The sequence below is a fragment of the Rattus norvegicus genome, chromosome 6, assembly GCF_021556685.1.
Source record: "Rattus norvegicus strain SHRSP/BbbUtx chromosome 6, alternate assembly SHRSP_T2T, whole genome shotgun sequence".
Classification (NCBI taxonomy): Eukaryota; Metazoa; Chordata; class Mammalia; order Rodentia; family Muridae; genus Rattus; species Rattus norvegicus.
In genome coordinates this window covers 140,751,592-140,823,680 of record NC_141539.1, presented here as the reverse complement: position 1 = coordinate 140,823,680, position 72,089 = coordinate 140,751,592, and positions in this window count along the sequence as shown.

Below are 72,089 nucleotides of genomic sequence, written 5' to 3'. Positions count from 1 at the left end.
TTGATCTTCTCATTGAGTCCTGGATTTCCTCTATGTTTTGGACCAGTAGCTTTTTCTGTTTTACATTATCTTTGACAGTTGTGTCAATGATTTCTATGGAATCTTCTGCTCTTGAGATTCTTTCTTCTCTCTCTTGTATTCTGTTGGTGATGCTTGTATCTACCGATCCTTGTCTCTTCCTTTGGTTTCTTATATCCAGTGTTGTTTCCCTCTGTTCTTTCTTCATTACTTCTATTTCCATTTTTAATTCCTTCAACTGTTTGATTGTGTTTTTCTGGAATTCTTTCAGGGATTTTGATTCCTCTCTCTAGTCTTCTACTTGTTTATTTATGTTTTTCTGCATTTCTCTAAGTGAGTGCAATCATCTTTTAATCTGAAATTATTACATTTGAAATTCTTAGAAAACCAAGATATACATATATATGTAGATATATATATATATAGATATATATATAGATAGATAGTAGATAGATAGATAAGTTTTCATCACTGTCTTCACTAAGGTCTGCCACATTATTTATGTAACTGCTGTTCTGTCTTTTAAAACCATGTTTATGAACATAGGTTTTAAAACAATATTTTGAGATATTAAAACTACATAAAACTTTATTTGTTTACGTAAAAGAATGTCCCTTCAATAGCCAACTTGTTACATAAAAATAATCCACTTGGAATTAATGCTAAGGTCATTAAATTGCACTGTATGAAATTGGTTTGGCCTTTTGAAAATATGATTAGGCTCTATGTATTTACTCTTTAAATGTACTTTATTTTGATATTGCCAAAACACAAATGACAGATTATAAGTTCCTTAAAATTGTTTTAGTTGTTTACAATGTTGAAAATGTCTAAAAATTACAGGCATTAAAATATATCTCCCACTACATAAACTCTATTCAGGTTCACTGAGATGGACTTTGCAATATGTATCTAAACTTTGCTTTTGATAGCATTTTTAAATGACAACACTTTTATTAACTGTCATACAGAAAACTGTTACATTATGTAATGTTATATGGTATAAATGTTGGAAGAGTTACCAGTCTCCTTATAGAGTATATTTATGGATTTGAAATTTTGTTTTGATACTAAGAGGATTCTAAATTAATTTGTTATTTTACTCTAAATAAAACAGAGATAATAGCTAGTCTCAATCTTAAGCCACTAAATTACTGTAAACTGCTAAGAACATTTAAGAAGTGTAAGTTAATAGTAATGATTTTTAATGGTCCAGATGAAATTTAAAAATAGAATTAGTTTGGCTTTACTTGGTGAATAATGAAATTTAATACATTTATTGTTTATTAAAAACAAGAAAATCTTTCCCCAGTATATTTTTTGAAGAATTTTAGTAGACAGAATCTATGGTAAGCTTAAATATTAAACCAAATAATTTAATTACAAAGTAATTAAAAACAGATGATTCTTTAAAAAGTAAACATGAATTACAATAAATATATGAACTAGTGTTCAATACTGTTATATATCAGAGAGAATAAAATGAAAGGTGACACTTAAGTAAGAATTGTTTCCATCAAGAAAATGATCATTATATCAGGTGTAAATACAAAAACGGAATTCTTACATTTTGTTGGTAGGAAGTTGAACTGACTAAATAAAAATAAAACATTTAAGTGTTAACACAGACACATGTTAAACAATATTGTAATACTGCTTCTGCTACTGAACTCATCCACTTCATTAGTGTATTCTGTAGTAACTTCACTCACCACAGCATTAACCCATGAGCTGATGCTGTAGCAAGAAGATATGCAAATTAGGACCCTCTCTGTACTTATAAAAATCTGTCAAGACTCTAGTTCTAGCATAGGGGCGCTAGTCCTGATTTCCTCAACCTTTAGTTTTCAGATTCAGTGGTCAGCCCTGAACACAGACCTTTCACCATGAAGTTGTGACTGAACTGTATTTTACTTCTAATTCCTTTAAATTATATTTTATGGGAAACAAGAAATACCAAGTGTGTGAGTGTGTGTAATTGAGATGGACAGTGGATCTGTGTGCTATTTTCCTCTCTGGATTTCTCTAATATTGCACATATCTAATGTGAGGTAAAGCTGGTGGAAACTAGAGGAGGCTTTGTACAGCCTGGGGGTTCTTTGAGGCTCTCATTTGCAGTTTCTTGATTCATCTTCACTGATTTCTACATGGGCTTGTTCTGCCAGCCTCCAGGGAAGGCACCTGAGTGGTTGGGTTTTATTAGAAACAAAGCTAATAGTTGCACAACAGAGTAAAATCCAATTGTGAAGGGTCGGTTAACCATCTACAGAGATAATTCCCAAAACATCCTCAATCTTGAAATGAACACTATGAGAACTGAGGACACTACTTACTAATGCATAAGTGATGTACGCAGTGAGGAGACTTCAGTGTGAGCCCAGATACAGAACTCCATTAAGGGGTGTTTAGAGGGTAAGCACCTGACAAGGGACAAAGACAGTGGTATTGCCTCTCCATGAACTACTTCAGCTGAATGGTTAGCTGTATATATTTGCATTTGGTGGATACCAAGTTTTTTCCCAAGTGACTAGAGGTCCTTTCTGACATTCTGTCATTCATGTATATCTGTATATATCATTCCTTTTAGACTGGAAAAATAATTGGTTAAAATATTTGAAGGAATGTGAACGTTCACATACCCTACTGTTGGGCATTTCTGCTGAGGTCTTCCTCATTGTGTTCTAGGAGCTTCATAACTCCAACAACTCTGAGACTTTCTAGAGATTCCCCCTGAATCCATAATAGTTGCCTATTTCCATTCATTCTTCTGGTCCTCTGTGCTTGTCTCCTGTCTTCCCACAGACTGGACTAAATTCCCATTTTTATCCTATCCTCTTTTTTCCAGGTTCCTCACTTCATCTTCCTCCCATGATTTTTTCTTCCATCTTCTAAGTGGTATTGAAACATGCTCACTTCGGTCTTCCAACTTTTAAACTTTTTATAGTGTGTGCATTGTATCATAGTACTTTGTACTTCCTTCCTAATATCCTCTTTTCAGTGAGTGCATATCATGCATGCAATTTGGGGTCTGGGTTACCTGACTCAGGATGATATTTTCTAGTTCTGTTAATTTGGCTACAAAATTCAGGTTGTCCTCAATTTTAATAGCTTATTAGTATCCTATTATGTGAAGAAACCACATTTTCTCTATTCATGCTTCAGTTGAGGGACAACTGGGTTGTTTCCAGCTTTTGGCTGTTACCAGTGATGCTACTAAGGTTGTAGTAGAGTAGGTTTTATTGTAGAACAACAACTAGATATATAATGTTCTATTCTACTGAATATATATATATATATATATATATATATATATGTATAAACCTAGAAGAAGAAGAGTGAATTCTTAAGAACTGTCACCACCGCTAACTAGTATTCATAGTACTGAAACTTACTTTTCATGATACAAGAATTTAAAGCTAAATATTAACCCAGCTATAAGTACATCAATTTGTAAGAGTGACATATCAGCATGATACCATGGTAAAATTGTTACACATATGTTTTGCAGATAAGGCCCATTCCAGAAGATGAATCACACACCTGACAATATGTGGATGATCAAAAACCCAATATAGGGGGTTGGGGATTTAGCTCAGCGGTAAAGCGCTTGCCTAGGAAGCACAAGGCTCTGGGTTCGGTCCCCAGCTCCGAAAAAAAGAACCAAAAAAAAAAAATATAGGCCACTGACCTATGGGAAAATCAAATAAAATTTTTCTGCTAATCGATCATGTAGGCAAGATGGATATGAAAGCTATGATACTATACCAAGAGCCACCATCTGAGAAGATTCCTCCAGCAAAAGATTGGGATAAATATAGTGATCCACAGTTAGACAATGTTCGAAAGTGAAAAAAACTTAAAAAATATCAGTTGTGAGTTTGATGTTGTCATCAAAACCCTCCTCTCTGGGCTCTACATCTGTCAGCTGCTGGACGGAACATTGTAGAGAACAATGCTAGAGTCCTATCAGCAGTCTTAACAAAATATCTTTAATAGTTTCAAGGACTGGTGCTTGATCGAGATGGATCTGAAGTTAGGTTGGTTATTGTTTGGCCATTCCTCCAGGCACTGTGAATCCCCCATGCCTATATTTCTTGCAGACAGGATAAATTTAGAGTTGAAAATTTTGGGCAGGGGTTGATGTCTCTATTGGCCCACTGGAATTCCTGCCTGGTTACAGGTATAGCCTCTTCAGGTTCAATATCCCCCATGTAGGGAGTCATGACTAAGGACATTCCAATAGATTCTTGGGTGCCTCCTATATGCCATGTCTCTGTCTCTTCCTCAGATGACCCCATTTTATAACCTCTATCATTTTAGATTTATATTCATTCTCTTGGCCATTACTTCTGCCCCTCCCCACACCTTCTCTTGAACCCCCCATTCCTTTTCCCATCCCATCCCTGTCATTGTTCCCTCCCATCCATCTAACACTTATGACTATCATATTGACAATTTAAGTGAGATTTAAACATTATTGCTAGTGCCTTTATTCTTGTTTAGTTTCTTGGGGTCTCCATTTTACCTGTATTTTAAGGCAAATATCCATTTCTAACTCAATACATACGAAGCATGTCTTTGTGGGACTGGGTTTCCTCACTTCAGATGATATGATCATATTCTATCCATTTCCCTGCACAATTTATGATGTCTGTGCTTTGAGTAGTTGAGTAGTATTTCATTCCATTCTTCAGTCATCAAGGTAGAGAGAGGGGTGTCTCTGTTAAAAGTCATCATAAAATTTGTGGTACAAAAATATGTAATTAAATAATGAGTAATTGTTACATTCTTTCCAAGTTCTTCAGTTTTACCTCTCTCTATTGTTTGAGACATTCTATTTTTAATGCTTTTGAATCAGATCTTTGAGTATTCAACAGTAGGAAATACAATAAAAATGTCCCTGTGCTCATAAAAATCAGTGTAACCCTTACCTTGCAGCTCTGGAAGAGGAAGGAAGCCTTCAATTCTAAGGCCTTTTCATTCTTTGGTAGGACTGGGCACAGACCCAACATGGCATCAGAGGTAAAATTTTTTTGGTGATTTGTAGGAATTGAAATTTAAATGGATTTTTGAGTTTCTCACATAAATACTGTATACATCACTATTCCCCAAAATTTCTCTCATGCCCATCTTTATCTCAGTCTCAATTTCATGAACTTCTTATCACTAATTGTGATTATACATGTGAATGTATGTATATTTTTGTATGTATTTAACATATATATATTTAACATATATATATATGGAGAGAGAGAGAGAGAGAGAGAGAGAGAGAGAGAGTCAGTGAGTGTGAGAGAGAGTCTAGTTTTAGTTTTGTATATTTCCCTGTGTTTAGAGCAGTGTACTTGGGTTTGATTAACTTAGCAAGGAGCTTAAGTGTGAAGAAACTGACTGTTCCATTTTCAGGGGCCATTGATTACCTGTAGCTCTTCTTCTAGGAATAGGGAATTTTGAGGTTTCCCCCTAAACTGTAAGTTGTCTTGACTAGGTTTCCATAGCATACTAAAAATGCATTTAGTTCAATCTCCCAAGTCCTCATTGTCTATCACAGTCTCAAAAATGTTAAATGTTGCTTCTGAGATGCTTAGATATATCCAATCACTTAACCGCAAACTCCAAAGAAGGCAGGGAAACCAGCTTGGCAATATGAAATGCTACATCTCTATGCATAATGTAAAAGAACAGATATGATCAATTTTTCATCTTTTTTGACTGAAACAAACATCTATATGTTCTGCAGGTTACACTGCCTATTAACAGCTTTCCTGAGCAGGTATAAGAAAAAAAGCCAGTTGTGTCCCACTGAATTAGTATCTGAACAAAAGTAAAACTAAATATGTCTAGTAGTCCAAATCTTTTTTTTTTCTGAAACGAGTCACATATGGCTGTGGCATTTAAGTACCAATAGAAGAAAGAACCAGGATGACATGATTTTGGCACATAATATAAAAATTATAAATTCTGAAATTGCTTCTTCCACTGGTCCAAATCATGAGGTGACTTTAAGAGACAGGGACAAGGAATGTTCAGGTGGCCATCATGAAGACCTGAATATAATGGTGGGAGCCTAGTCATGCTACAGGGTCAGATTCAAATAGCTGGGAGTGTCAAATTTCCATGGTTTCATTTATATCATTGAACAGGTTAACAGAAGTCCAGAAAATACTTCTCAGACTTGGCCTTCCTCTTCCTTCCTAGTATATGGAGCAACTTGAGAGTGTCATGAATGATTATTGACTTCCTTTGTCAAACAGCCTCTGTGCTATCAGAAAATTGATAGTGCAGTGCAAAATTCAGGTCTGAATGCACAACACAGTTGCACTCATTTCTTCTATTTTCTCTCTTCTTCCCACTGCTTTTGTTCGGAACCCATTATAATTGTCTATCTTTTTTTTTCTTTTTTTTTTTTTTCCGGAGCTGGGGACCGAACCCAGGGCCTTGCGCTTGCTAGGCAAGCGCTCTACCACTGAGCTAAATCCCCAACCCCATAATTGTCTATCTTTAATCCACACTATGAACACAGAATTCAGTCCACATAAAACAACACTTTGTCACTTTAAGTCAAGTACAAGACACTTCTTTTATTACCACTGTTCATGATCCAATTTTGATAACTACATGTTAGTGTTACACTACTTTTTCTCTATGTGTATTATCATGATAACTAATAGGAAAATATTAAATGTGGAAATTATACAGAATCGGATTCCTCTAATGAAGCATACCCCCCCTCATTCTGTTTGGAGTACAAAAGGGCAGAAATAATATTAAAATGAGAAAAGGATTTCATAATAATTCCCTTAATTTCTATATAAGTAGATCCATGCTCTATTTTCCTCATATTATAACACCAAGTTTGTCAGTTAGAAATCTACATGAAAAAGATCTAGAGATTTTATTTTAGTATGTGATTTTTGGCATATGTTGAATTACTGTGAAAGAATTCTTTCTTTCCAAATTTGTATTATTTTAATTATGTGTCTGAGTTTTGTGTAGGTATGTGCATATGAGTATAGATGGCTGATAGGATTGAAAGAGTTGCTTACCTTAGGATCTGAAGTTATAGGTAATTGTGAGCTACCTGATTTTAGTTCTAAAAATAAACCTCAGGTCCTATGAAAGGCAATACATGTGCTTATTCATTGATCCATCTCAAGAGATCTTTATACTATTTTTATTATAACCACTGTTTTCCTAATTTTTAATGTAATGATTTTTAATTTTAATAAACTATAAATACAGCACTTCTCTCAAACTTCCCACCTACCCCTTTGCACTTTTTCCAAGTTTTATAATTCATACTTGACATATTTAAAGTGAAATCACATTTTATAATTTAAAAAGAAATGTAGTTTAAATCTACAAATTTCATAAGGAAAGGTCAATCACTCCCGTTGGGGTGCACAGGAACATAAGAGTTCAGGGACAGAATCCATTTACACTGTAGAGGAAAAGATGTTTTGTTGCAAATGTCTCATTATGCAGACTGCACTACCCACTGGACAGAATGAAGTCAGTGAATCTGAGCACAGAGCAGGGCAGACACATAATATGTGATTGCTATAAGGCACTGTTACCATGTTATATGTATATGGCTCATGATTAAGCCCTAAGACTATGAAGTGTATGGCTGAGAACAGGAGAGGGTAAACCCAGTGAAAGTAGAAGACTTGAAGGACAACAAAATCTGCATGAAGTCATGAACAGCAGATACTTTAAAGCATAGGCTCAGCTACCTCATGTCAGGTATCCTTTTATATCTGATTGTATAACTGGTTTAGCTCAATATGCATTAGGGAGCCAAGCATATGCAAATCTATATGACTGGAGAGTAGAAATCTGAGGCTCACCCCAAATATCACCAAAGGTTTGCCCAGTTCGTCTCAAGGAAGCACTGAGACCCAGTCTTAGACATTATGGATTGAGTGTGAAACTTGCTATTCTCTATGACAGCTGCCAAAGTAAGACACCAAAAACAAGATCTCCAAGGGAAAGGAAGCATTTCCATGAGTTCCAAACCTCTCTGTTTTCTCTTCAGAGGTGCCCAAGCACAGATCCAGTTGTTACAGTCTGGACCTGAGCTGAAGAAGTCTGGGGAGTCAGTGAAGATCTCCTGCAAGGCTTCTGGGTATACCTTCACAGACAGTGGAATGCACTGTGTGAAACATGCTCCAGGAAACAGCTTAATGTGGATGGTCTTGATCAACACCCAAACTGAGAAGCCAAAACAGGCTGATGATTTCACAGGGAGATTTGTCTTCTCTTTGGAAACTTCTGCCAGCACTGCATAGTTGCAGATCAGCAACCTCAAAAATGAGGACATGGCTACATATTTCTGTACAAGACACAGTGTGAAAAACACATTCGGGTGGTGTCAGGAACCCTAAGGGAGAAGTGGTTCAGCACTGCCTAGACAAAAACAGAGAAAACATTCTCCTTTTGATCTTTGACCAGAATTATGAGGTTACTGTAGGTAGAAAATTGACATGTGGTCTGTTACAAAGTATATTCGTGGGGGGGTGTGACAGACAAGTGAAAGAATGGGTAAAGAAAATGTGGTTCATTTACACAATGGAATAATTTTCAGGTATGAAAAAGCAAGGAAGGCATGAATATTGCAGGCAAATGGATGTAACTAAACAATATTTTCCTGAGTGAGGAACAAGGACCCCACAGGACAAGCATGATGTGTACTCATTTGTAAGTGTATATTAGCTATGAAATTCAAGATCACCAATGTTAGCATTCTTTCAAAGGTCCAACTCCCTAGTTACCTGGCAACAGTCTGTTATGCTCCACCCCACAGTTATGTGGCAATAGCCAGGTTTTCCTGACAGTATAAAAGGGGCCTCCTGCTTCCTCCTCACTTTCTTGATCCCATTTTCTCTCTCTTGCACTCTTTCTCTCTTGCTCTTACCTTCTTCCCCCTTTGTACCTACTCTCCTCATTCCCCTCCTGACATTCCCTCCATGTGCTCATGACCAGCCTCTCTTCTTCTTCTTATCCTTCTCCTTCTCCTTCTCCTCCTCCTCCTCCTCCTTCTCCTTCTCCTCCTCCTCCATCTTCTTCCTCTTCCTCTTCCTCTTCCTCTTCCTCCTCCTCCTCCTCCTCCTCCTCCTCTTCTTCTTCTTTTTCTTCTTCTTCTTCTTCTTCTTCTTCTTCTTCTTCTTCTTCTTCTTCTTCTTCTTCTTCTTCTTCTTCTTCTTCTTCTTCCCCTTCCTCTCCTCCTCCTCATCCTCCTCCTCTTCCTTCTCTCTCTCTCTCTCTCTCTCTCTCTCTCTCTCTCTCTCTTTCTCTGTGCCCCTAGGACCCACTTAACACCCCTCCCCATGCCCTGAATGAACTCTATTCTATACAATACCATCCTGTGGCTGATCAATCAGGGGGAAAGAATGTCTCAGCATGTTTCCACTGACGCATCTCTTCCCCTCAGAACTCCATAGAAGTTATACTCTTTCTACCCATTAACTAAAACAGTAGTACCTTTTATGTACATAAATTTTTCTCCCTTGTTTGGATATTATTATCTATGTGGATTTATTAATTTCCCCTTCCTCTCTTAATATAATTTTTAGTATTCTACTTCATTCATTTGTCCTTATATTTGATGAAAAACTTAGTCCCAAGATTCATTGCATTTGTTCAGAAATTTTGCCCTTCATTACATGTCATGTACTACCATGAGTTATATCCAGATTTCCTGTCAGAGTCCACATCTAAAGAGACTAAATGCTCAGAGCAGTGTGACATTCTATCTCATGCTAGTTGGCACGAGTTGCCATTAGTCGTCCTCTGCAAACCCTATGTTTTACATAGGCTTTGTTGGCTTTCTATAATGTCTGCAGAAGGCATATAAGCTATTCACCAAGCAGCATAATTTTGCTGGCCACACTGCTTTAGAAGGCATATTCAGCACCCATATGACTCATCTGCTGTCTGTCCAGAGCCTCTACAGCTACACTTTAGTGGCAATGCTTTGGAAAGAGCTGATATTCAAGCCAGTCTTAGGTAGCCCATGGGCTAAGGGAAATTGCATGTAGTCAGCTCAGGGGACACAACCATATCCATGTCCATGTTATGAACCTCTGGATCATGCATGCCAAACCATTATGCATTGTATCCCTTGTCCCAAACTCTGTTTGTTTTGAAGAAAATGGAAGTTGCAAAGGGACCATTTTCCCTGACTTCCTAGGTACCTTCATAGTGCTTATCTTAAAGGGAGAGCGTGCCTTGAATCCTGGAATCTAACATCTAAATTTAGGTTAGTTAAAGTGGGTCCCTGCCATATGTTAGTTTGCCAAAAGGTTTTAGTAAAAATTAACCAGGGATTTCTACTCAACCTCTGATTATTTTGCCACAAAATAATATAAAACAAAACTTTATATTTATTATAAGCCTTAAAGCACAAAACCTGGGAAGTTATCAATTATTTAAACTATTTTGTCTACTTCACTCTCAATCATTCCAAGATATCATTTTTTAGTATTCCATTTGGGATACTCCCACTACAACAGGTCAAATGCTTTTGACCCTTTTTTCACAGTCCCTCTATACCATGCAGTCTTCATCTTTTTCTCTCTCTCCTCACTTGTGGTCTCTGCTTCAAACACCAAGTCTGGGAAGCAAAACCCAACCTACCTCTCTTCTTTCTAGCTACGGTCTGCAGGTGTTTTATTCTACTCATAGTTTTAAATTAAGGAAAAAGATTACATAGTTTCATTTAGTGTGCATGAGGATCTCCTAGTCCCCTGAGCAACCAGAGCCAGTATTTATCATTACAATGCATAGCCATAGACAAAACCCCAACAGTTCCCCAAACTATTCCCCCTTGCCTGGCCTTAGTGAGAGAGGATACACCTAGTAGTCCAGTGACTGATGTGTGTTTGTGTGAAGGGTGATAACAAGGAGGGGTCCTCATTATCAGAGGAGAAGAGGACGAATAAGGAGGAAATGTCCAAGAAAAGGGGAAATTTGAGAAGAGGGGACAGGTATTAGTATGTATATTCAGATTATTAATTAAAAATAAAGGTCTGTTTTGTTGTTGAGGCTTCCTCCTTTTAAAAAGGCAAAGTGTCAGTAGTACTAAGATTAGGAGAGGCATTTGGAGACATACTCTGGGGTTTGTACCCTCTAACATGTCTCAAATATTTCTACTTTTCCTGAAACCTGAGCATATGAAGAAGAGATTTGACACATTTCCATTTTTAGATGTTTCAATAACTTAATGAATAACTTTCTTCAATGTATAGCCCATGGTATTTTCTTTCATCTAGGAAAAGCTGTGATTTTTGTTCAAAGCACAGTCATGAGCCTCTTACCTTAATTTCATCACAGGCTTAGGCTGTAACTTCTCTGGTGATTTTGGAAAGTTTTTGGGAAATGGTCAATCCAAATTTCTGTGATCCTTTCATCTATCTCTTGTTATAGTCTATTAGAATCTATAACATGATTAATCTTGGAACATGTCTGCCAAATAAAATATTAATATTCTGTGGATTAAGGACTTGCCATACTATTTTCACCATCTTGTGCCATTTTAGGGAGCCTGACGGAAGGTGTCATCTGCTGAGCGGTGAGCGCTAGAATTCAGTGGCTAAGTTTTTGTGTGATATGGACCTGGTTCCTTGACAATAACCTATAAGTTGAAACTTCCTTTCTGGAAGTCACTCATGTGGTATCACTATCGAAGAGGCTCCTATATTAACTCTATCCTCACAAAAAATTAGAAAGTATTTTCGTGTTTTCCCTTCATTGCCTCATTATTAGAAAAAAAGATATTTTTGTTGAAAATGTATTTGTGTGAGAATGAATTTATTTCATAAAATATGTGTTTAATATCTACATTATTTCATGTATTTTGCGTATGTATTTTGAATAATATTAACTGTACTCATCCATTACTGAATAATTCCTTCTTCAGCATGAAAAGATAAAAAATATCTCATTTACATTAGAAAATAATAGACATGTTTGAATCTTTGATCTATATGATGTATCCTGCAAATAGTTTTATGTCAGTTGCATTTAATGTTTTGTGGAGCCATGAAGTATGTATGAACAATAGACAGAACACTTCCCACTCGGAAGACTTATGCAAGTTTTCTTATTTTAAACATTAATATAATATAATATATATAATTAATATATTATATTAAAATTAGCTATAAAGTAAAATCAAGTGATATTTATACAAAACAAATAGATGTAATTTTGTAATGATAGCAGGTAAAATATTGTCATGTGTTGGAAAATTAAGATACCATGCCAATGAGCACATGTGGTTTCAGCTAAGGCAATACTCGACAAAATATAGGAATAGAAGACAGTGGGAGGGGGCTGGAGAGATGGCTCAGTGGTTAAGAGCACCCGACTGTTCTTCCAGAGGTCATGAGTTCAATTCCCAGCAACCACATGGTGGCTCACAACCATCTGTAATGAGATCTGATGCCCTCTTCTGGTGTATCTGAAGACAGCTACAGTGTACTTACATCTAATAAATGAATAAATCTTTAAAAAAAAGTTAAAAAAAAAGAAGACAGTGGGAGAAACCTCTTACCTTTGCATAAAAACTCTGTTTAGGTGTAAAACTGAGTGTAGCCATAGTCATCTCCAGTGCACAATTTTCTCCATCTACCACTCATTCTGACCTCTTTCTCATTCTCTTTTTTTTTCTTCTTTTTTCTTTTTTTTTTTCCGGAGCTGGGGACCAAACCCAGGGCATTGCGCTTGCTAGGCAAGCACTCTACCACTGAGCTAAATCCCCAACCCCCCCTCCTTCTCATTCTCAACCATTGCCTCCTTCTTCCCATGCCTTTATCTTTGCAGGAACGCTCTTCCTCTGAGTGTTCATGGTTGATGACCTTGCCACATGGAAAAACAATTCTTCACAGAACTCATCTCCACATGCTGGCTCTTACATTCTTTCCACCTTATCATTTCTGATGTTCCTTAATACTTGGAGGAGGTGCTATCAGTGTTTCCATATTTCATTAAGAAGTTATCATATTACATTAAGTTCATATTATCGATAACATTGTGAAGAAACATAAAAAAGCAAATAAATAAATAAATTGTGCTGAGGCTGACAAGCAGGTACAGAGAGGAAACAACAAGGGTGTTGCCTAACTTTACAAAGTTTTATCCTCTCAGTTAACCACATATAAGACCCAGGAAATCATCACCTATATCATTTAGAACTCTTGCCTTGAAGAACACAAGAGGTTCCAATAATCATTGAAGTTAGTTCCTAAAATCTATATCACTCTTCTAAGAAGCTGTAGAATCAGAAATGTCACAGTATCAAAGACCCTATAATTATGAAGACCATTTACTATGAGTCTCTCTTCAGCTCCAGTGCTAATGTGGAGTGTACTTTACTGTGTTAACCCTGTACAACTGCTGTTGGGTGCTTAGGGATAAACTAAGATACTGTGTAGGGAGTGTGTGAATGCAGCCTAGGATATAGGATGCCAAATCTGTGGTTCCCAAGCTCTGAGGCATCCAGTCACCAATGGAAAACAGGGAAAAGAGACCATATCGAAGAAACAGGGGCCCATGGGCCTAAGACAAGAACTGTACAGAGTATTCCCAAATGCCAGGACATTCAGGCACCACTGATTCATGAGGAGTTGTGAACAGTGTCAGGGGCCTGTAGGCTGAGGCTAAGTCTAGATTCAGGGACATGAAACTTTGTCTTAGCATCTGCCATTATCCTAACTTTGGCAGCAGTTGTCTGGGAACACAGAGGGGCTTTCTGAAGGAAGCTTAATCTGTGAATTTGTAGACAAAGGCCTTTTCCATGCTGATCAGAGTGGTTCTTGATGAAAGAGACAGTCCATGTTTATCCATCTATTTACATTCATGAAGGAAAATGAATGCTTACTAACTCCTCAGGGTCGACCAGATATTAAGTACCGTTGGAAGGCCAGAATTTCAAGGAATGTAAGCTTACTGGATAAAGCAGCATAACCTCTAGATACCTCATTAGCATGGAAATTTCTGTTCTGGACTATGTGACCATAGGTCCCATTTTCTACGTGGGAAGTGTGGCATGTAGAATGAGTTCCTCAATTGGAAAACTAAAAACTGAGGAGTCTTTTCACATGTAGAGGCAGTTTCAAAGTCCACCCACATTATATTGAATGAGTCTCATCCCAAGTCTCTACAGAGTGTCATTTCCAAGAAAGGGACAGGAGAGAAAAGATGGAAATATATCAGAGTAGCGACCTAGAATGATGGCGCTAAATTTCTGTTCATCTTTTATGCTCACAGACATGCTCCTTTATTTCTTGAAGATATTTTAAAGTACTTAGCTGCTGTATAGGAATGTTATATAAAACACGATCCACCCAAAAATAAATAAATAAATAAATAAATAAATAAATAACAGACACAGAAGTTCAATTTTTAAAGTAATTAAAATTATGTATATATATATATATCATATATTTATTTTTCAAAACTAGATGTTTTGTGCCAGTTCTTTTTCATGAATCAGCACTAAGTTACATACTTGAGAAGAATATCTTTAATTTACTATCTTCATTCAACATTCATAATCTTTGTTACTCTTCATAAAAATATCAACAGTGTATGTAGCTGGATTTTAGCTATTTTATGGGATCTTCTTTTATTTTTTTTTTGTGCCCTTCTCCATTCCTCTGGCTTCTACCCTTCAAATCCCACATTACTAGACAAAATAGAAAAAAAATGATAGATTTAAATGGGGCAATATAACATTTAGACCACTTCCTGTCAATTAGGGTTGTGGAATTTCTTGAGGAGGGTTTTATCTTCATACAAAAGAGATCTGTTTTCTTCTCTGCTCTTCTTTTCCCACTAATTCTTAACAACAAAACAACAAGAACCAACCAATCATTCCCCACATTCAATGACCTCACTGACCAATCTCATCTCTCAGGGCCCTCTCATGTATATACCCTCTGAAAAATTATATTCTGAACTCTTAAAATTACATATGTCACACACACATGCACTAACTATCTACAGCTGACAAAGACATGCCTCTGCTAGATAATAAGGCAAATCCTAACAGCAGGGGACAATCTGAAGCAGCCCCATCACCTACACTTGGGGTTAAAACAAAAACAGTCTTATAATAATTCTATGGTTTTTAAAAGAAACTAAAATTCTCACTACCAGTTTAGTAAAATACACACACTCATAAAGCAGATAGAGGTTATCTGGTCAAAAATGTAATAAAATAAGATGTTGAATTATACTACAAATGCACAACAAATAGTAAATACTTCTTTACTTCTTTACTAGTTCTTAGTTTTGCTTATACAACTGTACTTTACATTCATATGACTAATGATTTCAATTCACAGCTAATAGTGCAGAAGTAGGAAATGCAAACAAGGCCTCCCTCTGCTCATGAAAACAAGACCAGCCCTGACCTTGCAGCTCTGACAGCGGATGGAAGCCATGGATACCCAGGACTTCCCATTCAGTACACAGAGATCACTCACCAGAGTGTTAGATCTGAGCTGAGATTCCTTCAAGAATTTTATAACACTTAATTAATATGTTTTTGAGAGTTACTTATCTGAATACTGTATATGTAAATATCCCCAATGAAATCGAACTCTTATCTGTTGTTTACTTCGTCTCAAATTCAGGACCTATTCATCTTTCTTTTTCCATTAATTTACTTATTCTTTCATTTTACATTTTGATTGCTGCTCGCCTGGAAAACCACCCACACACAGACAACTCCACAATAACCCTGCCTCTTCACCTCTGAGAGGGTGGATCCCACCAAAGTATCCTAGCACCCAGACTCACCTATTCTCTGCATTGTTAGTAGATCCTGTCCATAGAGGCCAGATAAAGGAACAGATTCCACAGAAAAGCAGCAGCTTTAGTGACAGCTCATGCTCATATTAATTGAGTTACAAGCTAGTTGAGGGAATTCCTAGGTATAAGGCCAAAGGCCTATAAATAAATATAGTGCCCGTCATTATTCAGGAACTGGAGCAACCAGAGAAAGGCCCTGTGTCACAAAAGAAGAATGCAGGTCAGCAGGTGGTGCTCATTACACACCAGGTAGAAACTTGAAGAGGAGGAGCAGACAAAATCGGCAAGGGATCTTGCAGACTCCATCAGGATTTCCTCCTCTCACTGAACCACATGTAACAAAATTTACCAGTGAAGCCCTGAAGAGACCATTACCTGATGACTTATAATGTTTTTTTCCTGAAATACCCAAACCAGATGTGACTAGAGTTCATTATGTTTATACTCTTGAATTTAAGTCAGTCTCCTGAGACTGTCACAAAAATAGAAATGCCACAATATACAGGAACATTTTGGTACCAAAACATTTGCTTTCATAGTTGAATAAGTTTTTCAATTGAAAAACAAAGAAGCAACATTGGTTGTTGTAAGGAGAAATGAGCAGATTTCAACAAACTTAACCTTAAAATGTAACTCACAACTGCTGTAGATGTATTATACCCTCAGGTTGGATACATGGAAGGTGTACTGGAACATGGCCTGATATTCATGATGAAGACACTTCTCTAAACTTTTGTGATCATTCACATAATATCTTTTCTAGCTTTTAGGACATTAACTAATAACTTGACTCCTAAGGTAGTAAACTCAAATATACCCCACGAAAAGATGTTTAGTTATAGATATATAGGTATAAAAGATATAAATAGATGTAGACAGAAATATATAATATATATATAGATACACATATGTGCATATGATATGCATACAGTATCATATATATACATATCTACATACATAGATAGACATTCTCAAAGTTATTCTATTAGAGAATATATTTATAATATTAATTCTTCCATTATTCAGGATTAATTTCAAGAAGTGAACAATGTTACACTATATATCTAAGACATTAAAACTTGGTTTATCTATACATGGAACATGATTTACCTTCAAGTTAATCCTCTAAAACCGACACATATTTTATTACTCTTTTTGAAGCAATAAGGGGTATAAGTTCTAATAATTTTCATAATTTATCCAAATAAATTATATTCTAATGATATCATTGGCACAAATTCCTTCATTTCACATCTGGCTACTGCACTAGTAAGTGGTATCTTTTAAGCTTCCACTCCAGAACTGCTTCCTTTACAAGAAGTCCCTATCATTCCCATTTGGCCATTTTTTCAAGTAGACAGTTTGAATTCCCTTTTATTACTTATTTGCATACAAAATTCTTTCTAACTGTACAAAATCTAGGGTTCACAAAAGAGTGAGTCATGCAATACCTCTGTTTCTATAAAGGTCTTATTTATGTAAGAAAAATTAGTCCCTTAATCATTACAAAAGAACACATTTTGCTGTGTTGTATGTATAGCATATTTAGTTATTCAACTGTTAGTTGACAGACACGTTTGACTTAGGAATTTAGTTCTTATAGACAATGCTGAATAAATAACAATTTGCATGCCCATAATTCTAAGGCAAGTTCACTTGCTCTCATTTTTGTAATATTTTGGTATATAAATTACATGAAGCGTTCCATATTTTAATATCTCTCAACAACAATGGTCTCAACTCCCCAATAAAAAGACATAGATTAACAAACTGGTTACGAAATGAGGACCCTGCATTATGCTACCTACAGGAAACACACCTCAGAGACAAAGACAGACACTACCTCAGAGTGAAAGGCTGGAAATCAACTTTCCTAGCAAATGGTTGGAAGAAGCAAGCTGGAGTAGCCATTCTAATATCAAATAAAATCAATTTTCAACTAAAAGTTGTCAAAAATATAAGGAAGGACACTTCATATTCATCAAAGGAGAAATCCACCAAGATGAACTCTCAATCCTAAATATCTATGCCCCAAATACAAGGGCACCCACATGCATAAAAGAAAAGTTACTGAAGCTCAAAACACACATTGCACCTCACACAATAATAGTAGGAGATTTCAACACCCTACTCTCATCAATGGACCGATCATGGAAACAGAAATTAAACAGAGACGTAAACAGACTAAAAGAAGTCATGAACCAAATAGACTTAACAGATATTTATAGAACATTCTATCCTAAAGCAAAAGGATATATATTCTCCTCAGCTCCTCGTGGTATTTTCTCCAAAACTGACCATATAATTGGTCAAAAAACGGGCCTCAACACATACAGAAAGATAGAAATAATCCCATGTGTGCTATCAGACCACCACGGCCTAAAGCTGGACTTCAATAACATTACGGGAAGAACGCCCACATATACGTGGAAGTTGAACAATGCTCTACTCAATCATAACCTGGACAAGGGAGAAATAAAGAAAGAAATTAAAGACTTCTTACAATTTAATGAAAATGAAGGTAAAACATACCCAAACTTATGGGACACAATGAAAGCTGTGCTAAGAGGAAAACTCATAGCTCTGAGTGCCTGCAGAAAGAAACAGGGGAGAGCATATGTCAGCAGCTTGACAGCACACCTAAAAGCTCTAGAACAAACAGAAGCAAATTACCCAGGAGGAGTAGAGGGCAGGAAATAATCAAACTCAGAGCTGAAATCAGCCAAGTAGAAACAAAAAGAACCATAGAAAGAATCAACAGAACCAAAAGTTGGTTCTTTGAGAAGATCAACAAGATAGATAAACCCTTAGCCAGACTGACGAGAGGACAGAGAGTGTTTCCAAATTAACAAAATCAGAAATGAAAAGGGAGACATAACTACAGATTCAGAGGAAAATCAAAAAAATCATCAGATCTTACTATAAAAGCCTATATTCAACAAAACTTGAAAATCTGCAGGAAATGGACAATTTCCTAGACAGATACCAGGTACGAAAGTTAAATCAGGAACAGATAAACCAGTTAAACAACCCCATAACTCCTAAGGAAATAGAAGCAGTAATTAAAGGTCTCCCAACCAAAAAGAGCCCAGGTCCAGATGGGTTCAGCACAGAATTATGTCAGACCTTCATAGAAGACCTCATACCAATACTATCCAAACTATTCCACAAAATTGAAACAGATGGAGCACTACCAAATTCCTTCTATGAAGCCACAATTACTCTTATTCCTAAACCACACAAAGACCCAACAAAGAAAGAGAACTTCAGACCAATTTCCCTTAAGAATATCGACACAAAAATACTCAATAAGATTCTGGCAAACCGAATCCAAGAGCACATCAAAACAACCATCCACCATGATCAAGTAGCCTTCATCCCAGGCATGCAGGGATGGTTTAATATATGGAAAACAATCAACGTGATCCATTATATAAACAAACTGAAAGAACAAAACCACATGATCATTTCATTAGATGCTGAGAAAGCATTTGACAAAATTCAACACTCCTTCATGATATAAGTCCTGGAAAGAATAGGAATTCAAGGCCCATCCCTAAACATAGTAAAAGCCATATACAGCAAACCAGTTGCTAACATTAAATTAAATGGAGAGAAACTTGAAGCAATCCCACTAAAATCAGGGACTAGACAAGGCTGCCCACTCTCTCCCTACTTATTCAATATAGCTCTTGAAGCTCTAGCCAGAACAATCAGACAACAAAAAGAAATCAAGGTGATACAGATTGGTAAAGAAGAAGTCAAAATATCACTATTTGCAGATGATATGATAGTATATTTAAGTGATCCCAAAAGTTCCACCAGAGAACTACTAAAGCTGATAGACAACTTCAGCAAAGTGGCTGGGTATAAAATTAACTCAAATAAATCAGTAGCCTTCCTCTACACAAAAGAGAAACAAGCCGAGAAAGAAATTAGGGAAACAACACTCTTCATAATAGACCCAAAAAGTACCTCAGTGTGACTTTAACCAAGCATGTAAACGATCTGGACAATAAGAACTTCAAGACTCTGAAGAAAGAAATTGAAGAAGACCTCAGAAGATGGAAAGATCTCCCATGCTCATGGATTGGCAGGAATAATAAAGTAAAAATGGCCATTTTACCAAATGCGATCTACAGATTCTATGAAATCCCCATCAAAATAGCAATCCAATTCTTCAAAGAGTAAGACAGTAAAATTTGCAAATTCATCTGGAATAACAAAAAAACCCAAGATAGGTAAAGCTATTCTCAACAATAAAAGGACTTCAGGGGGAATCACTATCCCTGAACTCAAGCAATATTACAGAGCAATAGTGATAAAAACTGCATGGTATTGGTACAGAGACAGACAGATAGACCAATGGAACAGAATTGAAGACCCAGAAATGAACCCATACACCTATGGGCACCTGATTTTTGACAAAAGAGCCAAAACCATTCAATGGATAAATGATAGCATTTTCAGCAAATGGTGCTGGTTCAACTGGAGGTCACCATGTAGAAGAATGCAAATCGATCCATGCTTATCTCCCTGTACAAAGCTTAAGTCCAAGTGGATCCAGGACCTCCACATCAAACCAGATACACTCAAACTAATAGAAGAAAAACTAGGGCAGCATCTCGAACACATGGGCACTGGAAAAAATTTCATGAATAAAACACCAATGGCTTATGCTCTAAGATCAAGAATCGGCACATGGGATCTCATAAAACTGCAAAGCTTCTGTAAGGCAAAGGAAACTGTGGTTAGGACGAAATTGCAATCAACAGATTGGGAAAATGTCTTTACCAATCCTACAACAGATAGAGGGCCTATATGCAAAATATACAAAGAACTCAAGAAGTTAGACCACAGGGAGACAAATAACCCTATTAAAAAATGGGGTTCAGAACTAAACAAAGAATTCACAGCTGAGGAATGCCGAATGACTGAGAAACACCTAAAGAAATGTTCAACATCTTTAGTCATAAGGGAAATGCAAATCAAAACAACCCTGAGATTTCACCTCACACCAGTGAGAATGGCTAAGATCCAAAACTCAGGTGACAACAAATGCTGGCGAGGATGTGGAGAAAGACAAGACTCCTCCATTGTTGTTGGGATTGCAGACTGTTAAAACCATTCTGGAAATCAGTCTGGAGGTTCCTCAGAAAATTGGACATTGAACTACTTGAGGATCCAGCTATACCCCTCTTGGGCATATACCCACTGGATGCTCCAACATATAAAAATGACACGTGCTCCACTATGTTCATAGCAGCTTTATTTATAATAGCCAGAAGCTGGAAAGAACCCAGATGCCCTTCAACAGAGGAATGGATACAGAAAATGTGTTACATCTACAGAATGGAATATTAATCAGCTATCAAAAACAATGCCTTTATGAAATTCACAGATAAATGGTTGGAACTGGAAAATATCATCCTGAGTGAGGTAACCCAATCACAGAAAAACACACATGGTATGCACTCATTGATAAGTGGCTATTAGCCCAAATGCTTGAATTACCCTAGATGCCTAGAACACATGAAACTCAAGAAGGATGATCAAAATGTGAATGTTTCACTCCTTCTTTAAAAGGGAGAACAAGAATACCCATGGCAGGGAATAGAGAGGCAAAGATTAAAACAGAGACAGAAGGAACACCCACTCAGAGACTACCCCACATGTGGCCCATACATATACAGCCACCCAATTAGACAAGATGGATGAAGCAAAGAAGTGCATGCCGACAGGAGCAGGATGTATATCTCTCCTGAGAGACACAGCCAGAATTCAGCACATACTAAGGCGAATGCCAGCAGCAAACCACTGAACTGAGAATTGGACCCCCGTTGTAGGAATCAGAGAAAGAACTGGAAGAGCTTGAAGTGGCTCGAGACCCCTTATGAACAGCAATGCCAAGCAACTAGAGCTTCCAGGGACTAAGCCACTACCTAAAGACTATTCATGGACTGACCCTGGACTCTGACCTCATAGGTAGCAATGAATATGCTAGGATGATCACCAGTGGAAGGGGTAACCCTTGGTCCTGATAAGACTGAACCCTCAGTGAACGTGATTGTTGGGGGGAGGGCGGCAATGCGGGGAGGGTGGGTAGGGGAACACCCATAAAGAAGGGGAGGGGGAGGGATTAGGGGGATGTTTGGCCGGAGACCGGGAAAGGGAATAACATTCGAAATGTAAATAAAAAATACTCAAGTTAATAAAAAAATTAAAATAAAAAAAATTCAGAAAGGCTAAAACAATTTTCAAGTATATCAAAGAAGATTACAAACTATCAAAAATGAGGGTATTTTTAAATGTCCAGGAACCATTATCCTCCTTGTTACTACCACCAATCAATTGTGTCATCAAGATTACTAAATCTCTAAGGTTAGGATTCTATTTTAAAATTGGGAGATTAGGCTTTGATATCTAAATGGTCTGCATATATCTCAGAAAAAAAAATTTCTGAGATAGAATCAGGATTTGAACCCTAGCATCCTGTTGCCTTACCCAGGCACACTCTACTTCCTTCTTCTCTTGCTGGAACGTCCTTATGTAAGAAAGACCCTACCTCATGAATATGTAAACCATGTGAATCCATTATCATAAATACAGGGATATCTACACCAAACAATAGCATATGAACACTGTTTTCTCTACAGTCACTGAATCACAAGGTCATTATCATGAAAAGCAGCTGGATCATCCTCATCTTGATGGTACTAGCTACAGGTAAGTGGCTCCCATGTCCTAAACTTGAGGTACCCTACACTCGGGTGACAGTTCCAATCACTTTGCATTTCTTTCTACAGGGGTCAACTCTGAAGTCCTGCTGCAGCAGTCAGGCGCTGAGCTTGTGAGACCTGGGTCCTCAGTCAAGATTTCTTGCAAGGCTTCTGGCTACACCTTTACAGATTACTATATGCACTGGGTGAAGCAGAGGCCTGAACAGGGCCTGGTATGGATAGGACGGATTAATCCTGCAAATGGTAATACTGTATATGCAGAGAAGTTCAAAAGCAAGGCCACACTGACTGCAGATAAATCGTCCAACACAGCCTACATGCAACTCAGCAGCCTGACATCTGAAGACACCGCAACCTATTTTTGTACTAGACACAGTGTTGCAATCACATCCTGAGTGTTTCAGAAACCCCAGAGGAGCAAGGAACTTATCTGGGACAGTAAATGAAAGACAAAATTATCATGAAGATTTGCTCGTAGTCATTCTGAGTGTTCCTGTGTCTGCCTCCTCCTCACAGTGCTATATGTTATTTTTCAACTTTCCAAAAGGACATCTGTGGTGATATAATTAAAGAAGTGTCTGGTTGATCTGGTTAAGGATTTATCTTGCTTGTTCATTTTTTTCAAAGAACCAGGTTATAGATTGGATGATTCTTTGCATACTCCTTTTTGTTTCTACTTGGTTGATATCAGCCCTAAATTTGATTATATCCTGCCTGTATTGCTTCTTTTTGTTCTAGAATTTTGGTTGTGCTGACAAGCTACTAGTATGTGCTCTCTCCAGTTACTTTTTGGAGGCACTCAGAGCTATGAGTTTTCCTCTTAGCACTGCTTTCATTGTGTCCCATAAGTACTTTTTCCTTCATTTTCATTAAATTCTATGAAAAGTCTTTATTTTTTCTTTATTTCTTTCTTAAACCATTTGTCAATGAATAGAGAGTTGATCAACTTCCATGTATATGTGGGCATTCTTTGACTTTCGTTATTATTGAAGATCAGCCTTAGACCCTGGTGAACTGATAAGATGCCTGGGATTATTTCAAACATCATGTAACTGTTGAGACCTGTTTTATGACGATTATGTAGTCAATTTTTAAGAAGGTACTATGAGGTACTGGGAAGATGGTATATTCTTTTGTTTTAGGGTTAAATGTTCCATAGATATCTGTTGAATTTAATTGGTTCATATTTTTTGTTAGTTTCCCTGTTTCTTTTAGTTCCTGTTTCCATGATCTGTCCATTGTTGTGAATGGCGTGTTGGATTCTCCACTATTATTCTGTGAGGTATACTGTGTGCTTTTAGCTTTAGTAAGTTTTCTTGTATGAATGCAGCGGCCTTTGTCTTTATAGCATAGATATTTAGGATTGCGTATTCATCATGGTGGATTTTTCTTTGATGAATGTGAAGTGTCCTTCCTTATATTTTTTGAAAACTTTTGTTGGAAGATGATTTTATTGGATATTAGAATGGCCACTTCAGCTTCTTTCTTGGGACCATTTGCTTGGAAAATTGTTTTCCAGCCTCTTAATCTGAGATAGTGTCTATCTTTGTCACTGAGTTGTGTTTCCTGCATGCTGCAATATTCTAGGTCTTCTTTAAGTATCAAGTCTATTGTTCTATGCATTTTTATTGGGGGATTATGTCCATTGATGTTAACAGATATTAGTGTATAGTGATTATGTTTCCTGTTATTTTTACTGTTAGAGATGGAATCATGTTTGTTTGGCTCTCCTTTTTTTAGGTTTGTGGCAAGAAGATTTATTCATGCTTTTAAATGTGTTTAGTTTCCCTCCTTGTGTTGGAGCTTTCCATCTAAGACCCTATGTAAGGCTGGATTTATGGAAAATATTATATAAATTTGGTTTTGTCATGGAATATTTTGGTTTCTCAATCTATGTTATTGAATTTTGCTGGATATAGTAACATGGGCTGGCATTCGTGTTTTCATGCCATCTTCTGAGTATCTACTGGCTTTCATAGTCTCTGGTGAGAAGTCTGATGTATTTTGATAGGTCTTTCTTTATATGTCACTTGACCTTTTAAACTTACTGCTTTTAATATTCTTTATTTTATGTACATTTTGATTTTTTACTGTTATGTGAGGAGAGGAATTTCTCTTCTAATCCAATCTATTTGAAATTCTGTAGGCTTCTTTTAATTTTATGGACATCTCATAAAATTCTGTCAAGACTCTAGATCTAGCATAGGGGCCTAGTCCTGATTTCCTCAGCCTTCAGTATTCAGATTCAGTGGTCAGCCCTAAACATAGTTTGTTCACCATGAAGTTCTGACTGATCTGAATTTTACTTGTAACACTTGTGTTTATGGGGAATGGTATTTATGGGGAAAAAGAGATACTGAGTGTGTGAGTGAATGTAAGTAAGATAGACAGTGGATCTGTGTGACATTTTCCGGACAAGGATTCTCTACTATTGCAGGTATCCAGTGTGAGGTGAAGCTGCTGGAATCTGGTGGAGTCTTGGTGTAGCCTGGCGGTTCTCTGAGACTCTCCTGTGCAGCTTCTGGATTCACCTTCACTGATTTCTACGTGAGCTGGTTCTACCAGCCTCCAGGGAATACACCTTCCTCCAGCCATCAGGGAAGGCACCTGAGCAGTTGAGTTTTATTAGAAACAAAGCTAATAGTTACACAAAGAGTACAGTCCATCTGTGAAGAGTCAGTTCACCATCTCCAGAGAGAATTCCCAAAATATCCTCTATCTTCAAATGAATATCCTGAGAGCTGAGAATACTGCCACTTACTACTGTGCAAGAGATATACACAGTGAGGAGACTTCAGTGTTAGCTCAGACAAAAATCTCTGTCCAGGAGTGTTCAGGCACAACAGAGGGAGCACATGGCCATAGAAAAAGACAGTACATTGCCTCATCATGAAGTATTTATCATATAGAAAGTTCTTGGGAACTTATAATGCTTTATCTACTTCAGAAGTCATTCCATTGGAAAGTCACAACTGAACAGAAATGCTAATCTATGAGAAAATGTAATGGGGGTACAAATTTCTACTTGGAAAGAGAGAAATTTTGAAGACATGAACACTGATATTCTATGTTTCTAATTATAAGTTTTATTTAGATATATTGTTCTGCAGCTTCTTGCATGTCAATTTAATGGCTTGAACTTCTACCATAAAAAGCACATCCACATTCCCTTTAAAAATACATTACAGTCTTACCCTACACCAACATTTGGGGGCTTGGAAAATTTATTGGAAAAATTATTGCAGTAATGCATTTGTCATACTTGAAATTTATTCAGATGCTTTCAATTACTCTAAATAAAATGAAAGACAGAATTTGTTTATAAGGTATGTGTTCAGGAAAAAGATTTTTCTATATATTGGAAAAACCAATTTATGTTATACCTATTACATTAAAATAATTTTATAATTCATTTTTATTATGGGCTTTTTATGGAAAGAGTGACCAAATATAGAACACTGACACATCTTGACATAACTCATTACCATCATGTTCAATATTAGCTTTAAATAATAAATAAGCTAAATGGCTTTATTTTATTAATGTAATCTGATCAATTCTTTCTATCTCGTTCCCTTCTTAATTTCTTTATTTTAATGAATGATAAAGTTTAATGATTAGTGAAGTATCTTTGTAAACCAGACACTAAACATGAAGGTTAGCATTAGGTTTGTCAAATGATTTTCTTTTCCAGTTAAAAGCAAATGTTGTATTTGTGTTTTTTAGAACTTATTAGTTATTTTTACCTTTGTACAGATAGATCTTAATATGTCCTAAGAAATCAAAGTATCAATCCATATAATGGTATATTCAGTTCTATGTTTAAATAAGGTTTTGATGAAATAGCCAGACTTCTAACAACACCTATATTCATGACAGCCTTATTTAAAATAACCACAAAACGAAAAGAACTTAGATGCCGTTCAACAGAGGAATGGATGGAGAAAATATGGTACAAATAGACAATGACTTACTACTCTGCTATCAAAAACAGTTCTTGCACCTGGTGGTATCTTCTTCTCATGGACACATGCCAGTGTAGTTTATTCATAGCATAGAAGTTGACTGGGAGAATTATGATGATGCTGTATTTTGTTTTGTTGAACAATGACTAAGTATTTACATGACTAAGTAATGACTAAGCATGACTAAGTAATTACACTTAAACCAAAAAATATGTTCATATCTGTGTGTTGTCTTCAGCGTTTTTCATTTCCTCTTTCTTCCAAGCTTTTCTAAGTATGTGATGGATATTGCAGTTTGTATTTATCTTGCATTTCAGTGATTTAATGTCTTTACATATCTATGAACATACACATGTATTGTTCATAAACTATCTGTGTAAAATGTCTGTCTATTTTTTTGAATTTTTCTTTTCCTGTGCCTGAGTTGAGTTACCTAAATATCTATAGATTAGCTCATAATCATATTTATGCCTTGTAAATGTGTTCAAATGCTGATACCAAGTTGTCAGCCCTAAAATCATGTAAATGAAACACTGAACAAAGTAATGTGGGTATATGTGTATGTGTGTTCATGTATGTGTGTGTTTGTGCGTCCGTGTGTGTGTGTGTGTGTGTGTGTGTGTGTGTGTGTGTGTAAATAGATTATAGGAAGGGGAAGGTCAGGAATTTGGGAGTGAGAGATGTGGGTGGCATGACATTTTGCTTTCTTTTTTTGTTTATTTTAATAAAGCTAGTATTGCTTTATATACATTTATCAATGTTGTAGCTCTCTGTGGTTCTTAGTGTTTTTATTGGTTCTTCTTTTGGGGAATGCCTTAATGCCTGGTTGTTTTCAGTATATAAATTAATTTGTACAATGATATTGATCCTGTGGAGGCTTGATGCCCCAGTGAGGAGGGAACAAGATAGTGGGTGTAGGAGTACCCTCATTGAGACAAATTGAAAGGGGTAGAGGAGGGATGGGATGTGGAATTAGTGGAGGGGCAAACAGCAAGAAGGATATGACTTGAAATGTAAACAAATAAAATGATAAATAAAAGGAAAGTTAATTGTATAATAAAAAGCTATTATTGTAAATAAAATCTATGATATAAATTTATTATACAGTATGGGCCACCTTTAAAAAGAATTCCTAACATTTAATAATAAATCAATATTATCTTATACTAATTACACTTAAGTAATTTCATAGTTCAATTTTATGATGGACTTTCCAACACTGACAAAATATAAAATTCTATCACATTTTGGAATAATTCTATAACAATATTTACAGCAAATATTCTTGGTACCTTATTAGTTTTGTGTAATGACATTTTCAAATTGTTCTTACTTTATTAATTATATACAACTAATGCTTTCTGTATAATTATATTCCTAAGTCATTTAATGTTAAGAAGAAAAAGAATATAAAGAACAGAAGAATTAGGATAAATAGTATAGGAGGAAGAAGAAGAAGAAGAAGAAGAAGAAGAAGAAGAAGAAGAAGAAGAAGAAGAAGAAGAAGAAGAAGAAGAAGAAGAAGAAGAAGAAGAAGAAGGGGAAGGGGAAGGGGAAGGGGAAGGGGAAGAGGAAGAGGAAGAAGAGGAAGAAGAGGAAGAAGAGGAAGAAGAGGATGAAGAGGAAGAAGAGGAAGAAGAAGAGGAAGAAGAGGAAGAAGAGGAAGAGGAGGAAGAGGAGGAGGAAGAGGAGGAGGAAGAGGAGGAGGAAGAGGAGGAGGGAGAGGAGGAGGAAGAGGAGGAGGGGGAAGAAGAGGAGGAGGAAGAGGAGGAGGAGGAGGGGGAAGAAGAGGAGGAGGAAGAGGAGGAAGAAGAGGAAGAGGAGGAGGAAGAGGAGGAGGAAGAGGGGGAGGAAGAGGAGGAGGAAGAGGAGGAAGAAGAGGAAGAGGAGGAGGAAGAGGAGGAGGATGAGGAAGAGGAAGAGGGGGAGGAAGAGGAGGAGGAAGAGGGGGAGGAAGAGGAGGAGGAAGAGGGGGAGGAAGAGGAGGAGGAAGAGGAGGAAGAAGAGGAAGAGGAGGAGGAAGAGGAGGAGGATGAGGAGGAGGAAGAGGGGGAGGAAGAGGAGGAGGAAGAGGAGGAGGAAGAGGAAGAGGAAGAAGAAGGAGGAGAAGCAGGAGGAGGAGGAGAAGGAGGGGAAGAAGGGGAAGAAGAAGAGGAAGAAAGATTAATGATCAGTGAAAAGAACTTCATAGGAATGGACACTTAAAATGATGGCTAGTTTTAGGTTTTCCCAAAATTATTTTCTGGATTTTCTTTTTCTTTTTTTTTTTTGTTAGGTTAAGACAAATGTTAAATTTTATTAATTCTTTCAACTTTGGCCATACACTTTTAACCAAAAGAGTAAATGAATGTAGCTTGAATTTTCTTGCAATGCTGTCAAATAATTAAATCTTCATGACATATAAGTTTTTGTATAGAAATATTAGTAAATTTGTAAATAAGAATAATAAATGAAAAAGTTAGTGTATAAAATAATGAAATCAATTTTTTAATTTCTTTATTTAAACCATCTTTCAATTTTATTAAACTAAAATACTAAACTTGGAGAAACATAACTAAATTGGAATATGATTCATGTACTACTTTATTAACATTTACAATAATTGTGGGTTCAAGTAGTCATTGGACATTGAAGCTACAAATTTTTACTTTTGATATTATACATTCCATATCAAATGTATTTTTAAAAATTATCTTTAACCATTTTTTATAGTTCAGTGTTATTCCACTCACAGACTGCCCTACAAAATTTTCTCATCCCATTTTTCCTTCTCCATCTCCAAGATGATGATGCCAGTCTCCTCATCCCACCATACCATGTCTCCCCACACCCTGGGTCCTCAAATCTGTAGAGGTTTAGATACATCTTCTCTCACTGAGGGCAGACCAGGCAGTCCTCTGCACTATATGTGTCAGAGGTCTTGGACCAGTTAGTGTATGATGCCTGGATGGGGGCTCAGTGTCTGTGGGACCTAAGGACATTAGGTTAGTTGAGATTGTTCCTCTTCCTATGGGGAACTTCTTCCAGCTTTTCCCTGCGTCAACCACGGGGGTCTCTCTGGCTACTTTGCATTGGTCGGGTTAAAGTTTCTGCATCTGTCTCATTCAGCTGACTTTTGAGACTCTCAGAGGACAGTTATGCTAGGCTCCTGTTCTGTAAGCACACCATAGCACCAGGAATAGTGTCAGGCCTTGGAGCCTCTTCTTGAGATGGATCCCAATTTGTGCCTGACATTGGACCTTTCGTCCAAGTCTCTTCTTCATTTTTGTCCTTGGAATTCTTGTAGGCAAGAACAATTCAAGGTCAGGATATTTTGAATGTGGGATGTGAAACACATTCCTCCATTTGATGCCCTGTCTTTCTACTGGAGGTGGACTCTACAAGTTCCCTCCCCTCACTGTTGTGCATTTGATTTAAGGTCCATCTCTTTGAGTCCTGAGCATCTCTCATCACCCAGGTCTCTGGTTTATTTTAGAGGGTCCTCACAACCCCTACCTCCAGAGGTTGCCTGGTTGCCTATTTCCATTTTTTCTGCTTGCCCTCAGGACTTCATATTTGCCCAACCCACACCAACAATACCTGTTCATGCTTCCTTTTTCTGCCCTCTGTCCCCTCTCACACCCAGTTCCCTCTCTCCCCCTGATCTTCATGATTGCTTTTTCTCCCTCCCATCTCTGATTAGGGCACCCTCATTTGGGTCCTTGGCTTGCTAAACTTCTTGAGTTCTGTAGATTGTATCCTGGGTATCCGGAACTTTTTGGCTAATATCCACTTAGTAGTTAATATTCACATGTGAGGGAAATGAAAATCAAAATGACCCTGAGATTAGCCATTACCCCAATCAGAATGGCTAAATTCAAAAACTCGGATTACACCATTTTGAGGAGACTGTGCAGAAAGAGGAAGACTCCTCCATGGCTGGTAAGATTACAAACTGGTACAGCCACTCTGGAAATCAATTTGTAAGTTCCTCAGAAAACTGGAAATAGATCTACCTGGAGATCCAACTGTACCTCTCTTGGGCATATACACAAAAAAATGCTCTACTATGCTACAGGTGAATGTCCTTTTGGGACTGAGTTCCCTCACTCAGGTTATTGCTTCCCAGTTCCATCCTTTTGCCAGCAAAATTCATGATAGCTAGATAGTATTCCAATGTGTAATTGAGCCATATTTTTTTATCAACTCTTCCATTGTGCAACATCTGGGATTTTTTCTGGCTTCTGCCTATCTCAAAAAAAGGCCACTATGAATATAGTACATATGAACACCTATGGCATGGTGGCTTAAGTTTTATTCATTTTGTTGTTCACTTTGTTTCGTTTCGACTGTGCTTCTCATCTTACTAAATGGGGTCATTTCTCTTTCTGATAACAAAATAATAATGTGTTGTTTCTTTGATTGTGAACTAAAATAATACCAGCTGAGCCACATCTCTTGTTTTATGACACACACACACACACACACACACACACACACACACACACAATTTAGCAGCTATTAGAAACTCAGTTCACATCAGCATGGCACTATTTATCACAATAAATGATTAATCTCACACTTAATTGCTCACACCTTCACCCTTAGAGACTTTCATATGTTGGAGCACATTCTAAACTGCTTACACAAAGCACTTGCCTCTGTTCCAAGAGAACTGAAAATCATGTATATAAATATACCTTGACCGGCACCATTAGAGGGTGGTCTGTTTTGTGATATGATCCTAGACAATGACATTGGGATAATCTAAGTGCAGATCCAGAAACACGGTGCCTCACCCAAGAATTCAAAGTAAAAACAGCAAAGTATGAGGCCTTGTAATACATATAAGTGAAACGAGATTCACATTAACTCTGTGATACTTTGCCTATTTTTCTGACCATTAGGAACTTTGAGATAAAAAAAAGAGGAGATGTAATGCTTGTAATGAACTCATAGTGTATTACACAAGGTGGCACATCACACAAAGACGTGATAGTTCCCCAGAGTCTGCAGTGGACAACTGCCTCTGCGGTTAAAACCTATATCCACAACTGATATCCATAGCGCAAAGATCAGGCATAAAAAAACAGCAAGGACTCAAGTGATAGACATCCAACCAGTCAGGAAAGACCCAAACAATATACTCAGTGGAAGGATTCTCTAATGATATCCATGCCTCTGGTCAACAGTACAAAATGAACATGGGAGGAAGGCATAGTGTGGTAAATGAACATAGAAGAGGTCATCTTCATGTTCAAAGAGCACTGGCTATGTGGCATGATATTATATTATTACTTATATAGCAAGACCCTGGATTTGAATACAGCTTTCTTGTATCCTGTAATTTCACTTAATCTTTGTATAAACTATCATTTCTCCATTTCCAAACATAATTTCATGCTTGAACCTTTGTTTTTCCAGTGTCTACCCCCATTTTTGGGGTTACATTTTGTGAAATGGTTTCTGCCTTGTCACTTATTGACTGCTATTCTGGAAAAGAACTTATCAGATCTTGTTATTTTTGTTCCTATGTCTCATCACTAGCCTCATGTTAGAATTCACCTTACTATCTGGATTGGCTTAATAAAGATCATTTCATTTTTGTATATCTTAAACACAACTATACAGGTTTCAAGAGTCTTCTCTCACTGTATTCTCCATTTTTAACACAGAAATTATTTTAGTTTTTTGTCTCTAACTCTATTATTTCTTTGAAGACTTAATATTTCTTTATACATGATTATAACCAAATTATTTTCCTTTTCAGTGTGGAAGAACATTTCAAAGTAATTACTAAATCAGAAGCTCATCTGTGCTAACTTCTAGCTCTGTACTTCCTGCACATTGTTTCTTTTCACAGCCACAGCAGCTGCACATGCCCATCCTTCAATATGGGACTCATGGTTTGGGGATGCTTTCTGACATCACTGCAGACCTCACTTTTCTCAAGTCTATGGGCTGCAGTAAGAGCTGCTTGTAAAGAAGCGTGCTCAGCTGGGTCACAGACACTCAGGTGTTTTTGCCACTTGCTCACTGTTCTGGCTGCTCATAGGTTCCACTCAAGTCCTGAGGAATGTGGCCTTTTAGCACATGTTTTGGGATAGTCTATATTCTCATGGCTAAAAAAGGGAACATAGATTTTGGAGATTATGAATTACAACAAATATCGAATAGTACTAGAAAAGTGCGTGATTAACTACCTGACCCCAAAGTTATCTTGGCCTGAGGCTGGGAAAAACTGACAAAAAGTCCTAAATTGTTAATAACAATATATGTCTTCAATATTGATATTTGCCTATTTATATATTACTTGTAGTAATATAGGTAAAATATTAAACACACAAACACACACACACACACACACACACACACACACACACACCACCACCACCACCACCACCACCACCACCATCACCACCATAACAAGCACTACCATCACCACCATATCAAGCACTACCATCACCATCATCAAGAATCACTGTGCCAGAGGTCCACAGAAGCAGGATGAGAGATAGCAAATACCAAAAGCATGGTCCTGGGAGAGAATGGGATGTGGAATGCCCATGGCTATACAAAAAATAACAGGGGCATCCAGGATTCTCATGGCCATACAAATTGATTGAAAGCTCTATTCCTTAATCAAGGCTCTATAGAAGAGTTATCAAGGACAGCATTTATTCTTATCATACTGAGGAGTGATCCATGTTGTCAGATCTGTGGGATAAAAAAATGTGGCTCTACACATTTTTAAGTTTCTACCATTGTCTGAAGATATCTAAGGATCAAATCTACAAAACACTGTGTTCCTGACTTTATTCATGATCATATTGGATCAAGTTGTAAATGCTGGAGATGCATTCTACCCACAGTTGACAATTACTAATCTTTTCTCAATCCCCAAGCACTACTGAACTATTCTTATTTACACAAAACCAATAAGCCAGAACAGTTTCAAATATTTTTGAGCTGTTGCTAATTATTCTATAAAATTTTTGCATAGGCCTTAAAATATGGAAATTTGTAATATTGAACTTTGCTGTAAGTACCAATCATTCTCCCATTGAAATCATGGAATCCCACTGTGTTTGTGCAAAATTAAGACGAGCACAGAGAGATCAAGCTGAAAGTTAAATGCAAAGATAATGTGTTTGATACACAACAGCTTTGTAGGAATGAGACATTAGATACTGTTTAATCACAAAAATTTGAAATAATTTCGAGTAAAATATGATATGACATAATATTAGTCAATCTCTGACATCACTGGAACAGATGACCATAGGGTCTCAGATTATCTTAACAAATTTGGAAGTCATATGCCCCCAGCAAATCCAGAAAGTATAAACCAAATAGGTTCTAGGGAACAGGAAACATGAATATATGTCAGGGTAAAGTATGGAAGCTTTGAAATCAGCTCTAAGAAGGCAAGATCAAGATCCTGATTGGCTAACAAGGATTGTATTGCTTCTTTGAAGGAAAAGGGAATATATAGAAATATCAGAAATCAATACTATAGAAACACTTTTTCCCAGCTGCTTCACTAGGGACACAGAAATGGAACTTCACAAATCTCCCTTGAGGGGAAGTCATGTCCACTAGGAGGTGCTCAAATCACACAAAGCCCAACATACAACATAAGAGAAAGTAAGATGTTTCTGTACTCTTTGCTTGTTGTTCCCTGTGGTACCTTTCAAGCCTTTCAGAGGATGATATGAATAAGCACGTTGTTTCTTTTGTTCTTAACTGAATAATGATTTTGCATCTTTCCTAGTGTGCTGTTCCAGGTACAGCTTCAAGAGTCAGGTCCTACACAGATGAAGCTTCGCAGTCACTGTATTTCATCTGCACTATACTGACTACACAACCACCAATAACTCTGTCTGTACCTGGATCCATGAGAGCCCTTGAAAGGTCCTGTAGTTGATGGAGTACATAAATTTGTTAGATGGTATACAGTACAAACTCAGGAACCACATCTCATCATAGAGACCTGGTTAAATCCCAATAATTAAAGCAAGTAAACAATGTCACTACCAAGGACACAGTCATGTATTCCTGCACAAGAGACACAGTGAAGTGATTTCAGTGTGGGTCCAGATGTAAATCTCCTTGCAGAGACACACAAGATGACCCTGAGGGTGGTCAACACACTTAAAGCTCAAAGACTTAACACTGTGCTTAGGGTGTAAAGAGACTAAAGTGTGTCTCTGATCTTCATTCTAATCTCTCTATCATAAAGAGAGACCTCTTGTGGTTTTTCTCGGTCAACATTATAGAAATGAGGTATTTGTGTAAAGTAATGTAAGAATTCTCTCCTGGATGGGAAAAACAACATCTTCACATCTTAATAGAGATGGGTGATAAATTGATTCCATGACTCATGAGTGCTACTAGGAGTGCTACTAGTGAGAAGAATTTTCCTCTGAGCATCTTAATTACAATAAGATATGCAGTGTTGCCCTGCATTCCCAAACTGATTGCAGGACTGTTTACAATAGCTAGTGTATTGACATACCACAGTCCTACAGTAGTTGCAGTGGAACATGTCATTAATGAAAAACAGAAAATGTAAAACGATGAGTTTTCATTTTCTGAGAACTTGAAAAAGACTATGTGACATTTTGTTAGATGAATTCCAGTCATCTTTTGAGGTTCTATTGTGTCCTAATTTGATATATTTTGCTGTAATAAGTACGAAGAACATAAGCAACATGTGAAGGAAAGGATTTCTTGTAACTTACACAATCAAGTAATTGTTCATCCCTGAGTGAAGTCTGTTCATGTGTCAGGGTCTATGAAAAAATGCTGCATACTTCTTTATTTTCCCTGTTTTGCATTCCTAGTTTCTTTCTATAGCTCAGGCTCACTTTCACAGGGATAGCATCACTCAATCTGGAATGATTTCTACTAATTCTCAGTAAGCAAGAAAGTAAATGAGCTCTACATATATCCACAGTCCAGCCTGAGATGAAATTCACCTTCTAGTTTATGTTAGTTATAACATGAGAGGTACAGAAACATCTACATATTTATTCTTCATGCACTGTTTTTTTTTTTTTTGCTGTGACATTTATGTCCTTTCTCCATTGAGAATCTTAGCATTCATTACCAGAACCACATTGACTGGATTTGGGTGATTATTAAAAGGTCATTTATTACTTTTCATTGTTCCATGCGATTATTTAAGAAATAACAACACTCTCATTACCTATTGGGATTTTTATGGCATATTATAATAGATAATAGCAAAACTCTACTTGAAAGGCCTGGGTAGAATTTTGTGCCTATGTAAAAATTAGCAAGTCATTTGTTCCATTTAACTTTGAAAATTTTGGTGCTTTCCAGCGATTTTCAACTTAAGGTCACCTAGGAAAGGAGTCTCTGAGAATGTTCAGAGTAATTACCACAATTAGGCTAATGGAGTGAGAAGACTTCCCAAATGTAAACAGCAGCATTCCCTGTGATAGTCCTGGACAGCAAAAGAAAAAAAAATGCTAGCCGAACACAAACATCAATTTGTCTTTCTTCCCTTGATTGGATGAAATTTACAAGCTCCTTCAATATCTTGCCACTATGCCTTCTCCACATGACTAAATGTGTCTCAAGTTGTAGGTGAAATAAGCGTTTCTTTCTTAATGTAGTTATTTTCTTCAGAATGCTTTACCACTGGCACTAGAAATCAATTAGCAAACTGGGTGCAGGGGCACATACCTTTAATCCTAGAACTGAGGAAGCAGATACAAGTGGATCATATTAATCTGTAAGGAAACCCTGCTACTCAAGGCCGAGGTCTACCATGTCTGATTGGCTGCTTAAAGCTCAGATTAAAATGAAGGACTCCATTTTTCCATTAGGGCTTCTCCTTATGTGACCTTGTCTAAGGAGCCCAACTCCCATATCCTTTTCCTGAAGAAATTCTTGCCACCCATGGCAAACCCTTAAGGTTAACTTCCTCTTTCCCAACAAATACCCAAGGAGCAATAGCCCTGGATTCCTGGAATAACTCTCCGTACAAATGAAGCATCCACAGTACTTTTTTCATTAATTAATTTATTTATTCACAACTATATATCATAAACACAGCTCTATGTCACAACCATAGCAGACTCCCTCTTCAATCCCTCCTCTTCTCTGAGAAAGGGATGGGACCACCTTGCTCTTCAACCCACACTGGCAAGTTACTACAGTACTAGAAATATCCTCTCCCAATGAGGCCATAAAAGTTGGCCTCATTAGAAGAACAGGATCTACAGACAGGCAACAGAGTCAGAACATCTCCTTCTAATGTTTGGAACTCCCATAATGACTAAGTTAGACATCTGTTAGATATGTGGGAGGCAGGGTCCTGCCCCTGCTTACTCTTTGGATGGTGGGAATCAAATGTGGCTAGATTAGTTGACTCTGTGCATTTTTGTGGAGTGTTAATCACGTTTGTGTCCATGAATCCCTTCCCAAATTCTTCCCAAAACACCCTGAGCTTTGGCTAATGTTTAGCTGAGGGTCTCTGTATCTGTAGCCTTAAGTTTCTCACTCAAGCCTCTCAAAGGTCAGTAATGCTCCATTCTGCTCTTCAAGCATACCGGAGTGTCATTATTAGTATCATAAATAGGTTCTGGCTCATGGAGTGAGTCTCAAATTTGGCCATTTTTTGTTCTTTCCCTCAGTCTCTGATCCTTCTTTATCCCTCCATACCTTTCAGGCAGATCATATTTGTGGTGAAAAGTTTTGTAGGTAGGTTGATATCTTGTTCCCCACTGAAATTCCTGTCTGGCTATAGTAAGTGGGCACTGCAGGGTCCATATCTCACACTGCTAGGTGTCTCAACACCATCAAGTCCTTGGAACTTCCCCTATCTTGAGTCTCTTACACATCATAGAGATGCTCCTTTTCCACAATCTCTACATATGACTTACCCTGCCCAATTCCTCTCCCCAACACTATACCACACACTGTTCCCTTATCCAAAATATATAAATATCTCAAGAAGTTAAAAATCAACATACCAAATAACCCACTAAAATTACATATATAAACAGAATTCATCACAGAAAAATGTTTAGTGACTAATAAACACTTAAAAAATGTTTAACATCATTTGTCATAAGGAAAATGCCAATCAAAATGATTCTGAGATTTTATTTTATACCTATCAGAATGACTAAGAACAGTAATTCAATGACAGCACATGTTGACAGGGAGGTGGTGCAAAGAGAATACTTCTCCATTGGTGATGAAAATGCAAACTTGTGTGACAAGTCTGTAAATCAATTTGGCAGATCTCAAAAAATTAAAAATAGTTCTACCCTAAGACCCAGCTAAAACACTTATATAACTTCTGGGCATATACCCAAAAGATGCTCCACCTTATCACAAGGAAATATATTCATAAAAGCTTTATTAGCTACATCCAGAAAGTAGTAATAACCCAGATGTCCCTCTACAGAATAATGGATAAAGAAATATTGTTCACAATATTGTACACAATGGATTGCTATTCAGCTATTAAAATCAAGAACATCCTAAAATTTGTAGGCTAGTCTTCAGAATAAGAAAATGTCATCCTGAGTAGAGTAACCCAGATCTAATAGGACATGCATGGTATATATTAATTTATAAGTGGATATTAGTCATAAATTATAGGTTAACAATGTTATAATCTATAGACACAAGGAAATGAATTAACGATGAATGCCCAAAAGAGGATGCTTGAATCTCACTCACAATAAGAAATAACATAGATATAAGAGATTCATTCACAGTACTTTAAATTCTAGCTAATGATCAAATTTACCATGACAAATCCTTCCCACTCTCTTTACTCATTTAAAGCCTTTGTTTACACTAAATGAATGGTATGTGCACATGCTCTTTCACTGAAGAATATCCAAGAAATCTGTTTCACAGAGTACTTTCTAAATGTGCTGTAGCAGTAAATTCCTTGGAGGATTTACTTCTTTCCTATTCTTACCACAGCTCTCATTCCCAACCAGAGAGCCAGACTCCACTTCATTCTTCCAGCACAAATCTATAAGTTTGAGGCCAGCTAGTTTGTTAGAGTGAGATTAGAGGAACCCAGAGTTATTCAGAGTAATAAATAAATGAATGAATAAATGAATGAATGAATAAATAAATAAATAAATAAATAAATAAATAAATAAACAAGCAAACAAAGTAACTGGCACCAGAACTTGGTATCAGAATGCCAGTCCATTTTTTTTGCTGTAGATTTGAACTATGTGTTTCAAAGTCTGAAAAAGCTTTTGGAACATAAAGAAAAAATTGTTTATTTGGGGTAGAAATTGCTTGAGTACTCTAAGTAAAGACAATGGTGGGAAAATGGAGGACTAGATTATAAATAAGAAATAAAGAAAGATTTTTTTTTTACTCCTCTTTCTAAGTGAGATTCAAGCATTCTTGCTTGGACCTTTATTCTTATTTAGCTTCTATGGGCCTGTGGGGTGTATCTTGGAAATCCTATGTTCTTTGGCTATTATCCATCTTTCTCTCTCTCTCTTTCTTTCTTTCTCTCTTTCTTTTTTTTTTTTTTTTGGAGCTGGGGACCGAACCCCGGGCCTTGCGCTTGCTATGCAAATGCTCTACCACTGAGCTAAATCCCCAACTATTATCCATTTTTCAGTACATGCATACCAAGTATGTCCTTTTGGGTCTGGGTAACCTCACATGGTATGATATTTTCTAGTTGCAGCCACAGTGGGCACTGGAAGAAAGATAATTGTGTGGGAGAGGAGATTGAGAGGGGCTCAGGATCAGGTGTGGGGATAGAAAAAGCCAGAAGAAATAATGGAAATCTACAGCTGTCAGGGGTAGAAGTTTGAGGGAAATCTCTAGAAAGTTTAAGAGATCTGAGAAGGGGGATGCTCCCAGGCGACAATAAGGGTGGCTTTATCCTAGACACAACTGTGTGGCTATGGAACCTAAAGAGGCCACTTTCTGTAGTCAGGCAACACTCTCAGTATAGTAATAAGTATATGACCCCATCCAGAAAAGTTCTACTGAAAAGGTGTTCTGTCTAAAAGCAAGGTAAGAACAAAGGTATGTCAGAGATTGAAGGAACGCCCAAACAATAACTGGCCCAACTTTGGATATATTGCAATGGATAGCATCAAACCCTGACACTATTAATGATATGCACTCATTCAAATTTTGGATGCTTTTATTTTGTTATAGTTTGGTTGTATGGTTTGTTCATTTGATTGAAGGGAATTGTTTTCTTTTCTAGGTTTTAAGTGGTTTCCTGTGGTATTTATTTTTTTTTGATATAAACATAAAGTTGGATGTGTAACAGATGGGGGTGGGATTTTGAAAGACTGGGAATGGGAAGTGCATTAACAGATACAAAGTTAAATTGTTTTCTATAAAAATGTAATAAAATTAAAAAGAATAGAATATGTTGGAGGAAATAAGGAAAAAGGCAATAATTGAAATGGATATGGAGAAAGAACAGTTATTTTCTGCTGGTAGGTGTTCCAACTGAGTCAAACACCATGGAACACAGTGTGGAAGTTCCCCCAAAGGCTGGAAATAAGTCTACTAGATAATCTAGGTATACTACTCTTAGGCATATACCAAAAAATTGTATTTCTGACTGTGGTGATATATGTTCTTTCTGTAATCACTGTTGTGCTATTCAGTATAGCCAGAAAATAGAACCAGAATATATGTCTATCAACTGAACAATAAATAATGAAATAATGCATATTTACACAAAGTAATATTTATCCAGCTATTATGTTGTCCATTTTAGTAAGAATGTTGTAGGTAACAACAGTGCCTCAACAGATTTGGAATTCTTTACCCATAATTAGGATATATTATCTCCACGAAGGAGTCCAAGACATCTTGATAGATCATTGTAACATGACATCTCAGAAAATAAGCACTGTGCACGGAGGGCTATGGAGAAAGGTTCTACTCTTATTTTGAGGGACAGGAATGTATCCACAATGTATCTAAGATGAGTGTTATAAAGTTTAGTATTCTACCAATAAAGAGGGATTTTACAAAAATGGAACTCAAAAATTATATGAGTTTAGATTCAGGAATCACAAATGGAAAATGAGAGCAAAAGTTGATTTTTCTATGCGATGACCACAAATTTGACCACAAAATTCTCACAGGAATGGGGCACTGCACACAGATTGCACATTTATCCTCCCAATGTTATAAATTGGTTGAAGTAAAGAACGAGACAGTCAATAGTCTATTTGGTCTTCGACAGATCTGATGCAGATATTTTGGGTCTCTATATGCTTACAGTGCAATGTAGTCACTGCATAAATAACTTAACAAATTCTCAGGAGACAGACATGGTATCCAAGGACAGGAAAAAAATGGAGAGAAATCAGGAACAGTAGTAGAATCAGACCTAGGATTGGGCACACATTCCAGAGCCTGGGCAGGTCAGGGAAGTTTGGGATGAGTATAGAGATTACAGATGGGGATTGGAGGAATAAATGGATCTGGGATAGCGTTATAAACTTCATAGTCTTTATTATAAAAGAATACTTTATTCTGTAAAAAGGAATCTTCACAAAACAATAACACCATTAAACGTTAGTTGGATCTAATTTAGCCTTAAATCCAGGTGTCTTCCAAACTTGTAGATTTAATAAATACAAAATTCAGTGGCATGAGTGTTGCAAAGCCACTAATGGAGGGGGGGTGGACTCTCACAAACCAGTCCCAGAAAAAGAGAAGAAGAAGGCTGAATTTGGAAGCACCTTATTGCCATTGTTCTGGTTCTGTTCAAAAAAATTATGACAGATGACCTGAGAAAGATTTTAGACGTGCCGAAGAGATTTCTTACTGAGTAAATCACAGTTCAAAAATTTAATCCTGGATTTAGTTTATGTGATGGACAGCACATGTCCAGACGTTGACATTTATAGGTGGAAAATAGGAAACATACCTCACAGAGTATAGAAGGACAAAGGGCAGCCTGGCTTTAGTCCTCTGAGTATGTGAAAAGCATATTCTACATGCAAATTAATCATCATACTCTGATTTAAATTTCCCCTTTTCCTGTGGTAGCTCACAGGTCTCTGCCCACAGAAGGCTGGCATCACTGGGGAAAGTAGTGTTGTGATCCAGAAGATGAGACTACTAGGTCTTCTCCTGTGCTTGGCAGCAACTCTGCAATGTCAGTGTCACTAATTGGGTCTCCTATATTACCCATGTGTTCTTTGGGGTTTTATGACTTCAGGTTACTGACAGACAACTACTCTGTTTTCAGGCACTCAGTCCCAGATTCAGCTGAAGGAGTCAGGTCCTGCTGTCATCGAGCCATCACAGTCACTGTTCCTTATCTGCACAGTCTCCAGATTCTCCATTACAAGTGGTTATTGCTGGCACTGGACCCGTCAGATCCTAGGGAAGAGGTTAGAGTGGATGGGGCGCATATGTTACGAAGGTTCAACTTACTACAGTCCATCCTTCAAAAGTCGCAGCACTCTCTCCAGTGACACATCACTGAACAAATTCTATATCCTGCTGAACTCTGTGACTGCTGAGGACACAGCCATGTACTATTGTTTCAGGGAAAACCACAGTGAGGGAAGTCCAGTATAAGCCCAGACATAAACTTCCTGCAGCAAGGCTGAGCACCAGTAGGGTATGCCCAGGACGCACTAAGTATAGGTTCATCTTCATGAGCAGGTCATGGAGAGAGGCTTGACACTATGAGGGTTTGTTTTATATCCTGTTATCTCAGTCCCTTACACCTGCATAAGAAGTTCTACAGATTTTCCTATTGTCTTAAAATGTTTCTCTGCTGAAGTTACACTTGTCTGATTTCAAATCTCACATGGATGATTGACTGAATCTTTGTCTCCAATGAGTTTTACTACATCATTCTATTGCTTGTAAAGTTATAAGCATGTTTTTTTAACATAAAGCATGTTATCCTTTTATATACCTAAAATCACTTTTAAAAAAATCACCATACAAGCTTTCAAGTCCAACAATCTAAATAACTCAAATCAGAATACCTGACATAAAACATCTTAACAGACATTAAAAACATTTTTTAGATCCCTCACAACTCAAACTGCCATTACTTAATGTACAGATATTACATAAACATTTTACTTAACTTCACTTATCAGCCATTTTATATATTTACATTTTAAATCTTATCATCCTTCGTGGTTCCCCCTCTCCCGTCTCCCTCTGCTACTTCTATGGGTACACTCACCCTCCCATCCACCCATTCTCAACACACCATCCTGGCATTCCCCTACAGTAGAGAATCAAGGCATCACAGGTGCAAGAGCCTCTCCTCTTATTGCCAGACAATGCCATCCTTTTACACAGTGTTGAAGACATCTTTCATTGTCATCATTATGAAAGGATTTGTACCAGTGGGAAAAATTTTCAGAAACTATCAACAGTGCCAAAATTTGTCAAAGATACTAGTCCCTCACTCAGTGATCATGTTATTGGGAATGAGGAATACAAATAAAAACAGTTATTCAAAGCATAAACCTGATTTTAACCTGAAGAATGAATTTCTGGAGTATGCATGTTACACAATCAAACAATCAGTGAAATTTTTAAAATCACACACACACATACACACACACACACACACACTCAAACACACGCATGCACATACACACTCACACATTCATTCACTCCTTCCACATATTAGAGGTGTACACTGTCTTTCAATTAGCTGTTTGATTGCTTATAGATAGTAGAGACATGATATGGTCTAAGAAAAAAATAGGATGCAGGTCTGTGCTTACTGTCACAATTACTATAGGTTAATATGCATAGCTTCGCTGTTGCATACAGAACACACTGTTTTTCTACAGTTGCCCACTCTCTCTGGTTTTTCCAACTTTTCTTTGTCCTCTTCCAGGATGATACCTAAGCGACAGTAGGAGCTAATATTGCACAATCACAATGCAAAAGCACTGTTAAAACCTCAGTATTTCCTAAAAATATTTGGAAAATTTTATATTAGGTATTCAAGAAAGAAACATGAGTTTTATTTTCTTGTTTGCCTTTAAGCAGTAAATAGCTGTCTCTTGTTTTTCTAACATGATCTTAGACCTTTCTGATTCTGGATTTTCTAAGCTCCAGAAGACAGGACACATTCCTGGGAATTGAAGTCATTGTGGGATCTCAGAACAAAACACACCATCACTGCCTCCAGATACTCAGAAAATATCAGATGCTCCCAGGTGTTTACATCTTTGGGGGGAGAGGTGGCTGTTATGTACTATAGTTAGAGACACAGGGAAGATACCTCAGTGTTGTCATTAAACCACCACCTCTCTCTCTCTCTCTCTCTCTCTCTCTGTGTCTCTCTGTCTCTCTGTCTCTGTCTCTCTCTCTGTCTCTCCCTGTGTCTCTCTGTCTCTCTGTCTCTGTCTCTGTCTCTCTCTCTCTCTCTCACACACACACACATATACAACACACATACACACACTTTTTCTCTTTTTAAATTTAGCAAAGCAATTTAGCAATTACCTTGATTTTTGGCTCTGTTATAACATTCCATTGTCTAAGTCTAATGTTTTCTGTCTATGTGTGCTGGGATTTGCTTTTGTTTTGTTATTAAATAAGAAAACACATATGTAGGGTCTACAGAAGCAGAATTCCATTGTTCAAAAAAAGAAATGACTCAGTCATTGATAGCATGGTTACAGTTGATAATCATGTTTTTGTCACACAGTTGGATGCTGTAATTTAAACACACTTTTGTCACAGATCAAATCAACAAGTTGTGTAAAAGTTGCAGTGACCACAAAACCTATTGGTTTCCCATCTGTCCTGGCTCATATCTCATCAGTGTGTAATAGGCTGAGATATTGGTGTGTTTGTCCTCCTGAAAGTAAAATCAGCCTGTACTGTACTCTCATAGTTCATCATTAACCATTTCCCAGTAGATCACACTATACCCAGGAATGATCTCATCATTAGATAAATGTGGGAAGAAATTAGTGATGTTCTCTATGCAATATACATTCTGTTAATATTATCATTTACCTCAAATATAAGTCAGGATAGAAAAACAGAGGGACTCCTTTATCTGTGAATTTGGTGGGAAGATCAACAGAAAGACTAATCAAAGTATGAGGATTTAGTTGTTGGTAGAGTTGAACTGAGCAGGCCAAGGTAAGAATCAGAGGGTGATTTTATGTAGAACAGGCTTGATTCCTCAAGGAGAAGAAAAGTTCTGTCCTCCACAGAATTCAAATTCATGTCTGCCTTTAAACAACACAGTAACACAGAATTGATAGGACAATAATTTTACCTATAAGATATGGATAAAACACTTTAATACTGTCTGCATTTCAGTTTAGAACAACCCCTAGATGGACATTGGATTATCAAATGGAGACTACATTTCATTAGGTAAACAAAGGACACTGCACTACTGTACGCTATGATTTAAAATAACATCAAGTTTGTATAACAAATATCATTGCTAGATTCTTTTTGAATTGAGACACCACAAAGTAAAAACCAAAATAAATCAGTTGTGCAGAGCCAGAGGAGTAGGTGATGAGTGGAGTCAGCAAGTGTGCTTCCTGATTCTTTTTTTTTTTTTTTCGGAGCTGAGAACCGAACCCAGGGCCTTGCAGTTACTAGGCAAGTGCTCTACCACTGAGCTAAATCCCCAACCCCAGTGTGTTTCCAGATTCTAATCTGAGTTATTCTTACTTAACCACAGGCAAGTGCTAGGTAATAATGTGCTGTGTCAGAACCCTTTCATTGAAGGACACTAGCTATGACAGTGGTAATTGCTTTCATTTCCTACCATATATTGGAAGTTACAGAAAGAGAAATGACAAAATTGTAAGTCCTTGCAATCATCATGAAGATAGTTCTTGTCATAGTAGAATGAGACGTTCAGTTGGAAAAGTAGGATATTACAACATGCTCTCATGAAGATACAATTCCAAGTCTTCTCCTGCTGTGTCTCTTCCAGAATCATTAATATGATCATTTTTGTGTGTAATACTTTTTGGAAATCTGTGAGTTTTTTTCATTTTCATGGCATTAAATTGCCATATTTCTGAATCTGTAGATTATAGCATGATTAATTTTAGATTTACAATTAATATCCACTCATAATTGAATATAAATATTTTGGGGTCTATGTTACCTGACAAAAATTAATCTTATTGATTAGTTCATATATTTACATTTCATATAGTATCCCCCTTCCTGGTTTCCTCTTCAAAAACCCTCTATCCCCTGCCCCTGCTTCTATGAGCATGCTCTGAAACATTATGTTTTCCAATTCTATCTCTTCATATATTTGTTCGTATTTTTTTGTAAATTCCATGATGTCATTTTCAACATCTGTATAATGCTCTATTGTGTAAGTGCATAACATTTTTCACATGAGGGCCATCTAGGTTGTTTCCAATTTCTAGCTATTACTAGTAAATGTTATATGGATATAGTTAAGCAAATGACTTGAGGTAGAATGGAGAAGTTTTGGGTACATACCCAGGAGTGATATCTCTGAGTCTTTTATAAGGAACCACCATACTATTTTCTTTCTTTTTTTTTTTTTTTTTTTGCCTTGACATTCAAGTGTACTTTAATTCCTCAACAACATGATCAAATACCAAGACCTGAATTTAGCAAGGCTTAAAGTTCAAACAAAATGTTTTCACACAAACTCTTTCCTGTGCTTGTATTAAGCCTAGGGTGTACTAAGAAATCTGTCTAGTACATTGGTTCACAACCTTTCATTTATTTATTTTATTAACTTGAGTATTTCTTATATACATTTCGAGTGTTATTCCCTTTCCCAGTTTCCGGGCAAACATCACCCTCCCCCCTCCCCTTCCTTATGGGTGTTCCCCTCCCAACCCTCCCCCCATTGCCGCCCTCCCCCCAACATTCTAGTTCACTGGGAGTTCAGTCTTAGCAGGACCCAGGGCTTCCCCTTCCACTGGTGCTCTTACTAGGAAATTCATTGCTACCTATGAGGTCAGAGTCCAGGGTCAGTCCATGTATAGTCTTTAGGTAGTGGCTTAGTCCCTGGAAGCTCTGGTTGCTTGGCATTGTTGTACATATGGGGTCTCGAGCCCCTTAAAGCTCTTCCAGTTCTTTCTCTGATTCCTTCAGCGGGGGTCCTATTCTCAGTTCAGTGGTTTGCTGCTGGCATTCACCTCTGTATTTGCTGTATTCTGGCTGTGTCTCTCAGGAGAGATCTACATCCGGCTGCTGACGGCATGCACTTCTTTGCTTCATCCATCTTGTCTAATTGGGTGGCTGTATATGTATGGGCCACATGTGGGCCAGGCTCTGAATGGGTGTTCCTTCTGTCTCTGTTTTAAACTTTGCCTCTCTATTCCCTGCCAAGGGTAATCTTGTTCCCCCTTTTAAAGAAGGAGTGAAGCATTCACATTTTGATCATCCTTCTTGAGTTTCATGTGTTCTATGCATCTAGGGTAATTCAAGCATTTGGGCTAATAGCCACTTATCAATGAGTGCATACCATGTGTGTTTTTCTGTGATTGGGTTACCTCACTCAGGATGATATTTTCCAGTTGCAACCATTTATCTATGAATTTCATAAAGTCATTGTTTTTGATAGCTGAGTAATATTCCATTGTCTACATGTACCACATTTTCTGTATTCATTCCTCTGTTGAAGGGCATCTGGATTCTTTCCAGCTTCTGGCTATTATAAATAAATAAGACTGCGATGAACATAGTGGAGCACGTGTCTTTATTATATGTTGGGGCATCTTTTGGGTATATGCCGAAGAGAGGTATAGCTGGATTCTCAGGCAGTTCAAAGTCCAATTTTCTGAGGAACCTCCAGACTGATTTCCAGAATGGTTGTACCAGTCTGCAACCCCACCAACAATGGAGGAGTGTTCCTCTTTCTCAGAATCCTCGCCAGCATTTGCTGTCACGTGAGTTTTTGATCTTAGCCATTCTCCCTGGTGTGAGGTGAAATCTCAGGGTTGTTTTGATTTGCATTTCCCTTATGACTAAAGATGTTGAACATTTCTTTAGGTGTTTCTCAGCCATTTGGCATTCCTCAGCTGTGAATTCTTTGTTTAGCTCTGTACCCCATTTTTAATAGGGTTATTTGTCTCCCTGCGGTCTAAATTCTTGAATTCTTTGTATATTTTGGATATAAGGCCTCTATCTGTTGTAGGATTGGGAAAGATCATTTCCCAGTCTGTTGGTTGCCGTTTTGTCCTAACCACAGTGTCCTTTGCCTTACAGAAGCTTTGCAGTTTTATGAGATCCCATTTGTCGATTCTTGATCTTAGAGTGTAAGCCATTGGTGTTTTGTTCAAGAAATTTTTTCCAGTGCCCATGTGTTTCAGATGCTTCCCTAGTTTTTCTTCTATTAGTTTGAGTGTGTCTGGTTTGATGTGGAGGTCGTTGATCCACTTGGACTTAAGCTTTGTACAGGGTGATAAGCATGGATCGATCTGCATTCTTCTACATGTTGACCTCCAGTTGAAACAGCACCATTTGCTGAAAATGCTATCTTTTTTCCATTGGATGGTTTTGGCTCCTTTGTCAAAAATCAAGTGACCATAGGTGTGTGGGTTCATTTCTGGGTCTTCAATTCTATTCCTTTGGTTTATCTGTCTGTCTCTGTACCAAAACCATGCAGTTTTTATCACTATTGCTCTGTAATACTGCTTGAGTTCAGGGATAGTGATTCCCCCTGAAGTCCTTTTATTGTTGAGGATAGTTTTAGCTCTCCTGGGTTTTTTGTTATTCCAGATGAATTTTCAAATTGTTCTGTCTAACTCTTTGAAGATTTGGATTGGTATTTTGATGGGGATTGAATTGAATCTGTAGATCGCTTTTGGTAAAATGGCCATTTTTACTGTATTAATCCTGCCAATCCATGAGCATGGGAGATCTTTCCATCTTCTGAGGTCTTCTTCAATTTCTTTCTTCAGTGTCTTGAAGTTCTTATTGTACACATCTTTTACTTGCTTGGTTAAAGTCACACCGAGGTACTTTATATTATTTGGGTCTATTACGAAGGGTGTCGTTTCCTTAATTTCTTTCTCTGCTTGTTTCTCTTTGTGTAGAGGAAGGCTACTAATTTATTTGAGTTAATTTTATACCCAGCCACTTTGCTGAAGTTGTTTATCAGCTTTTGTAGTTCTTTGGTGGAACTTTTGGGATCACTTAAATATACTATCATATCATCTGCAAATAGTGATATTTTGACTTTTTCTTTTCCGATCTGTAACCCCTTGACCTACTTTTGTTGTCTGATTGCTCTGGCTAGAACTTCAAGAACTATATTGAATAAGTAGGGAGAGAGTGGGCATCCTTGTCTAGTCCCTGATTTTAGTGGGATTGCTTCAAGTTTCTCTCCATTTACTTTAATGTTAGCAACTGGTTTGCTGTATATGGCTTTTACTATGTTTAGGTATGGGCCTTGAATTCCTATTCTTTCCAGGACTTTTATCATGAAGGGGTGTTGAATTTTCTCAAATGCTTTCTCAGCATCTAATGAAATGACCATGTGGTTTTGTTCTTTCAGTTTGTTTATATAATGGATCACGTTGATGGTTTTCCATATATTAAACCATCCCTGCATGCCTGGGATGAAGCCTACTTGATCATGGTGGATGATTGTTTTGATGTGCTCTTGAATTCGGTTTGCCAGAATTTTATTGAGTATTTTTGCGTCGATATTCATAAGGGAAATTGGTCTGAAGTTCTCTTACTTTGTTGGGTCTTTGTGTGGTTTAGGTACAAGAGTAATTGTGGCTTCATAGAAGGAATTCGGTAGTGCTCCATCTGTTTCAATTTTGTGGAATAGTTTGGATCATATTGGTACGAGGTCTTCTATGAAGGTCTGATAGAATTCTGCACTAAACCCGTCCGGACCTGGGGTCTTTTTGTTTGGGAGACCTTTAATGACTGCTTCTATTTCCTTAGGATTTATGGGGTTGTTTAACTGGTTTATCTGTTCCTGATTTAACTTCGGTACCTGGTATCTGTCTAGGAAATTGTCCATTTCCTGAAGATTTTCAAATTTTGTTGAATATAGGCTTTTATAGTAAGATCTGATGATTTTTGAAATTCCTCTGAATCTGTAGTTATGTCTCCCTTCTCATTTCTTGTTTTGTTAATTTGGACAGACTCTCTGTGTCCTCTCATTAGTCTGGCTAAGGGTTTATCTATCTTGTTGATTTTCTCAAAGAATCAACTTTTGGTTCTGTTGATTCTTTCTATGGTGCTTTTTGTTTCTACTTGGTTGATTTCAGCTCTGAGTTTGATTATTTCCTGCCTTCTACTCCTCCTGGGTGTATTTGCTTCTTTTTGTTTTAAAACTTTTGTGTGTGCTGTCAAGCTGCTGACATATGCTCTTTCCTGTTTCTTTCTGCAGGCACTCAGCGCTATGAGTTTTCCTCTTAGCACAGCTTTCATTGTGTCCCATAAGTTTGGGTATGTTTTACCTTCATTTTCATTAAATTCTAAAAAGTCTTTAATTTCTTTCTTTATTTCTTCCTTGACCAGGTTATCATTGAGTAGAGCATTGTTCAATTTCCACGTATATGTGGGCATTCTACCCTTATTCTTATTGAAGACCAGTTTTAGGTCGTGGTGGTCTGATAGCACGCATTGGATTATTTCTATCTTTCTGTACCTATTGAGGCCCATTTTTTGACCAACTATATGGTCAATTTTGGAGAAAGTACCATGAGGAGCTGAGAAGAAGGTATATCCTTTTGCTTTAGGATAGAATGTTCTATAAATATCCGTTAAGTCCATTTGGCTCATGACTTCTCTTAGTCTGTCTACATCTCTGTTTAATTTCTGTTTCCATGATCTGTCCATTCATGAGAGTGGGGTGTTGAAATCTCCTACTACTATTGTGTGAGGTGCAATGTGTGTTTTGAGCTTCAGTAAGTTTTTTTTTACGTATGTAGGTGCCCTTGCATTTGGGGCATAGATATTTAGGATTGAGAGTTCATCTTGGTGGATTTCTAGTTTGATGAATATGAAGTGTCCTTCCTTATCTTTTTTGATGACTTTTAGTTGAAAATTTATTTTATTTGATATTAGAATGGCTACTCCAGCTTGCTTCTTCCGACCATTTGCTTGGAAATTTTTTTTCCAGCCTTTCACTCTGAGGTAGTGTCTGTCTTTGTCTCTGAGGTGTGTTTCCTGTAGGCGGAAGAATGCAGGGTCCTCGTTGCCTATCCAGTTTGTTAATCTATGTCTTTTTATTGGGGAGTTGAGGCCATTGATGTTGAGAGATATTAAGGAATAGTGATTATTGCTTCCTGTTATATTCATATTTGGATGTGAGGTTATGTTTGTGTGATTTTCTTCTCTTTGTTTTGTTGCCAAGAAAATTAGTTTCTTGCTTCTTCTAGGGTATAGCTTGCCTCCTTATGTTGGGCTTTACCATTTATTATCGTTTGTAGTGCTGGATTTGTAGAAAGATACTGTGTAAATTTGGTTTTGTCAGGGAATATCTTGGTTTCTCCGTCTATGTTAATTGAGAGTTTTGCAGGATACAGTAACCTGAGCTGGCATTTGTGTTCTCTTAGGGTCTGTATGACATCAGTCCAGGATCTTCTGGCCTTCATAGTTTCTGGCGAAAATCTGGTGTGATTCTGATAGGTCTGCCTTTATATGTTACTTGACCTTTTTCCCTTACTGCTTTTAATATTCTTTCTTTATTTTGTGCGTTTGGTGTTTTGACTATTATGTGACGGGAGGTGTTTCGTTTCTGGTCCAATCTATTTGGAGTTCTGTAGGCTTCTTGTATGCCTCTGGGTATCTCTTTTTTTAGGTTAGGGAAGTTTTCTTCTATGATTTTGTTGAAGATATTTACTGGTCCTTTGAGCAGGGAGTCTTCACTCTCTTCTATACCTATTATCCTTAGGTTTGATCTTCTCATTGAGTCCTGGATTTCCTGTATGTTTTGGACCAGTAGCTTTTTCCGTTTTACATTATCTTTGACAGTTGAGTCAATGATTTCTATGGAATCTTCTGCTCCTGAGATTCTCTCTTCCATCTCTTGTATTCTGTTGGTGAAGCTCCTATCTACAGCTCCTTGTCTCTTCTTTTGGTTTTCTATATCCAGGGTTGTTTACATGCGTTCTTTCTTGATTGCTTCTATTTCCATTTTTAATTCCTTCAACTGTTTGATTGTGTTTTCCTGGAATTCTTTCAGGGATTTTTGTGACTCCTCTCTATGGGCTTCTACTTGTTTATTTATGATTTCCTGGAATTCTTTCAGGGATTTTTGAGATTCCTCTCTGTAGGGTTCTACTTGTTCTCTAAAGGAGTTCTTCATGTCTTTCTTGAAGTCCTCCAGCATCATGATCAAATGTGATTTTGAAACTAGATCTTGCTTTTCTGGTGTGTTTGGATATTCCATGTTTGTTTTTATGGGAGAATTGGGCTCTGATGGTGCCATATAGTCTTGGTTTCTCTTGCTTGGGTTCTTGCGCTTGCCTCTCGCCATCAGATTATCTCTAGTTTTACTTTGTTCTGCTATTTCTGACAGTGGCTAGACTGTCCTATAAGCCTGTGTATCAGGAGTGTTGTAGACCTGTTTTCCTGTTCTCTTTCAGCCAGTTATGGGGACAGAGTGTTCTGCTTTCGGGCATGTAGTTTTTCCTCTCTACAGGTCTTCAGTTGTTCCTGTGGGCCTGTGTCTTGAGTTCACCAGCCAGGTCACTTGCAGCAGAAAAGTTGGTCTTACCTGTGGTCCCGAAGTCTGTTCCTTCAGGTTCCGGCGGTGTCTCAGGCACAGGGGTCCTGCTGCTCCTGTGCCCTCCCCCACGGGAACCCAGAGGCCTTATACAGTTTCCTCTTGGGCCAGGGATGTGGGCAGGGGTGGGCATTGTTGGTGGTCTCTTCTGCTCTGCAGCCTCAGGAGTGCCCACCTGACCAGGCAGTGAGGTCTCTCTCCCACAGGATCTGGGAGCAGAGAGCTGCTGCGGGCTGGGATCCGCGGGTGTGGGACTCCCGTTAAACACAGGAAGTGTCCGGTCCTAGAAGAATTCTGCCTCTGTGTGTCCCGAGTTCACCAGGCAGGTCTCTTGCAGCAGAAAAGTTGGTCTTACCTGTGGTCCCGAGGCTCAAGTTTGCTCTCGGGGTGCTGCCCACGAGCTCTCTGCAGCGGCAGCACCCATGAAGATCTACTCTGCAGTTTCTGGGAGCTTCAGTGCACCAGGGTTCCAGATGGCGTTTGGTGTTTTCCTCTGGCATCTGAGATGTGTGCACAGTGCATTCTCTTCTGGTTTCCCAGGCGTGTCTGACTCTCTGAAAGTTTAGCTCTCCGTCCCACGGGATTTGGGTGCAGAGAACTGTTTATCAGGTCTCTTCCTTCAGGTTCCGGCGGTGTCTCAGGCGCAAGGGTCCTGCCGCTCCTGGGCCTTCCCCCACGGGAACCCAGAGGCCTTATACAGTTTCCTCTTGGGCCAGGGATGTGGGCAGGGGTGGGCATTGTTGGTGGTCTCTTCTGCTCTGCAGCCTCAGGAGTGCCCACCTGACCAGGCGGTGAGGTCTCTCTCCCACGGGGTCTGGAATCAGAGCCACCATACTATTTTCTAATGTGGCTGCAAAAATTTGCACTCATACCAAGGAAATCATAGAAACTAGCTATCAAGGAAGGTTTAACTAAGAACACAAGAGTCCTCCAGGATGGGAAAATAGAATAGATGTCATAAGTGGAGAGGGCTGGAATCTGAAAAAAAAAAAGAGGGAATGTGGAAGATACTGAGGAAAATCCCTAAAATTAGAGCTCTTTCAGGGTCAAGCTATAACAGAACACAATTAAATATATATGTGATCTACAAAAGTAACCCTAGTAATGAGTTCTAGTGATGGAAGACAGGAAGCCAAAAGTGGCAATCTCCTGGAACCAGACAAGGCCAAAAGTGGAGAGAATGGGTCATAAATTCAGAGGTAAAAATATTCAGTGTAGACTTTGTCCAGCTTAGAGTATTTGCTGGGATCAGAGCCTAACAGCACCGTCAGCAAAAAGACCAAAGAAACCTTTGATGATACATATGGGAACAAATAAAGACTCTCATACTCAAACATTAGAGTTCAGGCACCTCTAGAGAAGACAGGTTAGAACTCTGGAGGAGTAAGGGACACCTTAAGGACATGTCAAACAGAATCCATGAAACTCTATTCAAGGGAGCTAACGGAAATAAGCGAAACTTTCCTCAGTCCCCTGCTTTTACATTATAACTGACTAACTTCAGGTTCTCGTGTGGTTCCTAATAGTGAGTAGGGGGTGTCTCTGAATCTTTTGTTGGTTTGTTAGACCCCTTTTCTCCTACTTAGTCACCATATCTAATATTGATGTGATGGTTTGTGCTTGGTCTTATTGTTGTTTGCCATAGAGTATTTGGTTGAAGTTCTTGGGATGCATTTCTTGTTCTGTGGAGAGGAGGGATGAGTAGCTGTAAGAAAGGGAAAGTAAGAGAACAGATTGGGAAAGTGGGGGGATGGTAAACTGCAGTCAAGTTGTAATATATTACAGAGCAATTTTTAAAATTTCAAGAGCACTCTGTTTCCTTTTTCAGAATGAAATGTGCATCAGTAGAATTAGAAGTTTAAAGTTACTGACAGCCACCGCGTTGGGATCACTCTGCTTTTTTTTATTATTAGCAGGAAATCTTTTCTGTAATACATACATATGTACACTACACACACACACACACAGACACACACACACACACACACACTCACAAACACACATGTGTGTGTTTTTATATGGATGTACATATACATATATGTGTGTGTTACATATTTGTATTTTTCAAATTTTGACTATCTGCTTAATACATATGAACAAATCTTCATCAATGCCTCTAACTTGTTTATAATTGACATCAGTTCTAGCACATATTATAAGAGAATTGCCTCTTTGTCTCTTAGTCAAATTTATTTGGAGCACATTTTTGCAAACGTTAACCTAAGTGATGAGTTTCTCATACAACTTGATAAAGAGGTCTCTTTCTCAGTATAGTGACAAAATGGTCCCATTTATTTTTTTTAATCCAATCCAGTAGTCTGAGTAATTTTATTGAGGAATTGAGGTCATTAATGCTTGGATTTATTAATGGAAGGTATATAATTATTTCTGTCATTTGTTGTTTGTGTTGGTTTCTTAGAAATCATGATTATGATTTTAGTTTTATTGTGAGTATGTTTATTCTCTTCAGGATAAATATTCAATTGGCCTCTGAAGTCAATAGTGATCTTATATTTCTTAATAATTTTATTGTGAAAACATTTCATTTTCCTCCATTTTTAAATAGACCTTTGTCATACATAGCCACCTGCATTGACAGTTGAGCACCTTAAGAACATGTTGTACAACTTTTCATGTTTGACTGATTTAAATATTACATTTGAATATTCAGAAGTTATTCCCATTGATTTGTCCTTATAAATGATCTGGTTTCTTGTGTTGCTTTTAATAATTTTTGCTTATTCTATCATATTAATATCATAAATGTAATATCGTTGGGAGATTTTTTCCCCTGTTTCTCTTTAGTCTTCTTTTTTTTTTCTTTTTTTTTCGGAGCTGGGGACCGAACCCAGGGCCTTGCACTTGCTAGGCAAGCGATCTACCACTGAGCTAAATCCCCAACCCCCTTCTCTTTAGTCTTCTATTGTCCCATTGTACCTACTGTACCTACATTAGCATTTTCCCTGAAGATTATGGAAATTCTCTTTTATATTTTTCTGAAAACATTCTCTGTGTCTTTGCTATGTATTTGTATCTTGTCATCTGCCTATAATTCAAAGGTGGGCTGGTTTCTTCACTGTGTCCCAAAGCATCACCACTGTTTACTTGCACACAATAAAATCTTTCTGAAGTAACTTCATTTATGTTCTTTCATTGACTCTTAGTTTTGGATTTTTTGTTTTAGTTTTAGTGTGATTTCTTCTATGGTGACCCCTTTCATGGAGGCCTTTGCTTTTTGTGTAATTATAATCTTCATGTCCAGCATTATTGCAGTTTTTCTTAACAATGTTTGCCTTATTAAATAAGTTTTTTTTTATATTTTAGTTATTTTCTCATTCAACTAATCTCTTTTTGCCATTATTTTTGTGAAGTCAGCTGGTTTCTACTGAGCACTGACTGCGTGTCTGCTTGTCTGCTTAAGACTTTGAGGAAGGATGCCAGGATTTCTGCTCTGAAAGAAGTCAGTCTTACAGAGAAAATATCTTATCTATACTATCGGTGCAACACTTGTCAATGTAAAAGTCTAATAACTATGGCTTTGGTATAAAATAGAAAACTGGGAGGAAACAGCATTCTGGGATTGAGGTAGGTGTGGTAGATCAACCCAGGAAGATGTGGGGAAACAAACACATGGCACCTGAGCAGAGTTAGCTGGAAGCAGGTTAAAATAAATGAGTTATCTAAAGTTTTGAATCTACTCAGACAAGAGCCTAGCTAAATGGAGGAGGTATTTTTAAATATATTTAGTATCAGAGTCATATTTCTGGACACATAGAGTTGGGAGGACTAACTGGACCCTAACTTAATAATTTATTTATTTTATTCACTTTGCATCCCTATCTCAGAACCCCTTCTCCTCTTCCCTGAGTCCCATCATTACAATTTCCTTGTCCCATTACATTCTCCCTTTCTGTTCACATTGTGGGAAATACTTATTTGCTACCATCCCAAACTAGAACATCTAGTCCCAGCAGGACTAAAAGCCTCTACTGCCACTGAGGACCAATGAGGCAAACCAGCTGATGGAAGGGGGTGCAATGACAGGCAACACAGTCAGAGACAGGTACCATTCCAATTGTTAGAAGACCCATTAATATCCAAGCTGCATATCTGCTAGCAGTATGCAAATGCTATTTCCTTGGTGCATGAGTCCAGAAATAGAACACTGGCTTGACTAGCTAACCCTGTATGTCTTCTTTTGGGTTCCTTGAGCCCTCCAGCTAGCTCTATCTCTAAAACTTCCAGAAATATTCTTCAGCACCACCTGATATTTGGCTATGGGTCTTTGTATCTATTTCTATCCCATGGGCGATGAAATCTCTCATGTGACAGTTATGTGAGTTTTGTCTGCAAACTTTGCAGATAATCATTAAAACTAACAGAAGTTGTCCCACTGTTATAGGAAGGGCCCTGTGTCCAACCAGTCATTGTCCATTTCCTCAGTCTCTGCTTCATATTTATCATTGTACATGTTGTAGGCAGGACAAAGATTAGGTTGAAAGGTTTTGGGGGGGTGAATTGATGTTATCCTCCCAACATTGGAAGTTCTAACTGGCTGTAGAACATTACCACTTCAGTCTTTAGATCCCGTTAAGGTAGGAATATCAGCTAGGGCCATCTATCTAGACTCCCCACACCACACCTATTCTAGCTATCCAGCTAATCCTAAAGGTGCTCCTCAACAATTACAATTCTCACACACAGCCTTCTCATGCCACCTTCCCCCAAAATTACCAATACCCCAACATGTTTGTTTAACCCCTTACAACACAGTTGTTTCTTCTCCTCCTCCCTGTCTGATAACAATTTTGTTTCCCTTTCTCAGTGAAATTCATAGATACTCCATTGAGCCTTCCTTATTGGGCTCAATTTCTGTTGGTCTCTGAATTATTGATTGATTATACTGCACATTATGGGTAATAACTACCTATGAGTAACTGCTCATATTTAGGTCTCTCTGGGTAATTTTAATGCCCTCAGTAATTCAAGATTCCTTCTGGTCCTCTCCTTAAGGTAGCATAGGGTAACAGCATCTATGGGGGAAAGAATGATTTAACTCATGATGTTATTCACAAGTTTAATTAATTTGTCTATCTATTTCATGACATCGGTGTTTTGAAGAGTTGAGTATTATTTCATTGACTAGACAAACAATATTATCTTTATTGATTCTTCAGGTTAGAGACATGTAGGTTGCTTCAAGTTTCTGGCAATTGTGAATAAATGTGCTATGAAAAGAGTTGAGCAAGGTTCTCTATAGTATTCTGGGGCATCTTTGTGGGATATTCCCTGTAGGGCTATACCTGGATATTGAGATAGACCCACTCCCAGAGAAAGTGGCAAAATGATTTCCAAAGTTGTTGTACCAGGAGCAATTCTGAATTAAAATTTTGGAGATGGTTGGGTTGTCAAATTTCTCAATCAGGGGCAATGCTTAAATTCTCTATATGATCCTTCCGTTTTTTTTCTCTCATTTATTAGGCATTTCAACTAATCTCATTCCCCATTGGGTCTTGGCAGCATTTTTTTTGACTCACCTAATTTATATTATTTCTTTTTTTTCTTCATCTTTATTAACTTGGGTATTTCTTATTTACATTTTGGTTGTTAGTCCCGTTCCTGGTTTCCAGGCCAACATCCCCCAAAATACCTCCCACTCCCCTTCTCTATGAGTGTTCCCCTTCCCATCCTCCCCACATTACCGCCCTCCCCACCACAATCACATTCACTGGGGGTTAAGTGTTAGCAGGGCCAAGGGCTTCCCATTCCACTGGTGCTCTTACTAGGCTATTCATTGCTACCTATGAGGTTGGAGCCCAGGGTCACTCCAAGTATATTCTTTGGGTAGTGGCTTAGTCCTTGGATGCTCTTGTTGGTTGGAATTGTTGTTCATATGGGGTCTCAAGCCCCTTCAAGCTCTTTCAGTCCTTTCTAAGATTCCTTCAACGGGGGTCGCGTTCTCAGTTCAGTGGTTTGCTGGTGGCATTCGCCTACGTATTTGCTGTATTCTCGCTGTATCTTTCATGAGAGATCTACATCCGGTTCCTGTCGCCTGCACATCTTTGCTTCATCCATTTATCTAGTTTGGTGGCAGTATATGTATGTGTCACATGTGGGGCAGACTATGAATGGGTGTTCCTTCTACCTCTTTCCTAAACTTTGATTCCCTATTCCCACCCAAGTGTATTCTTGTTCACCTTTTAAATAAGGAGAGAAGCAATCACATTTTGGTCATCCTTGAATTTCAGGGGTTCTGTGCATCTAGGGTAATTTGATCATTTGGGCTAATATCAACTTATCAATGTGTGCATAACATGTGTGTTTTTCTGTGATTGGGTTACCTCACTCAGGATGATATTTTGCAGTTCCATCCATTTGCCTATGAATTTCATAAAGTCATTGCTTTCAATAGCCGAGTAATATTCCATTGTGTAGATATACCAAATTTTCTGTATTCATTCCTCTGTTGAAGGGCATCTGGGTTCTTTCCAGCTTCTGGCTATTATAAATAAGACTTCTATGAACACACTAGAGCATGTGTCTTTGTTAAATATTGGGGCATCTTTTGGGTATATGCTCAAGAAGGTATATCTGGGTCCTCAGGTAGTTCAATGTCCAATTTTTTGAGGAACCTCCAGACTGATTTCCAGAATGGTTGTACCTGTCTGCAATCCCAACAACAATGGAGGAGTGTTCATCTTTCTCCACACCCTCACCAACATCTGCTATCACCTGAGTTTTTGATCTTACCCATTCTCACTGTTGTGAGGTGACTTCTTAGGTTTGTTTTGATTTGCATTTCCCTTATTACTAAAGATGTTGAACATTTCTTTAGGTGTTTCTCACTCATTTGGCATTCCTCAGCTTCGAACTCTTTGTTTAGCTCTGAATCCCATTTTTTAATAGGGTTATTTGTTTCCCTGCAGTCTAACTTCTTGAGTTCTTTGTATATTTTGGATACAAGCCCTCTATCCGTTTTAGGATTGGTAAAGATATTTTCCCATTCTGTTAGTTGCCGTTTTGTCCTAAGAACAGTGTCCTTTGCCTTACAGAAGCTTTGCAGTTTTATGAGATCCCATTTGTCGATTCTTGATCTCAGAGACTAAGTCATCGGTTTTTGTTCAGGAAATTTTCTCCAGTACACATGTTTTTGAGATTCTTCCCCACTTTTTCTTCAAGTAGTTTGAGTGTATCTGGTTTGATGTGGAGGTCCTTAGTCCTCTTGGACTTAAACTTAATAAAGGGTGATAAGCATGGATCGATCTGCATTATTCTACATGATGACCTCCAGTTGAAACAGCACCATTTGCTGAAAATGCTGTCTTTTTTCCATTGGATGGTTTTGATTCCTTTGTCAATAATCAAGTCACTATAGGTATGTGGGTTCATTTCTGGGTCTTCAATTCTATTCCAGTCGTCTATCTGTCTGTCTCTGTACCAATACCATGCAGCTTTTATCACTATTGTCCTGTAGTACTGCTTGAGTTCAGAGATAGTGATATCCCCCGAAGTCCTTTTATTGTTGAGGATAGTTTTAGCTGTCCTGAGTTTTTTGTTATTCCATATGAATTTGCAAATTGTTCTGTCTAACTCTATGAAGAATTGGTTTAGAATTTTGAAGGGAATTGCATTGAATCTGTAGATCAACATTGGTAAAATGGCCATTTTTACTATATTCATCCAACCAATTCATGAGCATGGGAGATCTTTCTATCTTCTGCCATCTTCTTCATTTTTTTAAGAAGCTTGAAGTTCTTATCATAAAGATCTTTAACTGGCTTAGTTAAAGTCACACTGAAGTATTTTTATTATTTGGGACTGTTATGAAGGTTTTCGTTTCCCTAATTTCTTTCTCAGCTTGTTTCTCTTTTGTGTATAGGAAGGATACTGATTTGTTTGAGTTAATTTTATACCCAGTCACTTTTTCTGAAGGGGTTTATCCAGTTTAGTAGTTCTATGATTTACTTTTGGGTTCACTTACATGTACTATCATGTCATCTGCAAATAGTGATATTTTGACTTCTTGCTTTTCAATCTGTATACCTTGGATCTCCTTTTGTTGTCATATTGCTCTGGCTAGGACTTTGTGTACTATAATGACTAAGTAGGGAGAGAGTAGGCATGTTTGTCTAGTCCCTGATTTTAATGAGATTGCTTCAAGTTTCTCTCCATTTACTTTATTGTTAGCAAATGGTTTGCTGAGTATGGCTTTCAGCATGTTAAGGTATGGGCCTTGAATTCCTGTTCTTTCTAGTACTTTTATCATAATGGGGTGTTGAATTTTGTCAAATGCTTTCTCAGCATCTAATGAAATGATCATAGGAGTTATTTCTTCATAGGAGTTATTTCTTTCAGTTTGTTTATGTAGTGGATTAAGTTGATTGTTCTCTGAATATTAAACCATTCCTGAATACCTGGAATGAAGCCTTCTTGATCACAATGAATGATTGTTTTGATGTGTTCTTGGATTTGGTTTACAAGGACTTTATTGAATATTTTTGCATCGATATCCATAGGGAAATTTAGTTTGAAGTTCTCTTTCTTTTTGGGTCTCTTTATCGGTTAGGTATAAGAGTAATTGCGGCATTGTAGAAGGAATTTGGAAACACTTCATCCATTTCGATTTTTTGGAAGAATTTGGATAGTATTGATATGTGGTCTTCTATGAAGGTCTGATAGAATTTTTCACTGAACCCATCTAGACGCGGGCTCTTTTTGGTCGGAAGAATTTTAATGGCTGCTTCTATTTCTTTAGGTATTCTGGGTTTGTCTAAATGGTTTATCTGTTCTGGATTTAACTTCTGTACCTTGTATCTGTCTAGGAAATTGTCCATTTCCTGCATATTTTCAAGTTTTGTTGAATATAGGCTTTTATAGGAGGATTTGATGATTCTTTGAATTTTCTCTGAATCTGCTGTTATGTCTCCTTTTAATTTATAATTTTGTTTATTTGGACACACTCTCTGTGTCCTCTGGTTAGTGTGGCTTGTGGTTTATCTATCTTGTTGATTTTCTCAAAGAACCATCTTTTGCTTCTGTTGATTCTTTGTATAGTCCTTTTTCTTACTACTTGGTTGATTTCAGCTCTGAGTTTGATTATTTCCTGACTTCTACTCCTCCTGCATATATTTGGTTCTTTTTGTTCTAGAGCATTTAGGTGTGCTGTCAAGCTGCTGATATATGCTCTCTCCTGTTTCTTTCTGCAGGCACTCAGAGCTATGAGTTTTCCTCTTAGCACAGCTTTCATTGTTTCCCACAAGTTTGGGTATGTTGTACCTTCCTTCTCATTAAATTCTAAGAGGGCTTTAATTTCTTTCTTTATTTCTACTTGACCAGGCTATCATTGAGTAGAGTATTGCTCAACTTCCATGTATATGTGGGCATTCTTTCCTTATTTTTATTGAAAACTAGCTTTAGCCTGTGTAGGTCTAATAGGGGACATGGGATTATTTCGTTCTTTCTGTATCTGTTGAGGCCTGATTTATGTCCCACTAAACGGTCAATTTTGAAGAAAGCACCATGAGGTGGTGAGAAGAAGGTATATCCTTTTGTTTTAGGATAGAATATTCTATAAGCATCTGTTACAACCATTTGGTTCATGACTTCTGTTTGTCTGTCTATGTCTCTGTTTAATTTCTGTTTCCATGATCTGACTATTGATGAGAGTTGGGTATTGAAAAGCCCTACTATTATTGAGTGAGGTGCAATGTGTGCTTTGAGCTTGAGTAAGGTTTCTTTTATGTATGTAGGTGCCTTTGTATTTGGAGCATAGATATTTAGGATTGAGAGTTCATCTTGGTGGATTTTTCTTTTGATGAATATGAAGTGTCCTTTTTATCTTTTTTTTTTTCCGGGGCTGGGAACCGAACCCAGGACCTTGCGCTTCCTAGGCAAGCGCTGTACCACTGAGCCAAATCCCCAACCCCCCTTTTTATCTTTTTTCATGACTTTTGGTTGAAAATCAATTTTATTTGATATTAGAATGGCTACTCCAGCTTGCTTCTTCAGACCATTAGTTTGGAAAAATTTCCAGCAACTCTCAAGTAGTGTCTGTCTTTGTCTCTGAGGTGTGTTTCCTGTAGACAGCAAAATGCTGTGTCCTCATTGCGTATTTACTTTGTTATTCTGTGTCTTTTACCGGGGAATTGAGTCTATTGATGTTGAGAGATATTGAGGAATAGTGATTGTTGCTTTCTGTTGTCTTTGTATATGGAGGTGTGCTTGTCTTCTCTTTCTTTTGTTGAAAAGCAATTAGTTTCCTGCTTTTCTATGGTGTAGCTTGTTTCTTTGTGTTGGGCTTTACCATATATTATCATCTTTAAGGCTCTATTTGTAGAAATGTTTCATGTAAATTTGGTTTTGTCATGGAATATCTTGGTCTTCCATCTATTTTAACTGAGAGTCTTTCTGGATACTGTAACCTGGGCTGGCATTTGTGTTCTCTTATGGTCTGTATGACATCTGTCCAGGATCTTCTGGCTTTCCTAGTCTCTAGTCAGAAGTTTGGTGTAATTATGATAGATCTGCCTTTGTTACTTGCACTTTTACCCTAACTGCTTTTAATATTTGTTCTTTGTTTTCTGCATTTGGTGTTTTAACTATTATTTGACAGGACAAATTTCTCTTCTGGTCCAATCTATTTGGAGTTCTCTAGGCTTCTTGTACGTTTATGGGCATCTCTTTCTTTATGTTAGGGAAGTTTTCCTCAATAATTTTGTTGAATATATTTACTGGTCCCTTAGTGTGGGTGTCTTTACTTTCTGCTATAAGTGTTATCCTTGTTTTTGATCTTCACATTGTGTCCTGGATTTCTTGTATCTTTTGGGATAGGAGCTTTTTGCATTTTACATTATCTTTGACAGCTCTGTCGGTGTGTTTTATGTTATTTTCTGCCCCTTAGATTCTCTTTTCTATCTCTTGTATTCTGTTGGTGATGCTTGTATCTACGTCTCCTTGTCTCTTCCTTTTGTTTTCTATATCCAGGGTTGTCTCCCTTTTTGCTTTCTTTATTGTTTCTATTTCCATTTTCAATTGCTTCACCTGTTTGGTTGTGTTTTTCCATAATTCTTTCAGGGATTTTGGTGTTTCCTCTTGAAGGGCTTCTACTTGTTTACTTGTGCTTTCTTGCATTTCTCTAAGGGATTTCTTTTTGTCTGTCTTAAAGTCCTCTATTATCAAAAAATGTGATTTCAAACTAAACCTTGCATTTCTGGTGTGTTTGGATATCCAGTATTTTCTTTGGTGGGAGAACTGGGCTCTGATGATACAAAGTAGTCTTGGTTTCTGTTGCTTAGTTTCCTGCAGTTTGGTCTAGGCATTGAGTTGTCTCTGGTGTTTGCTCATCTTGCTGATTCTGGGGTTAACTTGACCCTGTTGTAGGCCTCTGTGTCAGCACTCCTGTAGAACTTTTTTCCTGTTCTCTTTCAGCCTATCCTGAGAACACTTGCTTTGCTCTCAATTATGGCAGCATTCCTGGTGACTGTCTTCCAGCCCTAAGCATGACAGGAATCAAAGGGTCCTGCCCCTGATAACTCCTGTAGATCCTTGCACCCCTCATGCACAGTTGGCACTATACAATTCCTTCTAGCATCTGGATTGTGGGCAGAGAGTTATTTCCTCTGACTTCTCAGGAATATTCACACTTCTGAAGTTCCAGATCTCTCCCCCACGGCATTTGGGTGCAGGGAACTCTTTGGATGGATCTGTTCAGTCCTGGGCAGAGACCAGAACCTTGGGTATGGCGGCAGTCTGTTCCTATATCCCTGTGTTCGGAGGCACTATGCAGCTTCCCCTTGGACCAAGGATGTGGGCCAAGGTGTGCAGAGGTGGCACTCTGTCCTTCAGCCTCAGGATGTCTGCACTCCTGGGTGGTCTGCTCTCTTCTCCAATGGATTTGGATGCAGGATGCTGTCAATATTAAGTCTTTAATTCAGTACAAATTCTATACTGAATCTCTCTTACCCTAGAATATCTTTTATTTGGTGTGGGATGATTCCTTTTAATTATTGTTTATATTTCACTAGATGATATAAGTCTACTTATAATGTAAAAATTGTTATGATTTAACTTTGGCAGGATCTATACATCAAAAATATATACATTTTTTAGATTTGCAAGTTTGTTGAAATACTGTTTTCAAAAATATCGATGTGATTATAGGGATTTCCTTAGTGTAAGTTGTGATGTCCCACTTTCATCTTTAATTTTACTAATTTCAAACTTACCCCTCTACTTTTTAATTAATTTGACTAAGTGTCCATCAGTCTTATTAATTTTCTCAAATAACCACCTCATCCTTTATTAGTTTCTTTATGTCATTATCTTTGTTTGCTTCTATTTTGTGGATTTCAGCATTGAGGTTGATTATTTCTTACCATCTAACACTTTGGGTGTTATTTTTATTTTTGATATAAAGCTTATAGGTTCACCAGTAACTTGCTAATTTGTGAGATGGACAGTTTTGTGTGTTTGTTTGTGTATGTGTATGTGTATGCCTCTCTGTGTGTTTCTGTGTGCGTGTGCATGTTTGTGCAGGTATATAGGTACTTTGCACTTTAAACTTGCCTCTTCATCCATCCTCCATTGCGTTCAGTACATAGATCTGTTTAGGTATCATTTTCAATAATTTCTTAAAATATTTTATTCTGTAATTTATATCTTTTTGTTTTCCATAGTAATCTCTTCAAATTCTGTAAGTTTGTATACTTCTGTTGTTATTGGGCGACTGTTCTCAAACAGAAGAAAGAGATGGGATTAAGACTTTATGAATTTGAAGTTCACTGAGCTACACAGACCAGTCTGTGGGCACACACTTTTGTGAATAGAAATCTAATGAGGCAAGCAGCATACATTAACAATTTCCATTTACAGAGGGACATGGCTGTTATCAAGAATGACAAGATATGAAGATTTTACAAAACTGAGACACCGTTGTATAGCCTTGGTACCACTATATGATTATAGAAGGAAGCATAATGCCCTGCAGTTACAGAGCATAACAATGGCAGGTGAGTTATGATTCCTTAAGTACTATGCATGCTTAAGGCACAAGCTGTCACTTGGGTCAGGAATCCGCTTACATTTTTTTTCACTTCACACCCTGCTTTTCCTGTGCAATTTGTCTTGGAGTAGTACATGTGAGCAAGCACTCCTTTTCTAATTCTCAATTATTTCAGTTCTGGTATTTATACATTAGCATTGGGTTGCAAAATAAAGACAAAACAAAAAAAGTAAACACCTAAATTACACACAAAAATTTTGGTATCTCTAAAGAAAGTCCTTTAAACAGATTTCAGTCTCTATCTTGAACATTTCTGAAGATTTTAGAAACGTAAAAGAAAAAAAAAAACCTGGTATTTGTGGTACTAAAAGATTCTGAGGATATCATGGACTCTGGAATGTGAATGGGAGAAATAGTTAACTACCTCTCCTTTCTTCAAAAGAAAGAGAATGTGAATCCTTCTGATAATCGTGAAATAAATTGCTTTGAACCTACTATTTCCTTTTTTTAGGAAAGGGGCTGATCTACTCTTTTTTGCACCAGCTTTTCAGCTGAAAATCAAACATTGCTGTCAGGGCCAAGAAAGGTTACAAACTCAGGTAAAAGGAAAGGAGAGGATTGAAGAAACAGAGACATTCATTAAAGTCACTGGATAGCTGATCAAGTTTCAACACTAGGAAAAAATCACATCAGCTTGGCTGGACTATATCAGTATTTATCAAGGGCAATACAGTTTTGTGGGACCATCTAAAGCAGGTGTGGTATGAATCACATTCAAGCAGTTTGCAGTCTATAACTGACTCTGTCTGCCAGGGTGTTGTCTGTTAGCCAAAAAGGAGATATTTGGGGATGGAAATAACCAAGAGACACAAGGCAATGTTAGGGAGCACATAAAACAAATTAAAAAAAATGAAACATTCAGACTTTGTGCATACTAAAAAGACCAGGAGAACGAAAAACTCCACCGTCATGGATAGGCAGTAGGAAAGAAGTCTTAGTAGTCTTGTTGGGGCACAAATGGAAGGGGGAGACCTTGTTCCTCTCAAGATTGGACCTTCATTGCAGCGGAACGTTGGGGAGGGGTGGCGATAAGGGATGTGGATGGGGGGTGAACACCCTTATTGAGAAGGGGCAGGGGATGGTATCTTATGGAGAGGAAACTGAAAAAGGGAATAACATTTGAAATAAAAAGAAATATAACTAATAAAATTACAATTTCAAAAAATTGATTTACTTGATAGTCCTAAACCAGATTCTGATCTTTGAAAGCTGAATCCAAGGGATGAATTTCTGAAACTCACATGAATTTCAAAGTTCAGAAACAAGGTAAGACTTTTAAATATAACATGATTGTGGTATGTAATCTGCGTTAAATATTTATTGTAGGCAAGGTAATTTAGAAGTTTCTGCAAATAGCCTACATGGACTCATGACCTAAAACCAGAGCAAAATTTTGGGCACCTAACAATTATTCTGGGTCAAAAGCATGAATATTCTTCCATTGTCTAAGCAGCTTGTAATGTATATAGGTTAGACTGAGATGAGATCATTTAGCCTGATGGGAAACACTTTTAAGTTTAGAGATAGAAGACAACCAAAGGATATTTAAAAATTTGAGTCTGGGGCCATAGAAATAGCTAGTACTTCACTAAAATTAAATTAATAACTTATCAAAACGGAATAATGTGTTAAAACTCTGAACTGTTGGAGGCTTAACATTATAGATCATTGAGACAAGGTAGTTGATTACATAGAGCATTCATTGAAAAGCAAGTTCCTTTAAATAAAGGGATGGTAAAAAGTAAATCTATAGTAATTAATAGCAGCATGATAACTTGAGGTTTGTTTGTTTGTTTTGCTTTTTGGTGTTGTTTTTTACATTGAAAACTGTTTATTCTAATGATGTGAAATATGAGAGCAAGATAAGGAACTCTGTGTGCTTACCTTCACCAAGTAATTCTATAGACTTATAAAATGGACTGACCAGGCATCTCTTGTGCTTAAAGAGCTACAATTACCCAACAAAGTTGTCAGAGATTGGAGATGGATAAATGAAACCATGAAGAATTGTATTTTGTGTATTCTGAACATTGGGCTAATTTCCACTTGTCAGTGAGTAACTATCATGCATGTTCTTTGTCATAGCTTTACCTCACTCAGGAAAATATTTTCTAGTTCCATCAATTTCCCCAAGAATAACATGAAATCATTGTTTTTAATAGCTGAGTAGTACTCCATTATGTAATTGTCCCACATGTTCTGTATCTATTCCTCTGTTCAAGGGCATCTGCATTATTTCCACCTTCTGGTTATTATAAATAAGGCTACAATGAACATATTGGAGCATGTGTCCCTGTTGTGTCTCTGAGAATCTTTTGTGTATATGCCAAGGAGTGGTAATGCTGAGTCCTCAGGTAGTACTATGTTCAATTTTCTAGAGATTCTCCAGACTGATTTCAAGTGTGGTTGTACCAAAATGCAATATAACCAACTATAGAGGAGTTTTCCTCATTCTATGCATCCTCCCCACTACCTGTTGTCACTTGAGTTTTTGAACTCAGCTCAGAATTATTGTTCTAGCTCTATACACCCATTTTTGATAGTGTTATTTGAGTGTTTGTAGTCTAATTTCTTGGTTTCATTGGGTATTTGGGGTATTAACACTCTATCAGATACAGCACTGGTAAAGATCTTTTCCCAATTTGTTGGGTGATGTTTTGTCTATTCACAGTGTCCCTTGCCTTACAGAAACTATGAAATTTTATGAGGTCCCTTTGTCTGTTATTGGTCCTAGAGCATAAGCCATTGGTATTCTGTTCAGGAGCTTTTTCCTTGTGTCCATGTACTTAAGTTTTTTTTCCCACTTTCTCTTATATAAGCTTTAGTGTATCTGGTTTTATGTACTAATGCACACTTGATCTTTGACTAAAAGGACAAAAATATATAATGAAAAAAAGGAAAGCATCTTCAATAAGTGGTACTTGCCTAACTGAATGTCTTTAGGTAGAAAAATGAAAATATACCAATATTTGTCACCATTCACAAAGCTCCAGTCCAAATGGATCAAAGACGTCAACATAAAACCAGATACACTGAATTGAATAGAATAGAAATTGGGAAATAACCTTTAACTCATTTGGCATAGGCAGAAATTTCCTAAACAGAATCCGATGGCTCATGCTCTAAAACCAAGGATTGATAAATGGGACCTCAGGAAACTGGAAAGCTTCTGTAAGGCAAAGGACATATTCAAGAAGACAAAGTAGCATCATACAGAGTTGGAAAAAATAATCACTAACCCCTCATCTGATAGAGGACTAATATCAAAAGTATATAAAGAACTCAAGAAGTTTACCACCAAAAAAACAGTAAAACCAATCAATCCTGGGGTTTAGAACTAAACCAAGCATTTACATTAGAGGATTCTCAACTGGTTGAGAAGCATCTAAATAAATGTTCAAAGTCCTTAATGATCAGAGAAAGCAAATCAAAATGACCCTGAGATTCTACCTTACACCAGTAAGAATGGCTAAGATCAAAACCTCAGTTGACAACACATGCTGTCAAGGATGTGAAGAAAGAGGCACACTCCACCATTGCTGGTGGGATTGCAACTGGTACAACCACTGAAGAAATCAATTTGGAGGTTCCTCAGAAAATTGGAAATTGACCTACCTAAAGTTCTAGAAATAACACTCTTAGGAATATATCCCAAAGATACACCTCTATGACACAAGGACACATGTTCCACTATGTTCATAGTGGCCTTCTTTGTGATAGCCAGAACCTGGATAGAATCCAGTTGTCACACAACAGAAGAATGGATAACAAAAAATGTGATTCATGTACACAATGGAATACTACTCAGCTATTAAGATCAAGGATGTTTTCTGCCTGGCCCTGGAGCTAAACTGCTCTCACACCTCTCAGTAACCAAATCCTGTAGGGGAGAGTGTTGGCTTCTCAGAAATGCAGACAACCCTGAAAACTCAAGGGCAACCACCACTTCTGCTCATATTCTGTGCCCAAGAGTTACCTGCCTAGAGACCTGCGGATATCTGAAACTAACAGCTGTCAGGAGAAGAACCATTCTGGTTTCTAGCTGCTCCTAGAGCCAAGATACAGTTTTAAGGAGGTATGACACAGCTGAGGGCAGAGGAAAGACCAAATCTTCTGTTTAAAGAGACCCAACTTGTGATCTCAGGACACACAAAAGCAGAAGTTATCTGGGATAGGACATTTTCAGCTTCTGCCTGCGCCCAGAGATGAACTGCTCCCCCAGCATTTTGTACCTAATTCTAGTGGGGGAGAGAACTGGACTCTATGAAGTGTGGACAATACTGAGTGCTCAGGGGAAACTGTCTGTTCATATTCCTGGCACATGAGGGACCTGCCTAAAACTGTCTGCATAAGAGAAACTAGGAGCAGTCAGGGGCAGAACCCTTGTGATATCTGACTGCACCTTGAGCTGAAAGGTGGTTACCTGGAGCTCAGACACACCTGAGAGCAAAGGTATGATCAATTCTTCTGCTCTAAGTGAGCCACCTGGAGTTATCAGGATGGACAAACCCAGGCTCTCTGTTTCCAGATCCAAATGAAAGAAAACAAGTCTACCAGAATGCTGTCACACAGGCTCACAGCAGGATCAAGCCACTTCAGACACAGCAAGATAAGCTAAAACCAGAGATAACCTGATTACGAGAGGCAAGGGTACGTACCTAAGGAATATAAACCGAGAAAACTTGGCATCATGAGAGCCCATCAAAGCAAATACTGGATATCCCAACACACAGAAAATCAAGATTTGGGTTTAAAATCATATCTCATGATGATGATAAAGGGACTTTAAGAAGGGCATAAATATCCCCTTGAAAGGAATACGGGAAAAAACAGGTAAATAATAGAAGTCCTTAGAGAGGAAATACAAAAATTCCTTAAAGAATTACAGGAAAACACAACAAAACAGGAGAACGAATTGAAATAATAAAACCATATGATCATTTCATTAGATGCTGAGAAAGCATGTGACAAAATTTAACACCTCTTCATGATAAAAGACGTGGAAAGATCAGGAATTCAAGGCTCATACCTAAACATAGTAACAGCAATATACAGCAAACCAGTAGCTAACATTGAACAAAATGGAAAAAAAAACTCAAAGCAATGCCACTAACATCAGGGACTAAACAAGGATGCCCACTCTCTCACTACTCACACAATACTGTACTCAAAGTCCTAGACAGAGCAATCATGCAAAAAAAGGAGGTCAAAGGGATAAATATTGGAAAGGAAGAAGCCAAGATAACACTATTTGAAGATGATATGATAGTATACTGAAGTGACCCCAAAGTTCCACCAAAGAACTCATAAGTCTGATAAAACAACTTCAGCAAAATAGTTTGCTATACAATTAATTCAAACATATTAAAAATTGTTTACAAAGATAAACAAAGATTTTGTGCTTATGGATATTGAATAGCTGAGAAGTAGCTAAGGAAATGTTCAAAAGGCTTAGTCATGAGGGAAATGCCAATCCAAATAATCCTGAGATTCTACTTCACATCAGTCAGAATGGCTAAGAACTAAAACTCAGTTGACAATAGATTCTGGTGAGGATGTGGAGAAAGAGGAACACTCCTCCATTATTGGTGGGATTGCAAGCTGTTGCAATCATTCTGAAAATCTTTCTGGAGATTCCTTAGAATATAGTATGAGTGAAGACCCATCTATACCACACCTAGGCATGTACCTAAACGATGCCCCAACATTACAAGAAAAACAAAGGCTCTAGTATGTTCATATCAGCCTTAATTATAATAGTCAGAAGCTGGAAAGAACCCAGATGTCCTTCAACAGATACAGAAAATGGATACAGAATGGATGCAGAAAATGTGGTACATTTACACAATGAAGTACTACAAACTGTCAAAATCAATGGCACCATGAAATTTATAGCCAAAGGATGGAACTAGAAAATATTATCCTGAGTGAGGCAGCCCAATCACAAAACACACACACACATGTTATTTACCCACTGATATCTGGGTATAAACCAAAATGCTAGAATATCTAATATATAATCCACAGACCAGATGAAGCTCAAAAAGAAGGATGACCAAAGTGTAGATGCTTCAGTCCTTCTTAAAGGGGAAAGAAAAATTTTCATAGGGGGATATACTGAGACAAAGTTTGGAGCAGAAACTGAAGGAATGGCCGGCCATTCTGAGCAAACTAGACAATATTGATGTAGCCAATAAGTGTATGCTGACAGAAGACTGATAAAGCTGTCTCCTAGCATTCTCTGCCAGAGAGTGACAAATGCAGAGGTGAATGCTAGCAGCCAACAACTGAAATGATAATGGGGTCCAGGTTGGAGGAATTAGAGAGAGGATTGAAGCAGCTAAAGGAGTTTGCAACCCTATAACAACAATAATACCAACCTACTGGAGCTTCCAGGGACTAAACCACTGCCCACGGACTACACATGCACAGACCCATGGCCCCAGCTGCATATATGTAGCAGAGGTTGGCCCTGAAATATGCCAAGGAGAAAAGAAGGCCTTAGTCCTGCCAAGATTGGACCCCCAGTGTAGGGTAATGTCAGGGTGGGGAGGGGGGAAAGTGGCTAGCTTAGGAGGGGGAACACCCTTATATCAGACCCAATCACAGAAAAACATACATGGTATGCACTCATTGATAAGTGGATATTAGCCCAAAGACTTGAATTATCCTAGATGCACAGAACACATGAAACTCAAGAAGGATGCCAAAATGTGAATGCTTCACTCCTTCTTTAAAAGGAGAAAGAGAATACCCTTGGGAGGGAAGAGGGAGAAAAACTTTAGAAC